At 49.5% G+C, this 72,089-nt stretch overlaps 1 protein-coding gene across 1 annotated transcript; it reads left to right on the top strand.

The window, feature by feature from the left end:
* The first annotated feature begins 30,166 nt into the window (after nt 1-30,166).
* Nucleotides 30,167-71,435, top strand: LOC147084016 (uncharacterized). The gene is made up of 2 exons (XM_085979966.1): nt 30,167-31,423; nt 70,165-71,435. Exons 1-2 carry the CDS (start codon nt 30,423-30,425, stop codon nt 71,270-71,272), a joined length of 2,109 nt encoding a protein of 702 aa, XP_085836092.1. The 5' UTR covers nt 30,167-30,422; the 3' UTR covers nt 71,273-71,435.
* The last annotated feature ends 654 nt before the right edge of the window (nt 71,436-72,089 follow it).

The following is a 72,089-nucleotide window of genomic DNA, read 5'->3' as shown; positions in this document are numbered from 1 at the left end:
GAGTGCAAAAGCAAGGAAGTTATGATGAAACTGTGTAAAAGACTGGAGTCAGCTCTGGCTCAGTGGATAGCAGAGTCAGAAGGTTGTGGGTTCAAATCCCGCTCCAGGGACTTGAGCATATAAAGCGAGGCTGACACTCCAGTGCGGTGCTGAGGGAGCGCCGCCCTGTCGGAGGGGCAGTACTGAGGGAGCACCGCACTGTCGGGAGGGGCAGTACTGAGGGAGCGCCGCACTGTCAGCGGGGCAGTACTGAGGGAGCGCCACACTGTCGGAGGGGCAGTTCTGAGCGAGCGCCGCACTGTCGGAGGGGCAGTTCTGAGGGAGCACCGCACTGTCGGGGGAGCAGTACTGAGGGAGCTCCGCACTGTCGGAGGGGCAGTACTGAGGGAGCGCTGCACTGTGGGAGGGGCATTACTGAGGGAGCACCGCACTGTTGGAGGGGCAGTGCTCAGGGAGCGCTGCTCCATCGGAGGGGCAGTACTGCGGCAACACCGCACTGTCGGGGGAAGCAATACTGTGGGAGAGCCGCATTGTCGGAGTGGCAGTAATGAAGGAGTGCTGCAGTTTCGGAGATGCGGTCTTGTGGATGAGACGTTAAACTGAGGCCCCCGTCTGCCCCCTCATGGTGCTTTTTCGAAGAAGTTATCTCCGGTGTTTTGAGCCCAATATTTATCCATCAATCAAAATGACGAAATAACAGATTATCTGGCCATTTTCACATTGCTGTTTGTGGGAGCTTGCTGTGCGCAAATTGGCTGCCACGCTTCCCACATTACAACAGTGACTACACTTCAAAAGTACTTCATTGGCTGTAAAGCGCTTTGGGACGTCCGGTGCTCGTGAAAGGCGGTTAAGAATGCAAATGGTATGCTGGCCTTCATTACAAGAGGATTTGAGTACAGGAGTAAAGAAGTCTTACTGCAATTATATTTTCTTCTTAAGCAGTCCCTCGGAACCGAGGATAACTTGCTTACACATTAAAAATGAGTTCTCAGGTGACTGATGAGTCCAATGCGGGTCCTAGTCTCTGTCACAGGTGGGGCAGATGGTGTTTGAAGGGGCGGGTGGGTGGGGTGCTTGAGTTGACATGCGCTCCTTGCGCTTGGCTTCCGCTTGCTCCCGGCAAAGAGACTCGAGGTGTTCGGTGCCTTCTCGGATGCTTCTGCTCCACTTTGTGCGGTCTTGGGCCAGGGATTCCCAGGTGTCGGTGGGGATATTGCACCTTTTCAAGGAGGCTTTGAGGGTGTCCTTGAAGCGTTTCCTCTGCCCACCCGGGGCTCTCTTGCCTTGCTGGAGCTCCGAGTAGAGCGCTTGTTCTGGGAGTCTCGTATCGGGCATGCGGACAATGGGACCCATCCATCGGAGCTGATCGAGCATGGTCAAAGCTTCGATGCTGGGGATGTTGGCCAGAGTCAGAACACTGACATTGGTGTGTCTATCCTGCCAATGAATTTGCAGGATCTTGCGGAGGCAGCATTGGTGGTACCTCTCCAGTGCACCTCAAAGCACTGCAGAGGTACCATCAACGCTGCCTCCAATTATATAGGGCCTTGGTGAGACCACACCTGGAGTACTGTGTACAATTTTGGTCTCCTTACCTAAGGAAGGATATACTTATAGAGGGAGTGCAACAAAGGTTCACGAGATTGATTCCTGGGATGGCGGGACTGTAGTATGAGAAGAGATTGAGTAAACTAGACCTGTATTCTCTTGAATTCAGAAGAATGAGAGGGGATCTCATTGAAGCATACAAAATTATGCATTAATTTGGGGTAACCAACTTAGTAACAATATTGTGGAGGAGGAATTCCTGGAGTGTTTACGGGATGGTTTCCTGGACCAATATGTCAAGGAACCAACCAGAGATCAGGCCATCTTAGACTGGGTATTATGTAACGAGAAAGGATTAATTAACAGTCTTGTTGTACAAGGCCCCTTGGGTCAGATCGATCATAATATGATAGAATTCTTCATTAAGATGGAGAATTAAATTGTTGAATCAGAGACTAGGGTCCTGAATTTAAATAAAGGAAACTACGATGGTCTGAGGCACGAGTTGGGTAGGATTGATTGGGGAATGTCACTCAAAGGGTTGACGGTGGATAGGCAATGGCAAACATTCAAAGACCGCATGGATGAACTACAGAATTTGTTCATCCCAGTTTGGCATAAAAATAAAACAAAAAAGGTGACTCAACCGTGGCTAACGAGGGTAGTTAGGGATAGCATAAGATCCAAGGAGAGGACAAATAAATTGGCCAGAAAAAGCAGTAATCCAGAGAATTGGGAGCAGTTTAGGATTCAACAAAGGAGGACAAAGCGATTAATTAAGAAAGGGAAAATAGAATACGAGAGTAAGCTTTCAGGGAACATAGAAACTGACTGTAAAAGCTTTTACACATATGTGAAGAGAAAAAGATTGGTGAAGTCAGGCGTAGGTCCCTTGCAGTCAGAATCCGGGGAATTTATAATGGGGAACAAAGAAATGGCAGACCAACTAAATACATATTTTGGTTCTATCTTCACAAAGGAGGACACAAATAACCTCCCAAAGATGCTGGTGAACATAGGGTCTGATGAAAGGGAGGAACTGAAAGAAATCAGTATTTGTAGGGAAATGGTGTTAGGGAAATTGATGGGATTGAAGGCCGATAAATCCGCAGGGCCTGATAATCTACATCCTAGGGTACTTAAGGAAGTGGCCCTAGAAATAGTAGATGCATTGCTGATCATCTTCCAACATTCGATAGACTTTGGAACAGTACCCATGGATTGGCGGGTAGCTAATGTTACCCCAGTATTCAAAAAAGGTGGTGGAGAGAAAATGGGGAATTACAGACCGATAAGCCTGACATCGGTAGTGGGGAAAATGCTAGAGTCCATTATAAAAGATGTAATAGCAGAGCACTTGGAAAACAGTGACAGGATCGGACAAAGTCAACATAGATTCACAAAAGGTAAATCGTGCTTGACTAATCTACTGGAATTTTTTCAGGATGTAACTGGTAAAATAGATCAGGGAGAACCAGTGGTTGTGGTGTATCTGGACTTTCAGAAGGCCCTCGGTAAGGTCCCGCGTAAGAGATTAGCGTGTAAAGTTAAGGCACATGGGATTAGGGGCAAGGTATTGACTTGGATAGAGAACTGGTTGGCAGACAGAAAGCAAAGAGTTGGAATAAACGGGTCTTTTTCCGAGTGGCAGGCAGTGACTAGTGGGGTACCGCAGGGATCGGTCCTTGGACCCCAGCTATTCACAATATATATTAATGATCTAGACAAGGGAGCTAGATGTAATATCTCCAAATTTGCAGACGACACAAAGCTGGGTGGGCGTGTGTGCTGTGAGGAGGATGTCGAGAAACTCCAGGATGATTTGGACATGTTGGGTGATTGGGCAGAAACATGGCAGATGCAATATAATGTGGATAAATGTGAGGTTGTCCACTTTGGTGGCAAAAACAGGAAGGCAGATTATTATCTGAATGGCAATAGATTGGGAGAAGGGGAAGTGCAACGAGACCTGGGTGTCCTTGTCCACCAGTCACTGAATGTGAGCATGCAGGTGCAGCAGGCGGTTAAGAAGGTAAATGGTATGTTGGCCTTCGCAGCGAGAGGGTTTGAGTATAGGAACAAGGATGTCTTGCTGCAGTTGTACAGGCCTTGGTGAGACCACATCTTGAGTAATGTGTGCAGTTTTGGTCGCCTTATCTGAGGAAGGATGTTCTTGCCATGGAAGGAGTTCAGCGAAGATTCACCAGGCTGATACCTGGGATGGCAGGAATGACGTATGAGGAGAGATTGGGTCGATTGGGCTTGTACTCGCTAGAGTTTAGAAGAATGAGAGGTGATCTCATTGAAACATATAAAATTCAGTCAGGACTGGACAGACTAGATGCAGGAAGGATGTTCCCGATGGTCGGGGAGTCCAGAACCAGGGGACACAGTCTAAGGATAAAGGTTAGGCCATTTAGGACAGAAATGAGGAGTTTCTTCACCCAGAGAGTGGTGAACCTGTGGAACTCTCTACCACAGAAGGCAGTGGAGGCCAGTTCATTAAATATATTCAAGAAGGAGTTGGATATATTTCTTAAGGCTAAAGGGATCAAGGGGTATGGGGAGAAAGCAGGGACCGGGTACTGAATTTGGATGATCATGATCTCATTGAATGGCGGAGCAGGCTCGAGGGGCCGAATGGCCTACTCCTGCTCCTATCTTCTATGTTTCTATCTTTACAGGGCTTGATAGGGTGGATGCTGGGAGAATGTTTCCTTTGGCTGGGGAGTCTAGAACCAGGGTCCACAGCCTCAGGATAAAGGGTAGGCCATTCAGGACTGAGATGAGAAGAAATTTCTTCACACAGAGGGTGGTGAATCTTTGGAATTCTCTACCCCAGAGGGCTGTGGAGGCTCAGTCATTGGGTATATTCAAAACAGAAGTCAATAGATTTCTCACTAGTAAGGTCATCAAGGGATATGGCGATAGGGCCGGTGAATGGAGTTGAGGCAGAAGATCAGCCATGATCTCATTGAATGGCGGAGCAGGCTCGAAGGGCCGAATGGCCGACTCCTGCTCCTATTTCTTATGTTCTTATAAATACACATCTATCTTTCTTATTGTGTCCAATTCTGGGCACCGCATTTCAGGAAGGACGTGAAGGCCTTAGAGAGGCTGCAGAAAAGATTTACCAGAATGGTACCAGGGATGAGTGACTTCAGTTATGTGGATAGACTGGAGGAGCTGGGGTTGTTCTCCTTAGAGCAGAGAAGGTTAAGGGGAGATTCACCAGAATGGTACCAGGGATGAGAGACTTCAGTGACATGGAGAGACTGGAGAAGCTGGGGTTGTTCTCCTTAGAGCAGAGAAGGTTAAGGGGAGATTCACCAGAATGGTACCAGGGATGAGAGACTTCAGTGACATGGAGAGACTGGAGAAGCTGGGGTTGTTCTCCTTGGAGCAGAGAAAGTTGAGAGGAGATTTGATGGAGGTGTTCAAAAATGTGAGGGGATCTGGACAGAGCAGATAGACAGAAACTGTTCCCATTGGCGGAAGGCTTGAGAACCAGAGGACACAGATTTAAGGTGATTGGCAGAAGGTCCAAAGGCGACATAGTAACATAGAAGATAGGAGCAGGAGTAGGCCATTCGGCCCCTTGAGCCTGCTCCGCCATTCAATGAGATCATGGCTAATCATCCAAATTCAGTACCCTGTCCCTGCCTTCTCCACATATCCCTTGATCACTTTAGCCTTAAGAAATATATCCAACTCCTTCTTGAAAATATTTAATGAATTGGCCTCAACTGCCTTCTGTGGTAGAGAATTCCACAGGTTCACCACTCTCTGGGTGAAGAAATTCCTCCTCATCTCTGTCCTAAATGGCTTACCCCTTATCCTTAGACTGTGACCCCTGGTTCTGGACTCCCTGACCATTGGGAACATCCTTCCTGCATCTAGTGTGTCTAGTCCTGTTAGAATTTTATGATTCAATGAGATCCCCTCTCATTCTTCTAAACTCTAGCGAGTATAAGCCCGATCGTCCCAATCTCTCCTCATACGTCATTCCTGTCATCCCAGGTATCAGCCTGGTGAATCTTCACTGAACTCCTTCCGTGGCAAGAATATCCTTCCTCAGATAAGGTGACCAAAACTGCACACAATACTCAAGATGTGGTCTCACCAAGGCCCTGTACAACTGCAGCAAAACATCCTTGTTCCTGTACTCAAACCCTCTTGCTACAAAGGCCAACATACCATTTGCCTTCTTAACTGCCTGCGGCACCTGCATGCTTACCTTCAGCGACTGGTGCACAAGGACACTCGGGTCTCGTTGCACTTCCCCGTCTCCGAATCTAATGCTGTTCAGATAATAATCTGTCTTCCTGTTTTCGCCACCAAAGTGGATAACCTCGTATTTATCCACATTATACTGCATCTGCCATGCATCTGCCCAATCACCCAACCTGTCCAAATCATACTGGACTTTCTCTGAATCCTCCTCACAGTAGACACGCCCACCCAGCTTTGTGTCATCTGCAAACTTGGAGATATTACATCTAGTTCCCTCGTCTAGATCATTTATATATATTGTTGTGGTAAACCACTGTTTGTATTCCACTGTGTACATGTCTGTACATGCCTCGGCTGACTCCTCCCACGAGTCCAGGTATAAAGGTGACTGCTCCACAGTCCCTCTGTATTCTGGTCTGGTCGACCACTCGAGGCACACCTTCATTCTCTTGTTAATAAAAGCCTGTTAGTCACTCGCTTAACCTCAGTCTTTTGAGTGATTGATAGCGCATCAATTTTATTAACAAGACTTTTATAATGGAGAAGATCCTCACACCAGCATGCCTAGACTTAGACCATCGGGAGGCGGACGCATCCACCAAGTTTGCTCACTGGCTTAGGTGCTTTGAAAAATTCCTGATCGCCTCCGCTGCAACGGTCAAATTGGATGAGGACAAACTGGATGTCCTGACCTCCAAAGTGAACCACCGAGCGTACTCGGTCATCCAGGACGCGACCTCGTACACGGCTGCTATCAAGTTCCTCAAGGACCAGTACACGCGCCCAGTGAATGAGGTGTACGCCAGGCACCTCCTGGGGAGTCGTAAACAACAACCTGGGGAATCGACCGAGGAATACCTTCAGGCACTGTCTGTGCTTAGCCGGGCCTGTGGTTGTAAGGATGTAAAGGCCGCCGTGTACACAGAGGAACTTATCCGGGACGCTTTTGTAGCGGGCCACAGGTCCAATTACACCCGACAGCGACTGTTGGAGCAGAGTGACCTCGACCTCAACAAGGCCTCTGAACTCGCACTATCATTGGACGCAGCCTACCGGGGCATGGATGCCTACTCCTCTGCACTGTGGACGCCGCGGGGAACGACAGCCTGGGACACGGTAGGACCGTCTCATAGCGCCGTGCCACCCCAGCCACATCCCAGCAACGGCCCAACTACCGCAGCAATGTCCCAAGGCCAGAAATGCTACTTCTGTGGCCAGGCCAAACACCCCAGAGCGCGCTGCCCGGCGAAAAATGCGATCTGCTCGGGCTGCGGGAAGAAGGGACACTACGCCAGTGTCTGCAGGGCCAAAGCCACCCCGAACCCCAGCAGTGCCGCGTGTGGGCCGTGCGGGCCGCCATCTTGGGCCTCCCCAGCCATGTGCGAACCACCGGAACAGCAGCCATTTTGGATGCCTCCAGCCACATGGGGATCATGGACGACGCCATCTTGGACGGCAGCCGGGACGCAGCAGGCCCCCAACACCGCCTCATCTGATACCCGCAACGACACACCGACCCCTACGCTGGCCTCCGTTACGCTGGACCAAGCGAGACCGCACCAACTGGCCCGGTCCACAATGGACATTAAGGTAAATGGTCACGAAACAATCTGCCTTTTTGACTCTGGGAGCACGGAGAGCTTCATCCACCCCGACACGGTGCGGCGTTGCTCTCTCCCAGTCCTGCCTGCGCACCAGCGGATTTCTATGGCCTCCGAGTCCCAGTCGGCGGACATTGGCGGCTACTGCGTGGTGACACTCTTAGTAGACGGGACTGTGTACGATAATTTTAAACTTCTGGTCCTGCCGCACCTCTGCGCTGCCGTTCTACTGGGGTTAGATTTTCAGTGCCACCTTAAAAGTGTTACGATGGCGTACGGTGGACCCCTACCCCCACTCACAGTCTGCAGCCAGCAGCTTCCAAATTGCCCGCCGCGCACCAGGTGCAACCTCTCCACACTCAGAGTCACCCCCCCCCCCCCACTGTTTGCTAACCTCACCCCCGACTGTAAGCCCATCGCCACAAAGAGCAGGCGATACAGTGCCGGGGACAGGGTTTTCATTAAAACCAAAGTGGAGCGGCTCCTGAAGGAGGGGATTATTGAGGGCAGCACCAGCCCCTGGCGAGCCCAGGTTGTGGTCGTTAAGACCGGCGAGAAGCAGCGCCTGGTCATCGACTACAGCCAGACAATAAATCGCTACACCCTGCTGGACGCTTACCCACTCCCCCGCATAGCTGATATGGTCAACCAGATCGCGCAGTACCGCGTCTTCTCGACCATTGACCTGAAATCAGCGTACCACCAGCTCCCTATCCGCCCTGAGGACCGCCAGTAATACTGCCTTTGAGGCAAACGGCCGCCTCTATCACTTCCTTAGGGTTCCCTTTGGCGTCACCAACAGGGTCTCCGTCTTCCAAAGGGAGATGGACCGGATGGTCGATCAAAATGCGTTGCAGGCCACTTTCCCATATCTGGACAAGGTGACCATCTGCGGCCATGACTTGCAGGACCATGACGCAAACCTCGAAAAATTCCTCTGCACCGCCCAACTCCTGAACCTGACGCATAACAAGGAGAAATGCATATTCCGCACAACCCGCCTCGCCATCCTTGGCTGTGTTGTGGAACACGGAGTCATCGGTCCCGACCCCGACCGGATGCGTCCCCTTATGGAACTCCCACTGCCCCACTGCCTCAAGGCCCTGAAGAGGTGCCTAGGGTTTTTCTCCTATTACGCCCAGTGGGTCCCCTACTATGCGGACAAGGGCCCGTCCGCTGATCAAGTCCACCTCTTTTCCCTTGATGGCAGAGGCCCGCTTAGCCTTCCACCGTATCAAGGAAGACATTGCCAAAGCCACCATGCACGCAGTGGATGAATCCATCCCCTTCCAGGTGGAAAGCGACGCGTCCGACTTTGCCCTGGCCGCTACCCTTAATCAGGCGGGGAGACCCATGGCCTTCTTTTCACGAACCCTCCAGGGCCCGGAGACCAGACACTCCGCTGTTGAGAAGGAGGCCCAGGCTATTGTGGAGGCTGTGCCGCATTGGAGGCACTACCCGGCCGGAAAACGATTTACCCTGCTCACTGACCAGCGTTCAGTTGCTTTTATGTTTAACAACAAGCAGAGGGGCAAAATCAAAAACGACAAGATCTTGAGGTGGAGAATCGAACTTTCCACCTACAATTACGAGATCTTGTACCAGCCCGGGAAGCTCAATGAACCCCCGGATGCTCTATCGCGTGGCACCTGCGCCAGCGCGCAGATCGATAGACTGCGGGCCCTCCACAATGACCTCTGCCACCCGGGGGTTACCAGGTTCTTCCACTTCATCAAGGCCCGCAACCTGCCTTACTCCATTGAGGAGGTCAGGACCAGGAACTGCCAAGTCTGCGCTGAGTGCAAACCGCACTTTTATAGACCAGACAGGGCTCACCTGATAAAAGCCACTCGCCCCTTCGAGCGCCTGAGCATTGATTTTAAAGGGCCTCTCCCCTCCTCTGACCGTAATGTGTACTTCCTCAACATTATTGATGAGTACTCCCGTTTCCCGTTCGCCATCCCCTGCCCGGACATGACCAGTGCCACGGTCATTAAATGTCTGAATGACCTCTTCACCCTGTTCGGTTTCCCCAGCTATATCCATAGTGACCGGGGCTCATCGTTTATGAGCGACGAACTCCGCCAGTACCTGCTCGCTAGGGGTATTGCCACAAGCAGGACCACCAGTTACAACCCCCGGGGGAATGGACAGGTGGAAAGAGAGAATGCGACAGTTTGGAAGGCCGCCCTGCTAGCCTTAAAGTCTAGGGGCCTTCCGACCTCCCGCTGGCAGGATGTGCTCCCGATGCGCTCCACTCTATTCGGTCACTGCTCTGCACTGCCACTAACGCCACCCCTCATGAGAAAATGTTTGTCTTCCCAAGGAAGTCCACATCGGGGACATCGCTACCCGCCATGGCTGACGTCCCCAGGGCCGGTCCTACTGAGAAGACACGTGAGGACCCATAAAATGGACCCCCTGGTCGAGAGGGTCGACCTCCTCCACGCCAACCCCCAGTACGCTTACATTGCGTACCCGGACGGGCGGGAGGACACAGTCTCCATACGAGACCTCGCACCCTTGGGGGCCCCAGTAACCCACTACCCACTACCACCCCCCCCCACGACCCAATATCCAACCCCAGCAGACGGCACGCCTGGGCCCCGCGACCCGCTCGACACCCACGAGGACTACACACCAGTGCCCCAGCCTACGCGGGACTCGACGCCGGAAGCTTCACTACCCCTGCCGTCGCCACGTCGATCACAGTGGCAGACAAGACCTCCAGAGAGACTCCAATACACAAACTTTTAATACACTTCACCCCGCCGGACTCATTTTTAAACAAGGGGTGAATGTGGTAAACCACTGTTTGTATTCCACTGTGTACATGTCTGTACATACCTCGGCTGACTCCCCCCACGAGTCCAGGTATAAAGGTAACTGCTCCACAGTCCCTCTGTATTCTGGACTGGTCGACCACTCGAGGCACACCTTCATTCTCTTGTTAATAAAAGCCTGTTAGTTACTCGCTTAACCTCAGTCTTTTGAGTGATTGATAGCGCATCAATTGTGAATAGCTGGGGTCCGAGTACCGATCCCTGCGGTACCCCACTCGTCACTGCCTGCCACTCGGAAAAAGACCTGTTTATTCCAACTCTTTGCTTCCTGTCTGCCAACCAGTTCTCTATCCAAGTCAGTATCTTAACCCCAATCCCGTGGGCTTTTACTTTGCACGCTAACCTCTTATGTGGGACCTTATCGAAAGCCTTCTGAAAGTCCAAATACACCACATCCACTGGTTCTCCCTTATCTATTTTACCAGTTACATACTCAGAAAATTCCAGTAGATTAGTCAAGCATGATTTACCTTTTGTAAATCCATGTTGACTTTGTCCGATCCTGTCACTGTTTTCCAAGTGCTCTGCTATTACATCTTTTATAATGGACACTAGCATTTTCCCCGCTACCGATGTCAGACTTACTGGTCTATAATTCCCTGTTTTCTCTCTACCACCTTTTTTAAACAGTGGGGTAACATTAGCTACCCTCCAATCCATGGAACTGTTCCAGAGTCTATAGAATTTTGGAAGATGACCAGCAATGCATCTACTATTTCTAGGGCCACTTCCTTAAGTACCCTAGGATGTAGATTATCAGGCCCTGGGGATTTATTGGCCTTCAATGCCGTCAATTTCCCTAACACCATTTCCCTACAAATACTGATTTCATTCAATTCCTCCCACTCATTAGACCCTATGTTCCCCGACACCTCTGGGAGGTTATTTGTGTCGTCGTTTTTAAGACAGAACCAAAGTATGTATTTAATTGGTCTTCCATTTCTTTGTTCCCCATATTAAATTCCCCTGATTCTGACTGCAAGGGACCTTCAACCACTGTCTGACCCACCTGTGACAGAGACTGTAGGTCCCGCATTGGACTCATCAGTCACCTGAGAACTCATTTTTAATGTGGAAGCAAGTCATCCTCGGTTCCGAGGGACCGCCTAAGAGAAGAGAGAGGCTCTCACGGTCTTTCACATCCTTGCTAAAGTGCGGTGGCCGCGGGAATTCTTACCGTCCCTTTAATCAGAAGAACACATGAGAGGGGGGAGGGAGTCCCTTTAAATGTGGAGGGGGTGGGTGTCCCTTTAAATGTGGATGGGGTGGGTGTCCCTTTAAATGTGGAGGGGGTGGGTGTCTCTTTAAATGTGGAGGGGGTGGGTGTCCCTTTACATGTGGAGGGGGTGGGTGTCCCTTTACATGTGGATGGGGTGGGTGTCCCTTTAAATGTGGAGGGGGTGGGTGTCTCTTTAAATGTGGAGGGGGTGGGTGTCCCTTTAAATGTGGAGGGGGTGGGTGTCCCTTTACATGTGGAGGGGTGGGTGTCCCTTTACATGTGAAGGGGGTGGGTGTCCCTTTAAATGTGGAGGGGGTGGGTGTCCCTTTAAATGTGGAGGGGGTGGGTGTCCCTTTAAATGTGGAGAGGCGGGGCCGCGCATTCTCATTCGGCCCCCTCACCGCAACACGAGGCTACCAGTGCACCTGTGTGGGGCCTCTGGGGGGCAGACGGAAGGCCGGGCCCGGGGAAGAGGCGGAATCAGCGGCCGGGGTAAAGTCAAGTGTTGGGGAATCGATTTAAATCGAGGTGATGGGGGAGCGGAGAGTGAGATTATAAAGTAAAATACGAGAAAAACCAAACCTGAGAGTCGGGCGGGCGGGACCTCCACGGACGCCGAACGGAGCGGATTGAGCCGCGCGGGGTGGCGGAGTGAGCCGGAGCAATGTGATTCTGACTGACGGGACCGCTGACCAATAGGAAGAGGGCTGAGCTGGGAGGACTGAACTGGGCGGCCTGGTCCTCCAACCAATGGCGGCGCGGCTAGGGGGCGGGACCTTCCCTCCCCAACGCTGGTGGGCTGGGATAACAACAGAAAATGCTGGAAAAACTCAGCAGGTCAGGCAACATCCGTGGAGAGAAATTTGAGTTGACGTTTCGAGTCGAAACTCTTCTTCAAAACTGGAAAGAAAAGAAAATAGATCGAAGGCAGGGCTGCGATCGGACAAAAGAAGTAAAAGAGACAAAAGTAGCGAAAGAGACAATAAAAGGTTTTCGAAGCCAGACGAGATGGTAATCGGCTGAGATTAGGTGTGAAGTGTACTGGCAGGGCAAGAGATAGCTGCCAGGTGAGAGAGAGAAACAAAAGGAAAGTGGGGGGGGGGAAAGGAGTTGAAAAATTGCAAGTAAAAAAGTAATCGGGGCCGAGGTTATGATCTGAAATTGTTGAACTCGATATTGAGTCTGGAAGGCTGCAGAATGCCTAATCGGAAGATGAGGTGCTGTTCCTCGAGTTTACGTTGAGCTTCCGTGGAACAATACAAAAGGCCGCGGACGGTGAGGTCCGAGTGGGAATGGGGCAGTGAATTAAAATGACAGGCGACCGGAAGCTCGGGGTCACCCTTACGGACTGAACGGAGGTGTTCCGCAAAGCGGTCACCCAATCTGCGTTTGGTCTCCCCATTGTAGAGGAGACCGAATCGTGAGCAGCGAATACAGTATACTAGATTACTAGGCACCGCGGCGCCGTGACTGACGTCAACCCTGACCAATAATGAGAACGGCACCGCGGGGCTGTGACTGACGTCAACCCTGACCAATAATGAGAACGGCACCGCGGGGCTGTGACTGACGTCAACCCTGACCAATAATGAGAACGGCACCGCGAGGCCGTGACTGACGTCAGTGCTGACCAATAATGAGAACGGCACCGCGAGGCCGTGACTGACGTCAACCCTGACCAATAATGAGAACGGCACCGCGGGGCTGTGACTGACGTCAACGCTGACCAATAATGAGAGCGGCACCGCGGGGCCGTGACTGACGTCAGTGCTGACCAATAATGAGAGCGGCACCGCGGGGCCGTGACTGACGTCAACCCTGACCAATAATGAGAGCGGCACCGCGGGGCCGTGACTGACGTCAACCCTGACCAATAATGAGAACGGCACCGCGGGGCCGTGACTGACGTCAGTGCTGACCAATAATGAGAGCGGCACCACGGGGCCGTGACTGACGTCAACCCTGACCAATAATGAGAGCGGCACCGCGGGGCTGTGACTGACGTCAACGCTGACCAATAATGAGAGCGGCACCGCGGGGCCGTGACTGACGTCAGTGCTGACCAATAATGAGAGCGGCACCGCGGGGCCGTGACTGACGTCAGTGCTGACCAATAATGAGAGCGGCACCACGTGACCACTGCCGGGGCCATCAGTGCTGACCAATAGGGAGAGCGCAGCTATGCTAGGCGGGCGGAGCCTCCAACCAATCAGGGCGCGGGCCGCGGGGGCTCCATTGTGATGTCGCTCACACAACAACAACACCACAAACAACTTTCATTGCTGCAACATTCAGCGCCCAGCCAGGTTAAGAGAGACTGGATAATATCCAAAGCTGGGGCAAAGAGGGAGCTTTTGAGGAGCGTCTTAGAGCAGTAAACTAGAACTGGACAGGTTGGGTGATTGGGCAGAAGCATGGCAGATGCAGTATAATGTGGATAAATGCGAGGTTATCCACTTTGGAGGCAAAACCAGGAAGGCAGATTATTATCTGAACGGCAATAGATTGGGAGAAGGGGAAGTGCAACGAGACCTGGGTGTCCTTGTGCACCAGTCGCTGAAGGTAAGCATGCACGTGCAGCAGCAGGTTAAGAAGGCAAATGGTATGTTGGCCTTCGTAGCGAGAGGGTTCGACTACAAGAACAAAAACACTGACCGGATTGGACAAAGTCAACATGGATTTACAAAAGGTAAATCGTGCTTGACTAATCTACTGGAATTTTTTGAGGATGTAACTGGTAAAATAGATAAGGGAGAACCAGTGGATGTGGTGTATCTGGACTTTCAGAAGACCTTCGATAAGGTCCCGCATAAGAGATTAGCATGTAAAATTAAGGCACATGGGATTGGGGGCAAGGTATTGACTTGGATAGAGAACTGGTTGGCAGACAGAAAGCAAAGAGTTGGAATAAACGGCTCTTTTTCTGAGTGGCAGGCAGTGACTAGTGGGGTACCGCAGGGATCGGTCCTTGGACCCCAGCTAGTCACAATATATATAAATGATCTAGACGAGGGAACTTGATGTAATATCTCCAAGTTTGCGTGTGTGCTGTGAGGAGGATGCTGAGAAACTCCAGTATGATTTGGACAGGTTGGGTGATTGGGCAGAAGCATGGCAGATGCAATATAATGTGGATAAATGCGATGTTATCCACTTTGTTGTCAAAAACAGGAAGGCAGATTATTATCTAAATGGCAATAGATTGGGAGAAGGGGAAGTGCAACGAGACCTGGGCGTCCTTGTGCACCAGTCGCTGAAAGTAAGCATGCAGGTGCAGCAGGTGGTTAAGAAGGCAAATGGTATGTTGGCCTTCGTAGCAAGAGGGTTTGAGTGCAGGAACAAGGATGTCTTGCTGCAGTTGTACAGGGCCTTGGTGAGACCACACCTTGAGTATTGTGTGCAGTTTTGGTCGCCTTATCTGAGGAAGGATGTTCTTGCCATGGAGGGAGTGCAGCAAAGATTCACCAGGCTGATACCTGGGATGGCAGGAATGACGTATGAGGAGAGATTGGGTCGATTGGGCTTGTACTCGCTGGAGTTTAGAAGTATTGAGAGGGGATCTCATCGAAACTTATAAAATTCTAACAGGACTACACAGACTAGATGCTGGAAGGATGTTCCCGATTGTCGGTGTGTCCAGAACCAGGGGTCACAGTCTAAGGATAAGGGGTAAGCCATTTAGGACTGAGATGAGGAATTTCTTCACCCAGAGAGTGGTGAACCTGTGGAATTCTCTACCACAGAAGGCAGTTGAGGCCAAATCATTAAATATATTCAAGAAGGAGCTGGATATATTTCTTAAGGCTAAAGGGTTCAAGGGATATGGGGAGAAGGCAGGGACAGGGTACTGAATTTGGATGATCAGCCATGATCTCATTGAATGGCGGAGCAGGCTCGAGGGGCCAAAATGCATCACCTCACACTTCTCTGTATTAAATCCCATCTGCCAAGTTTGGTGTCATCGGCAAATTTAGAAATTCTACTCTGTATTCCAATATCCAGGTCATTTATATATATATCAAAAGAAGCAGTGGCCCCAGCACTGACCCTTGGGGAACGCCACTGTCTACCATCCTCCAGTCTGAAAAACAGCCATTTACCACAACTCGCTGTTTTCTGTCCTTAAGACAATTCCTTATCCAACCTGCCACTGACCCACCTATTCCATGAGCCTCAATTTTATTAACCAGCCTTCTATGTGGTACTTTGTCAAACGCCTTCCGAAAATCCATGTAGACAACATCCATTGCATTCCCTTCATCAATCCTCCCTGTTACTTCATCAAAAAATTCAATTAGATTAGTCAAACACGATCTGCCTTTTACAAATCTGTGTTGGCTCTCCTTAATTAGCTTAAGCCACTCCAAGTGCTGTACCCATTATTGTTTCTAAAACTTTACCCACCACTGTAATTCCTAGGATTGTCCTTACACCATTTCTTGAAGAATGGTGTGACATTTGCCACTTTCCAATCCTCAGGCACCTCCCCCGCATCTAGGGAAGATTGGAAAATTATGGTAAGCCCTTCCGCTATCTCCTCCCCCAATTCCCTTAGCAACCTGGGATGCAAGCCATCTGGACCAGGCGACCTGTCCACTCTAAGCATACCCAGCCTTTCTAGTACATCCTGTTTTCACTCCTTCCATTGCTTCTACCTTTTCCACTTCTACCGATATTTTGTCACCATCCACCTCCTTAGTAAACACCGATACAAAGTACTCATTGAGTATTCTAGCCTTGCCCTGCGCCTCTAAGCATATATCACCTTCTTTGTCCCTAATAGGCCCCACCCCACCTCTTACTACCTTACTCTTACTGCCACATAAAAGGTTATTACACAAGATTAGGGCTCATGGGGTTGGGGATTGTTAGATCCGTGTGTTAATGGAGACACGGAATGCAGGAGTTGATTTAACAAGTGTTTACTGAACAAAGTCTGGAGGTGAACTAACAACACAAGACGCTACACATGCTTATATACCCGAGTGGTCACTACTGGTACTACAGTATACAGGGGCTTCAAAAACATAGTTCCTCTTAAAGGTACATGCACTACAATTCCTCCCCTTTTAGATAAATAGTACATAACATTTTAAGTAATCATTAAATAACATTTTTACAAGAACAATAATATACACATTTGCTGAAGTTAATCAATTACAAATTCAGTCTCTCTGGAGGCTTCCTGACTCGGTCCGGATAACGCCTCGGTGGTGTAGTAGGTTCTTTTGGCAAGGTCGATTCGGCTTCAATGCTAGTGTCGGGTTCATCTGGTTCCAGTATCACCGGATCGGAGGTAGATACTATGGGTATCTCTGCTTCATCACTAGGCGTATAGAGTTGCGGTGTAGGTTGTCCTTTTTCGGATGACTCTATGATCTGGTCAGCATGGCGCCTTATTATGCTTTCTCCAATGTCCACGGTATACATCAGCGGTCCTAGTCGTGTGCAAATAGTTCCAGGCTGCCATTTCTCGGTACGGTAGTCCCGGGCCAAAACTGGTTGACCTATCTGGAAGGTTCTAGTTGGCCTTTCATTCATGCTTTGAAATTGCCGGTTCTCTACGTCCCTTCTGACGTTTGGCTTGACCAAATCCAGCCGGCATCTTAGTCTTCTATTGAAAAACATCATGGCGGGGGTTTGGTTTGTAACCACATGTGTTGCATTCCTGTACGCAAACAAGAAGTTATCTACCTTATGTTGTAGATTTATGTCTTCATTACCCATGGCCTTTATGGCCTTCTTGAAGGTCTGGACAAACCTTTCAGCCAATACATTGGTGGCGGGATGGTATGGGGCGGACGTGTAGTGCTTAACCCCATTGTTTTTTAAGAACTTCCTGAATTCTTCGGATACAAATTGCAGTCCATTATCAGAACAGATCTGTTCAGGCAGCCCATTCCTGGCGAATATGGTCCTTAATACTGTGATGGTTTTTTCCGCGGTGGTGGAGGACATCTTTATTACCTCCAGCCACTTGGAGTGTGCATCCACCGCGATTAAGAACATTGAGTCCATAAATGGACCAGCAAAGTCGATATGTACCCTTTGCCATGGAGATGAGGGCCACTCCCATGGATGTAGAGGGGCTTGTGGTGGGGCGTTTTGGACCTTCTGGCATCCTAGACAGCTCTTGGTCATTTCTTCGATGTCTCCATCGATACCTGGCCACCACACAAACACTCTGGCTAAGTTCTTCATTTTCACTCCACCCAGATGCCCCTCGTGAAGCTCCTTTAGCACTCTATCCTTGAGTTTGGGTGGAATCACCACTCTGGATCCACACATCAAGGTTCCTCGGCACACTGACAGCTGTTCTCTTCTTTGCGAGAATGCTGGCAACAGTGGTTCGCCATGTGCTGGCCATCCCTTCACCGTTAAATCGTAGACTCGTGAGAGAGTCGGGTCATTTCGCGTTTCCTTTTCAATGGTAGAATTTGTCACCGGTAGACATTCCACTATGATCGAGTGGAATATCTCCACTGGGTCCACTGTAGGCGCCTCTTCCACCATTGGCAACGGTAGGCGCGATAACCCGTCAGCATTCCCATGCTGTTTTGTTCCTTTGTACTCTATGTCATATTGGTGTGCCCCTAGGAAAAGGGACCACCTCTGTAGCCTTTGCGCTGTCATAATGGGAACGCCCTTTTTAGGGTTGAATATGGAGACGAGGGGTTGATGGTCAGTCAACAAGGTAAACTTTTGTCCGTGTAGGTAATGGTTGAATTTCTTCACCCCCCACACCAGGCTGAGTGCCTCCCTGTCGATCTGGGCATAGTTACGCTCAGCTGAGTTCAATGAGCGTGACGCAAAAGCTATCGGCCGCTCCGAGCCATCAGGGAATCTATGCGATAATACCGCTCCCACGCCGTAAGGGGATGCATCGCACGCCAGTCTGATTGGCAGTGATGGGTTGTAATGAGCCAACACTTCCCTGGACGTGATCAAGCCTTTGCATTTATGGAAGGCATGTTTACAGTCTTCGCTCCATTTCCAAACTACTCCCGTTTGTAGCAGTGCGTTAAGCGGGTGCAGAACCGTCGACAAGTTTGGTAAAAATTTATGATAGTAATTTACTAATCCCAGGAACGACCTTAATTGTGAGACATTCTCAGACGCTGGGGCCTTTACGACTGCTTCAATTTTTTCAGGTGACTTATGCAACCCTTCTTCATTAATGACATGGCCACAATATGATATTTGTTTCTGGAAAAATTCGCATTTGGGGCAATTTGCTCGTAGGCCTCGTTCTCTCAGCCTCGTGAGCACCTGCTCCAAGTTGGCAAGGTGCTCGTTGTCATTTTCTCCTGTTACAAGGATGTCGTCTAGGTAGCATTTAGTCCCCGGAATCCCTTGCAGGACTTGCTCCATAGCTCTTTGCCAGATAGCCGGAGCTGATGCCACTCCGAAAACCAGTCGATTGTACTGGTACAGGCCTTTGTGTGTGTTTATCATGAGATACTTTTTAGAGGCCTCCTCAACCTCCATCTGCAGATATGCCTGTGCTAAGTCAATTTTGGTGAAACGTTTCCCTCTGGATAGTGAGGCGAAAATATCTTCTATCCTCGGAAGAGGATACTGTACTGTGTGAAGAACCGGGTTTACAGTCACCTTGAAGTCCCCACAGATGCGAACTTTTCTCTGTTCTTCAGATTTATCATTATTCAACGTTTTCTTCATGACCGGGACGATGGGTGTTGCCCACTCGCTCCAATCTACCTTGGATAGCACGCCTGCTTTTTCTAAATTCTCCAGCTCTGCCTCGACGGCTGGACGAATTGCGTATGGCACCGGCCTTGCCTTAAAAAACTTGAGGATTGCCGCATCTTCCACTTTTATTGAGGCGGTGGCACCTTTCAGGGTTCCTAGTTCCTGTTGAAACACTTCTTTGGCGTTAGCCAAGATTTCTTTTAATCGTCCAGGTATGACATCATCATCATTTTTTTTCTTACTGGTCACCGTCAGTGCCTGAATGGAGTGCCAGTCTAAACGTATCTTTCTGATCCATTCACGTCCCAACAACGGCGGACCACCATCTTGCAGAACGTATAAATACAACTTCTGTATTTCCTTGCCGTTGTATACAACAGGCACCCTTATTTTCCCTCTGGGGTATACTTTCTGCCCCGTATATGTCTTCAAGACAATGGATGTGTCTTTCAAAGGTATATGCGGAAATAGCCGCTCGTAATCCCGTCAACTCATGACGGTCAGAGCTGATCCTGTATCTAGCTCCATTTTGACTGGGGACCCCGCTATCGTGAGGGTAACCCAAATGGTCTGGTAATCTTTGGCAATTACATTATGTAATTTGAGACAGCTTAGTCTCTTGTTTCCGGAGTCGCTGTCGCTCTTCTGAGCTACTGTCCGTCATCATTTGTACCTTTCTGTACTTTTCCTTATTGACCTTTTTACTGTCAGCGGATTTCTTTCCAGATCTGCATACACGTGCAATGTGTCCCATCTTTCCGCATTGCCTGCATGCTTTGTCCTTGAACCAGCAGTCCTTCTGGTCATGGGTGGATCTGCTGCAGCGATAACATCTCTCGAAACCCCGTGCCATTTCATGGGTGCCGAAGTCCTGTGGCTTTTGCTGTATCTCTGCAGCTCCTCTTGCTGCTGCTTCGTATGATACAGCCACACTGAAAGCCTTGTCCAGTGTCAAATCTTTCTCAGAAAGTAGTCTTTTCTGTGTTCCTTCGCTTAGGAGACCGCAGACGAATTTGTCTCATAGAGAATCTGCCAGTCCTGCCCCGAATTGGCAGTGCTTTGACAGCTTTCATAATTCGGTGAGGTAATCAGCGTGACTTGCATTCTTGTGCTGATTCCTCCTGAAGAATTTGAATCGTTCCGCTATCAGCAGCAGTGTTGGGTTTAAGTGCTCCTGTAAGGTATCAACAATCTCCTTAAAATTCTTGTCCATCGGTTTGGCTGGAGTGATCAAGTTTTGTAACAGCCCGTATGTCCTTGCGCCCATCAGATTTAGAAGTACCGATGCCTTTTTATCATCCTCTACTTCATTCGCCTTGCAATATACCTCCACTCTTTCCACATAGGTGGTCCAATCTTCTATATCACTATCGAAAGCAGTAATATTGCCAGTCTTCGGCATCTCGAAAATCTAAAATGGCGCTTCCCGCACTTTTCTTTCTTCCCCGCCGAGTTAAGATGGCGCCTCCCGTGCTTTCCCGCCGCTGCCGCTGCTGCCAACGCTGTTCTCCGCGGTTCCCGTTGCAATCTGCAGCTTTTCGTGGTATTTCTGTTTTTTTTATATATCGCTTCAATAGTTTCTCCGTTACTTGGAGAACCGTTCCCATCGTGGAGCGGACCCTCTGGGACTTTCCCCTCCCTCTGCTCGGTCCGAACACCGACCTGCTTTGCAGCACCGGCCGCGCCCTGAGTGCTCCACCCTCTCTCTCTCTTTGCTTCTGCTTCCCGACTCGCTGCCCGGCCCCATTGCAGAGCCACCCGATCGAGCTCTAGCCCGCCGCAGCCCAGGAAGGATCAGTGCACTACCTACCACCAGCCCGTTTAGCTGGGGAAACCACAGACTGGAGACCAAGTCTGGCCCTCGTTTTCGAGTTTCTTCGAGTTATTTATTTATTTATTTTTCTTCTGGCTTCAACCTTCGTCTGAGGAATCGATCCCCTTGAGGTGCTGCCGAATTGCAGGTAAGTTTGTTTCTAACTCGTCGCCACTGTTAGATCCGTGTGTTAATGGAGACACGGAATGCAGGAGTTGATTTAACAAGTGTTTGCTGAACAAAGTCTGGAGGTGAACTAACAACACAAGACGCTACACAGGCTTATATACCCGAGTGGTCACTACTGGTACTACAGTATACAGGGGCTTCAAAAACATAGTTCCTCTTAAAGGTACATACACTACAATTATAATATAGTAACGGGCAGAATACAGAGAGTAGGGATAAACAGATCTTTTTCAGTTTGGCAGGCTGTAACTAGTGGGGTGCCGCAAGGATCAGTGTTGGGGCCTCAGCTATTTACAATCTATATTAATGACCTAGATGAAGGGACCGAGTGTCATGTATCCAAGTTTGTTGATGATACAAAGCTCGGTGGGACAGTAAGCTGTGAGGAGAACACAGAGAGTCTGTAAAGGGATATAGATAGACTAGTGAGTGGGCAGTAAGGTGGCAAATGGAGTATAATGTAGGGAAATGTGAGGTTATTCAGTTTGGTAGGAAGAATAGAAAAACAGAATCTTTTTTAAATGGTGAGAAACTTTCAAATGTTGGTGTTTAGAAAGATTTGGGTGTCCTCGTGCAAGAAACACAGAAAGCTAGCGTGCAGGTACAGCAAGCAATAAGGAAGGCAAATGGCATGTTGGCCTTCATTGCAAGAGGATTTGAGTACAGGAGTAAAGTCTTACTCCAATTATATAGGGCCTTGGTGAGACCACACCTGGAGTACTGTGCACAGTTTTGGTCTCCTTATCTAAGGAAGGATATACTTGCCTTGGAGGCGGTGCAACGAAGGTTCACTAGATTGATTCCTGGGATGAAAGGGCTGTCCTATGATGAGAGATTGTGTAGAATGGGCCGATACTCTCTGGAGTTTAGAAGAATGAGAGGTGATCTCATTGAAACGTACAAGATTCTGAAGGGGATTGACAGGGTAGATGCTGAGAGGTTGTTTCCCCTGGCTGGAGTGTCTAGAACTAGGGGGCATAGTCTCAGGATAAGGGGTCGGCCATTTAAGACTGAGATGAGGAGGAATTTCTTCACTGAGAGGGTTGTCAATCTTTGGAATTCTCTGCCCCAGAGGGCTGTGAATGCTGAGTCTTTGAGTATATTCAAGGCTGAGATCGATAGATTGTTGGACTCTAGGGGAATCGAGGGATATGGAGATCGGGCGGGAAAGTGGAGTTGAGGTCGATGATCAGCCATGATCTTATTGAATGGCGGAGCAGGCTCGAGGGGCCGTATGACCTGCTCCTGCTCTTATTTCTTATATTCTTATGTTCCCTCTAGACTTGACTATTCCAACGCACTCCTGGCTGGCCTCCCACGTTCTACCCTATGTAAACTTGAGGTCATCCAAAACTCTGCTGCCCGTGTCCTAACTGGCACCAAGTCCCGTTCACCCATCACCCCTGTGCTCACTGCCCGTGTCCTAACTGGCACCAAGTCCCGTTCACCCATCACCTCTGTGCTCACTGCCCGTGTCCTAACTGGCACCAAGTCCCGTTCACCCATCACCTCTGTGCTCACTGCCCGTGTCCTAACTGGCACCAAGTCCCGTTCACCCATCACCCCTGTGCTCACTGCCCGTGTCCTAACTGGCACCAAGTTCCGTTCACCCATCACCCCTGTGCTCGCTGACCTGCATTGGCTCCCGGTTAAGCAACGCCTCGATTTCAAAATTCTCATCCTTGTGTTCAAATCCCCCCCCCCCCCATGGCTTCACCCCTCCCTATCTCTGTAATCTCCTCCAGCCCCACAACCATCTGAGATATCTGTGCTCTTCCAATTCTGGCCTCTTGTGCATCCCTGACTTTAATCGCTCCACGATTGGTGGCCGTGCCTTCTGTTGCCTCAGCCTTAAGCTCTGGAATTCCCTCCCTAAACCTCTCCGCCTCTCTTTCCTGCTTAAAGACGCTCCTTCAAACCGATTTCTCTGATCAAGCTTTTGGTGATTTGCCGAATATCTCCTTATGTGTCTCGGGGTCAGATTGTGTTTGCTAACACTCCACATTTGACTCAGTTACAGGCGTGAGATAAATTGTGATTTTTTAGTTTTTTTAACTGTCATTCAATTTCACCCCCTCGATTGTAAAGGGCAGGTAGGCACTGGGATACAGTTCCACAGTCACTGGTTGCAGTGATTGTTGGCTGCCTATTCAACCTTGAGGGGCGTCACAGACAAAATCAAGCCCCCTTTGCAGACTCGGCCTTTGCTGCTGGGGGGTGACTGGACAGTGATCGATAGCAGGAGCCCAGGGCACTGAGGCTAACTGCAGTCTCCCCAACTGCATCCCAGGCCGGGATCAGCTGAGCACCCCCACAGTGTGCAGCTGGAATGTGCAACCTATTCTGGGGAGCGGGGGAAAGGGAGGTCAAGGGTCAGCACAGACCGTTAGTCAACCAAGTGGTGTTGACATCACGAGGTCCCAGCGCGTGTCACCCGCCCACTGCTCCCGCGATCTCGCTCCCTATTGGTCGGCGGACATGTCAGTCCCACGGCCACGTGCCCCTGAGGCGCTCTCCGGCTCCGCCCGAGTGAAGTCGCTCTATTCGGTGCCTGCGGAGCCCTCGGACTGTCGATCCTTTCATAGAAACATCGAAAAACAGGAGCAGGAGTCGGCCATTCGGCCCTTCGAGCCTGCTCCGCCATTCAATATGATCAGGGCTGATCCTCTCTCTCAATACCACATTCCCGCTCTCTCCCCATACCCCTTGATGCCTTTTGTGTCTAGAAATCTATCTATCTCCTTTAATATTTAGTGACTTGGCCTCCACAGCCTTCTGTGGTAGAGAATTCCACAGGTTCACCACCCTCTCAGTGAAGAAATTTCTCCTCATCTCAGTCCTAAATGTCCTACCCCGTATCCTGAGACTGTGACCCCTCGTTCTAGAATCCCCAGCCAGGGGAAACATCCTCCCTGCATCCAGTCTGTCTAGCCCGGTCAGAATTTTAGATGTTTCCACGAGACCCCCTCTCATTCTTCTAAACTCTAGTGAGTACAGGCCTAGTCGACCCTGTTGTATCCGTGTGTTAATGGAGACACGGAATGCAGGAGTTGGTTTCACAGGTGTTTACTGAACAAAGTCTGGAGGTGAACTAACAGATACAAGACACTATACAGGCTTATATAGCCCGAGTGGCCATTACCGGCATTACAGTACACGGGGCTCTTAAAGGCACATACACCACAATTCCTCCCCTTATAGACAATCAGTACATAACATTTTAAGTAATCATTAATTAACATGTCACAAGAACAATAATCTACACATTTGCTGCAGTTAATCAATTATAAGTCAGTCTCTCTGGAGGCTTCCTGACTTGGTCCGGATAATGCCTCGGTGGTGTAGTAGTTTTTGGTGGTGTAGTAGGTTCTTTTGGCAAGGTCGATTCGGCCTGAATGCCAGTGTCGGGTTCATCTGGTTCCAGTATCACCGGATCGGAGGTAGATACTATGGGTATCTCTGCTTCATCATTAGGCATATAGAGTTGTGGTGTAGGTTGTCCCTTTTCGGATGACTCTATGATCTGGTCAGCATGGCACCTTATTATGCTTTCTCCAATGTCCACGGTATACATCAGCGGCCCTAGTCGTGTGCAAATAGTTCCAGGCTGCCATTTCTCGGTACGGTAGTCCCGGGCCAAAACTTGTTGACCTATCTGGAAGGTTCTAGTTGGCCTTTCATTCATGCCTTGAAATTGCCGGTTCTCCACGTCCCTTCTGATATTTGGCTTGATCAAATCCAGCCGGCATCTTAGGCTTCTATTGAAGAACATCATGGCGGGAGTTTGGTTTGTAACCACATGAGTTGCATTCCTGTATGCAAACAAGAAGTTATCTACCTTATGCTGTAGATTTATGTCTTCATCACCCATGGCCTTTATGGCCTTCTTGAAGGTCTGGACAAACCTTTCAGCCAATACATTGGTGGCGGGATGGTATGGGGCGGACGTGTAGCGCTTAACCCCATTGTTTTTTTAAAACTTCCTGAATTCTTCGGACACAAATTGCGGTCCATTATCAGAACAGATCTGTTCAGGCAGCCCATTCCTGGCAAATATGGTCCTTAATACTGTGATGGTTTTTTCCGTGGTGGTGGAGGACATCTTTATTACCTCCGGCCACTTAGAGTGTGCATCAACCGCGATTAAGAACATTGAGTCCATAAATGGACCAGCAAAGTCGATGTGTACCCTTTGCCATGGAGATGAGGGCCACTCCCATGGATGTAGAGGGGCTTGTGGTGGGGCGTTTTGGACCTTCTGGCATCCTAGGCAGCTCTTGTTCATTTCTTCGATGTCTCCATCGATACCTGGCCACCACACAAACGCTCTGGCTAGGTTCTTCATTTTCACTCCACCCAGATGCCCCTCGTGAAGCTCCTTTAGCACTTTATCCTGGAGTTTGGGTGGAATCACCACTCTGGATCCACACATCAAGGTTCCTCGGCACACTGACAGCTGTTCTCTTCTTTGCAAGAATGCTGGCAACAGTGGTTCGCCATGTGCTGGCCATCCCTTCACCATTAAATCGTAGACTCGTGAGAGAGTCGGGTCATTTCTCGTTTCCTTTTCAATGGCAGAATTTGTCACTGGTAGACATTCCACTATGGTTGAGTGGAACATCTCCACTGGGTCCACTGTAGGTGCCTCTTCTACCGTTGGCAACGGTAGGCGCGATAAACCGTCAGCATTCCCATGCTGTTTTGATCCTTTGTATTCTATGTCATATTGGTGTGCCCCTAGGAAAAGGGACCACCTCTGTAGCCTTTGCGCTGTCATAATGGGAACACCCTTTTTAGGGTTGAATATGGAGACGAGGGGTTGATGGTCAGTCAACAAGGTAAATTTTTGTCCGTGTAGGTAATGGTTGAATTTCTTCACTCCCCATACCAGGCTGAGTGCTTCCCTGTCGATCTGGGCATAGTTACGCTCAGCTGAGTTCAATGAGCGTGACGCAAAAGCTATCGGCCGCTCCGCGCCATCAGGGAATCTATGCGATAATACCGCTCCTACGCCGTAAGGGGATGCATCGCACGCCAGTCTGATTGGCAGTGATAGGTTGTAATGAGCCAAAACTTCCTTGGACGTGATCAAGCCTTTGCATTTATGGAAGGCATGTTTACAGTCTTCGCTCCATTTCCAAATTACTCCCGTTTGTAGCAGTTCGTTAAGAGGGTGCAGAAGAGTTGACAAGTTTGGTAAAATTTATGATAGTAATTTATCAATCCCAGGAACGACCTTAATTGTGAGACATTTTCAGGTGCTGGGGCTTTTATGACCGCTTCAATTTTTTCAGGTGGCTTATGCAACCCTTCCTCCTTAATTATGTGGCCACAATATGATATTTGTTTCTGGAAAAATTCGCACTTGGGGCGATTTGCTCGTAGCCCCCGTTCTCTCAGCCTAGTGAGCACCTGCTCCAAATTGGCAAGGTGCTCGTTGTCGTTTTCTCCTGTTACAAGGATGTCGTCTAGGTAGCATTGAGTCCCCGGAATCCCTTGGAGGACTTGCTCCATAGCTCTTTGCCAGATAGCTGGAGCTGATGCTACTCCGAAAACCAGTCGATTGTACTGGTACAGGCCTTTGTGTGTATTTATCGTGAGATACTTTTTAGAGGCCTCTTCAACCTCCATCTGTAGATATGCCTGCGCCAAGTCAATTTTGGTGAAACATTTCCCTCCGGATAGTGAGGCGAAAATATCTTCTATCCTCGGAAGAGGATACTGTACCGTGTGAAGTACCGGGTTTACAGTCACCTTGAAGTCCCCACAGATGCGAATTTTTCTCTGTTCTTCAGATTTATCATTATTCAACGTTTTCTTAATGACCGGGACGATGGGTGTTGCCCACTCACTCCAATCTATCTTGGATAATACGCCTGCCTTTTCCAAATTCTCCAGCTCTGCCTCGACTGCTGGACGAATTGCGCATGGCACCGGCCTTGCCTTAAAAAACTTGGGAATTGCCGCATCTTCCACTTTTATTGAGGCGGTGACGCCTTTCAAGGTTCCTAGTTCCTGTTGAAACACTTCCTTGGCGTTGGCCAAGATGTCTTTTAATCGTTCAGGTATGACGTCATCGTCATTTTGTTTCTTACTGGTCACCGTCAGTGCCTGAATGGAGTGCCAGTCTAAACGTATCTTCCTGATCCATTCACGTCCCAACAGCGGTGGACCACCATCTTGCAGAACGTATAAATACAACTTCTGTATTTCCATGCCGTTGTATACAACAGGCACCCTTATTTTCCCTTTGGGGTATACTTTCTGCCCCGTATATGTTTTCAAGATAATGGATGTGTCTTTCAAAGGTATTTGCGGAAATAGCCGCTCGTAATCCCGTCGACTTATGACGGTCAGAGCTGATCCTGTATCTAGCTCCATTTTAACTGGGGACCCCGCTATCGTGAGGGTAACCCAAATGGTCTGGTAATCTTCTTTGGCAATTACATTATGTAATTTGAGACAGCTTAGTCTCTTGTTTCCGGAGTCGCTATTGCTCTTCTGGTCTTCGGAGCTACTATCCGTCATCATTTGTACCTTTCTGTACTTTTCCTTTTTGATTTTGTCCTGTCCGTGGATTTTTTGTTTCCAGATCGGCATACACGTGCAATGTGTCCAATCTTTCCGCATTGCCTGCATGCTTTGTCCTTGAACCAGCAGTCCCTCTGGTCATGGGTGGATCTGCCGCAGCGATAACATCTCTCAAAACCCTGTGTCATTTCATGGGTGCCGAAGTCCTGTGGCTTTTGCTGTATCTCTGCAGCTCCTCTTGCGGCTGCTTCGTATGATACAGCCACACGGAAAGCCTTGTCCAGTGTCAAATCTTTCTGAGAAAGTAGCCTTTTCTGTGTTCCTTCACTTAGGAGACTGCAGACGAATTTGTCTCGAAGAGAATCTGCCAGTCCTGCCCCGAATTGGCAGTGCTTTGACAGCTTCCTTAATTCGGTGAGGTAATCAGCGTTACTTTCATTCTTGTGCTGATTCCTCCTGAAGAATTTGAATCGTTCCGCTATCAGCAGCGGTGTTGGGTTTAAGTGCTCCTGTAGGGTATCAACAATTTCCTTAAAATTCTTGTCCTTTGGTTTGGCTGGAGTGATTAAGTTTCGTAACAGCCCGTATGTCCTTGCGCCCATTAGATTTAGAAGTACTGATGCCTTTTTATCATCCTCTATTTCATTTGCTGTGCAATATACCTCCACTCTTTCCACATATGTGGTCCAATCCTCTATATCGCTATCGAAAGCAGTAATATTGCCAGTCTTAGGCATCCTGAAAAAAAATGGCGCCTCCCGCGCTTTTCTTTCTTCCCCGCAGAAAAAAATGGCGCCTCCCGCGCTTTCCTGCTCCTGCCGCTGCTGACAACGCTGTTCTCCGCGGTTTTTATTTACATAGGTATTTTTAATAGGTGGAGACTCGTTCCCGCCGGACTCTCTGGGACTTTTCCCTCCCTCTGCTTGGTCCGAACACCGACCTGCTTTGCAGCGCCAGCCGTCTCCCGAGTGCTCCCCCCCTCTGTCTTTGTTTGCCTCCGCCTTCGCTGCTCGGCCCCGCTGCAGAGCCAGCCGATGGAGCCCCAGCCCGCCGCCCAGGAAGGATTATTGCAGTACCTGCCACCAGCTCGGCTAGCTGGTGAAACCACAGTTTTTTTTTTCTCTTTCTTGTTTTTCTTCGACTTTCGTCTGAGGAATCGATCTCCTTGAGGTGCTGCCGAATTGCAGGTAAGTCCGTTTCCAATTCATCGCCACTGTTGTATCCGTGTGTTAATGGAGACACGGAATGCAGGAGTTGGTTTCACAGGTGTTTACTGAACAAAGTCTGGAGGTGAACTAACAGATACAAGACACTATACAGGCTTATATAGCCTGAGTGGCCATTACCGGCATTACAGTACACAGGGGGCTATTAAAGGCACATACACCACAGACCCAATCTCTCCTCATACGACAGTCCTGCCATCCCAGGAATCAGTCTGGTGAACCTTCGCTGCACTCCCTCTATGGCAAGTATATCCTTTCTTAGGTAAGTAGACCAAAACTGCACACAGTACTCCAGGTGTGGTCTCACCAAGGTTCTGTATAACTGTAGTAAGACATCCTTGCTCCTGTATTCAAATCCTCTTGCAATGAAGGCCAACATACCATTTGCCTTCCTAACTGCTTGCTGCACCTGCATGTTTGCTTTCAGTGACTGGTGTACAAGGTCACCCAGGTCCCTTTGTACATCAATATTTCCCAATCTATCACCATTTAAATAATACACTGCCTTTTGGTTTTCCTGCTGAAGTGGATAACTTCACATTTATCCACATTATACTGCATCTGCCATGTATTTGCCCACTCACTCAACTTGTCTAAATCTACTTGAAGCCTCTTTGCATCTTCCTCACAACTCACAATCCCACCTAGTTTCTTGTCATCAGCAAACTTGGAAATATTACATTTGATTCCCTCATTCAAATCATTGCTATATATTGTGAATAGCTGGGGCCCAAGCACTGATCCCTGCGGTACCCCACTAGTCACCGCCTGCCACCCTGAAAAAGAACCATTTATTCCTACTCTCTGTTTCCTGTCTGTTAACCAATTTTCAATCCATGCCAGTATATTACACCCAATCCCATTGCCTTAATTTTGCACACTAACCTCTTATGTGGGACTTTATCAAAGGCCTTTCTGAAAATCCAAATACACCACATCCACTGGTTCCCCATTATCTATTCCACCAGTTACATCCTCAAAAAACTCCAGTAGGTTTGTCAAAGACGATTTCCCTTTCATAAATCCGTGTTGACTTTGTCTAATCCCGTTGATATTTTTCAAGTGTCCTGTTACCACATCCTTTATAATAGACTCTAGCATTTTCCCTACTACTGACTAACCAACTTGTGCAGCAGCTGGGGCCTGAAAATCAGCTTCACTGCCCCTGGGCTGGGAAAGGGGGACATGAGGCAACATTCTCCCTCTTACCTCTTTCTACACTCCTTTTACAGGGTTTTAGAAGTGGAGCATTTACAGACAGGAAGCTGAAACCAAACATCACGTCACGAACAGACAGAGTCGCTCGATTCATCAGGACCTGATTCAATCGCTCCTCCAATCTGCTGGCACCCCAGAGAGTTCACACTGATGAGAGACATTTTAAATGTTCTGAGTGTGGGAAGAGCTTCAAGATCTACAAGTAAATAAAGAGACACCAGTGCCTACACACTGAGGAGAGACCCCGGCCCTGTGTGTGGGAAGGGATTCACTCAGTCATCCGCTCCGATGGCACACCAGCGAGTTCACACTAGGGAGAGACCTTTAACCCGCTCCGTGTGTGGGCAGGGATTAATTGCACCCTCCCTGCAGCTGAGACACCAGCTTGTCCACACCGATGAGAGACCGTTGACCTGCTCCGTGTTTTTGAAGCGATTCTCTCATTCTGCCACCCTCCTGAGACACCAGCTTGTTCACATTAAATGTTCTGACTGTGGGAAGAGATTTAAAAGATCCCAGGATCTGAAGAGACACCAGCTGGAGAGAGCAGGAGAGATTCTGTTCACCTCAGTGTGTGGGAAGGGATTCACTCGGTCCTCGAATCTGCTGGCACACCAACGAGTTCACACTGGGGAGAGGCCGGTGAAACATTCCGACTGTGGGAAAAGCTTTAGAAGGTCCCAGGAGCTGAAGGATCACCAGCTGGAGACAGCAGGAAAGAGACCGTTCACCTGTTCTGTGTTTGGAAAGGGATTCACTCCGCCATCAAGCCTGGTGAGACACCAGCGATATCACACTGATGAGAGACCATTTAAATGTTCTGACTGTGGGAAGAGATTTAAAAGGTTCAAGGATCTGAAGGAACACCAGCGAGTTCACACCGGCGAGAGACCATTCAACTGCTCTGTGTGTGGGAAGGGATTCACTCAGCTATCAAGCCTGGTGAGACACCAGCGATATCACACTGATGAGAGACCATTTAAATGTTCTGACTGTGGGAAGAGCTTTAAAACCTCTGGGGATCTGAAGGAACATCAGTTGGTTCACACCGATGAGAGACCATTTAAATGCTCTGACTGTGGGAAGAGCTTTAAAAGCTCCGGACATCTGAATGGACACCAGCGAGTTCACACCGGGGAGAGATCGTTCACCTGCTCCGTGTGTGGGAAGGGATTCACTCAGTCATCCCACCTGCTGGCACACCAGCGAGTTCACACTGATGAGAGACCATTTAAATGCTCTGACTGTGGTAAGAGCTTTAAAAGCTCTGGGGAGCTGATGAGACACCAGCGAGTTCATACTGTTCTGTAGCACAGGGCCCTGTTGACAGCTGGGGTGACGTGAACGTGGAATGGTTGAATGTTTTATAAATTCTTGTACTGCTGTTTAATCTTTCAAACTGTTGTGCTGATGATTCACTTTGATTGACTGTTCATGGTGTTACATAGAATGTACAGCACAGAAACAGGCCATTCGGCCCAACTGGTCCATGCCAGTGTTTATGACCCACACCCACCCTACTTTAATTAACCTGATCAACATCTCCTCCCATTCCTTTCTCCCTCATGTGGTTTCCCCATAAATGCATCTGTGCTGTTCACCGAAACTACTCCCTGTGGTAGCGAGTTCCCCATTCTCACCATTCTCTGGGTAAAGACATTTCTCCTGAATTCCCTCCTGGATTTATTAGTGACTATTTTAAGTTTGTGGCCTCATAAATATGATGAGCTTCTGTTAAGCTGACCAGTATGTTGTTGCACTTTGTCTTTTTCTGATGAATTAAACATTACTGAGCCCTTGTACGCGTGTTATGGGATGATGTTTTGATGTGGGCGTCGCTGGCAAGGCCAGCATTTATTGCCCATCCCTAATTGCCCTTGAGAAGGTGTTGGTGAGCCGCCTTCTTGAACCGCTGCAGTCCATGTGGTGAAGGTACTCCCAGTGCTGTTAGGGAGGGAGTTCCATGATTTTGACCCAGCGACGATGAAGGAATGGCGATATACTTCCAAGTCAGAATGGTGTTTGACTTGGAGGTGGTGTTGTTCTCATGCGCCTGCTGTCCTTGTCCTTCTAGGTGGAAGAGGTCGCGGGTTTGGGAAGTGCTGCCGAAGAAGCCTTGGCAAGTTGCTGCAGTGCATCTTGTTAATGGTACACACTGCAGCCACGGTACGCTGGTGGTGGAGGGAGTGAATGTTTAAGGTGGTGGATAGGATGCCAATCAAGCGGGCTGCTTTGTCTTGGGTGGTGTCGAGCTACATGAGTGTTGTTGAAGCTGCACTCATCCAGGCAAGTGGAGAGTCTTCCATCTGACTTGTGCCTTATAGATGGTGGAAAGGGTTTGGGGAGTCAGGAGGTGAGACACTTGCCACAGAATTCCCAGCCTCTGACCTGCTCTTGTTGCCACAGTATTTATGTGGCTGGTGCAGTTAAGTTTCTGGTCAATGGTGACCCCCAGGATGTTGATGGGGGATTCGGTAATGGTAATGCCATTGAATGTCAAGGGGCGGTGGTTAGACGCTCGCTTGTCGGAGATATTCATTGCCTGGCACTTGTGTGTGGTGCGAATGTTACCTGCCACTTATCAGCCCAAGCCTGAATGTTGTCCAGGTCTTGTTGCATGTGGGCATGGACTGTTTCATTATCTGAGGAGTTGCAAATGGAACTGAATACTGTGCAGTCATCAGCGAACATCCCCACTTCTGACCTTATGATGGAGGGAAGGTCACTGATGAAGCAGTTGAAGATGGTTGGGCCGAGGACACTGCCCTGAGGAACACCTGCAGCGATATCCTGGGGCTGTGATGATTGACCTCCAACCACCAAGATCATCTTCCTTTGTGCTCAGTCTGACTCCAGCCAGTGGAGAGTTTCCCCCTGATTGATTAGCATTGAGGTAATAGTGAGAGTAATAAGGGAAGCGAAACAGGACATTAGAAATAAATGAGAGACAAGGAAAGAAAACTAAAGATCAAAGTAAGAAAGAGACAAACGAAGGAGATGAGAAGAAAAGAATTTGAGGAGAAAGTGAGTGATGATAAGAAACATTGACATTTCAAAAATGAGACAGGAGAGGAGAAGATAAGTAAGAAGAAAGAAAGATCTTGAATATGTACAGCACCTTTCACAATTTCAGGACATCTCCAAGCGCTGTGCAGCAATTGCAGGACTTCTGAAGTGTGGTCTTGTAGGAATGTAATGTAGCAGCCAATTAGAGAGAGATGTGAAGAGGAAAGGCAAGAAGAGAAAGAGCAGGAAAGGAAAATATACGGACAAAATGAGGGAGGTCTTTTATTTCAATTTGTTCATGGGATCTGGGTGTCGCTGGCAAGGCCAACATTTATTGCCCATCCCTAATTGCCCTGGAGAAGGTGGTGGTGAGCCGCCTTCTTGAACCACTGCAGTCCGTGTGGTGAAGGTATTCCCACAGTGCTGTTCGGGAGGGAGTTCCAGGATTTTGACCCAGCGAAGATGAAGGATCGTCCGATATACTTCCAAGTCAGGCTGGTGTGGAACATGGAGGGGAACGTGGAGGTGTTCCCATGGGCCTGATGCCCTTGTCCTTATAGGTTGGTAGAGAGTGATAGAGTCATAATGGCACAGAAGGAGGCCATTCGGCCCATCGAGTCCATGCCAGCTCTCTGTAGAGCAATCCAGTCAGTCCCATTCCCCCGCTCTATCCCCGTAGCCCTGCAAGTTTATTCCCCTCAAGTGTCTATCCAGTCTCCCCTTGAAAACATCGAGTGTCTCCACTTCCACCACTTCCGTCGGCAGCGAATTGCAGGTCCGCACCACTCGCTGCGTAAAAAAGTTTTTCCTCACATCCCCCCTGTATCTCTTGCCCAAAACCTTAAATCTGTGTCCCCTAGTCCTTGTACCATCAACTAGTGGGAACAGCCTTTCCCCATCTAGCCTATCCAATCCCGTCATAATAGTGTTCACTTCTATCAAATCAGCCCTCAACCTCTTTTGCCCTAATGAAAACAAATCCAGCTTCTCCAACCTGTCCTTGTAGCTAAGATCCCCCATCCCCGGAATCATTCTGGTAAATCTCCTCTGCACCCACTCAAGGGCCTTCACATCCTTCCTAAAGTGTGGTGACCAGAACTGGACACAATACTCCAGTTGTGGCCTAACCAGCGCTTTATAAAGTTTCAGCATAACCTCTCTACTTTTGTACTCAATACCTCTATTTATGAAGCCCAAGATCCCAAATGCTTTGCTAACCACTCTCAATATGTCCCGCCACCTTCAGGGACCTACGCACATTAACTCCCAGGTCCCTCTGTCCCTGCACACTCTTTAAAACCGTGCCATTAAGTGTATATTGCCTCTCCCTGTTCCTTCTGCCAAAATGCATCACCTCACACTTCGCTGTATTAAATGCCATCTGCCACTTGTCTGCCCATTCTGCTAGCCTTTCTATGTCCTGTTGCAGTCGATTGGTATCATCCTCACTGTTTGCCACACCCCCAAGTTTGGTGTCATCGGCAAATTTAGAAATTCTACTCTGTATTCCAATATCCAGGTTATTTATATTTATCAAAAAACCAGTGGCCCCAGCACTGACCCTTGGGGAACACCACTGTCTACAATCCTCCAGTTTGAAAAACAGCCATTTACCACAACTCGCTGTTTTCTGTCCTAAACCCAATTCCTTATCCAAGCTGCCACTGACCCTCCTATTCCATGAGCCATCTCAACCAGCCTTCTATGTGGTACCATAAGAACTTTCAAAGACAATTGGACATGTACTTGAAGAGGACTAGTTTGGAGGTTATGGGGATAAAGCAGGGGAGTGGGACTAAATTCAACAGCTCTTTCAAAGAGCCGGCACATCACAATGGGCCCAAGAACCTTCTGTGCTGTAAGATTCTAGGAACAGTGTGAACTCGCTGGTGTTTCTTCAGGCTCTTCGAGCTTTCAAAGCTCTTCCCACAGTCAGAACATTTAAAGGGTTACTCTCCAGTGTGAACTCGCTGGTGTCCCTTCATCTCCCCGGTGCTTTCAAAGCTCTTCCCACAGTCAGAACATTTAAACAGTCTCTCATCAGAGTGAGCACGCTGGTGTGTCAGCAGGTGGGACGGATAAACAAATCCCTTCCCACACACGGAGCAGGTGAACGGACTGTCCACGGTATGAATGCGCCGATGAACTTCTGATGGACGGGGAACTGAATCCCTTCCCACCAACCCCGCCTTTACCCGGTTTCTCCCCGGTGTGATGGTGCACGTGTCTCACCAGGTCAGGCGATCGGCTGAAACCGAGTCCACACACGGAACACATGTGCGGTTTGTCCGCGCTGTGATCGCTGCTCTCTCCTTCCATGTGCAAAGGCCGATGATATTCAGGTCCCGATGAATCGAGCGACTCTGTCACATCTTAACGTCAATTCTGCACCTGCCCTGGGAGTGTTTGATGGGACAGTGTAGAGGGAGCTTAACTCTGTATCTAACCCATGCTGTACCTGCCCTGGGAGTATTTGATGGGACAGTTTAGAGGGAGCTTTACTCTGTGTCTACCCCATGCTGTACCTGCCCTGGGAGTGTTTGATGGGACACTGTAGACAGAGCTTTACTCTGTATCTAACCTGTGCTGTACCTGTCCTGAGATTGTTTGATGGGGCAGTGTAGAGGGGGCTTTACTCTGTATCTAACCCATGCTGTACCTGCCCTGGGAGTATTTGATGGGACAGTTTAGAGGGAGCTTTACTCTGTGTCTAGCCCATGCTGTACCTGCCCTGGGAGTGTTTGATGGGACACTGTAGACAGAGCTTTACTCTGTATCTAACCTGTGCTGTACCTGTCCTGAGATTGTTTGATGGGGCAGTGTAGAGGGGGCTTTACTCTGTATCTAACTCGTGCTGTACCTGCCCTGGGAGTGTTTAATGGGAGAGTGTAGAGGGAGCTTTACTCTGTATCTAACCCGTGCTGTACCTGCCCTGGGAGTGTTTGATGGGACAGTGTAGAGGGAGCTTTACTCTGTATCTAACCCGTGCTGTACCTGCCCTGGGAGTGTTTGATGGGACAGTGTAGAGGGAGCTTTACTCTGTATCTAACCTGTGCTGTACCTGCTCTCGGAGTGTTTAATGGGACAGTGTAGAGGGAGCTTTACTCTGTATCTAACCCATGCTGTACCTGCCCTGGGAGTGTGTGATGTTGACACCAGGTGCTGAGAATGTTAAAATGTTCCTTTCCCCATAATGACATCCAGAATCTTGATGAGCACAAAGATTCACCCCACGAAAGTAACAGAAACCCCTCAGCTTCTCTCCGGGACACAGTTATTGAGGACAGGGAATGTCTGTAACAAGTAATCAATTGGCTCTCGACTTATCTTAGAAACAAGGACTCAATCGACTGTGTTTCTAACGAAACTGATTTATTGATACAGAATATAAAAATCCAGCCCAGTTACTGAGGTTTTAACATTAACAAGTCCCAGTTGCCTGAATTAACATGGTTCAGTCCTGGATGTGATTAAAGGCATCGGAAACAGTGAAATCGACCCACCGCAGTCACACTGTGGACACTCTGGTGTGTCAGCGGGTGGGATACACCAGGGAATCCCTTTCCACACACTGAGGTTGACTCCAATGATCGGGAGTCCCAGGGTTTCTGATACCAGATAATCAAGCTCACAAGAACACAAATTGTCTCTCCAGGCTTTATTAAGAGCGCTGCATAACACAGGCCGGGTGATAATTCCCTCAATCTGGAGAATAGAAGTACAGTGGATTCACGCGCGACCTTCTCGAGTCTGTTCCAACTGACAACGGCTTAAGTGACCTGTTCTTATACACAAGCTTGGTTACCGCTCAGGAAATGGGATTGTTTGGACCCGTCTGTTGACCGCCTCCTGAACTCCTGCTAATTCAGGGAATTTAGTCCATCTGTGACCAGACTATAACCACAAGCCCGTCTGGTTATCACACCTATACGGTCCGTGAGGTTATTATTAGATTCACACCCAGACGTTGTGCCTTTAGTTGTCTGGCACTTCATCCCATAACACGGGTACAGGGGCTCAGTAATGTTTCATTCATCAGAAAAAGACAAAGTACAACAACATACTGGGTAGCTTAACAGAATCTCATCATACTTATGGGGCCATAAATATAAAACTGTTACTAATTAATCCAGTAGTGAATTCAGGAGAAACCTCTTTACCCAGAGAGTGGTAGAATGGGGAACTCACTACCACAGGGAGTGGTTGAGGTGAACAGCACAGATGCATTTAAGGGGAAGCCACATGAGGGATAAAGGAATGGGAGGATATGTTGATCGGGTTAATTGAAGTAGGGTGGGTGTGGGGCATAAACACTGGCATGAACCAGTTTGGCCGAATGGCCTGTTTCTGTGCTGTACATTCTATGGAACACCATGAACAGTCAATCGAAGAGAATCATCAGCACAACAATCTTAAACATTAAACAGCAGTACAAGAATTTATAAAACATTCATCCATTCCATGTTCATGTCACCCCAGCTTTCTCCAGGGCCCTGCGCTACAGAACAGTGTGACCTCGCTGGTGTCTCAGCAGAGTCGAGGACTGAGAGAATCCCTTCCCACACACAGAGCAGGTGAACAACCTCTCCCCAGTGTGAACTCGCTGGTGTCCCTTCAGATTCCCGAAGCTTTTAAAGCTCTTCCCACAGTCAGAACAGTTAAATGGTCTCTCATCAGTGTGAACTCGCTGGTGTGTCACCAGGCTTGATGACTGAGTGAATCCATTCCCACACATGGAGCAGGTGAACGGTCTCTCATCAGTGTGAACTCGCTGGTGTCCGTTCAGATTCCCGGAGCTTTTAAAGCTCTTCCCACAGTCAGAACATGTAAATGGTCTCTGATCGGAGTGAAGTCGCTGGTGTTTCTTCAGACCCCCAGAGGTTTTAAAGCTCTTCCCACAGTCAGAACAGTTGAATCGTCTCTCATCAGTGTGAACTTGCTGGTGTGTCCCCAGGTGGGCTGACTGAGTGAATCCCTTCCCACACACGGAGCAGGTGAACGGTCTCTCCCCAGTGTGAACTCGCTGGTGTCCCTTCAGATCCCCAGAGGTTTTAAAGCTCTTCCCACAGACAGGACATGTAAATGGTCTTTCATCAGTGTGAACTCGCTGGTGTGTCAGTAGGTTGAATGACCGAGTGAATCCCTTCCCACACACGGGGCAGGTGAATGGCCTCTTTCCTGCTCTCTCCAGCTGGTGTCCCTTCAGCTCCTGGGACATTTGAAAGCTTTTCCCACAGTCGGAATGTTTCACCCTAGTGTGAACTCGCTGGTGTGCCAGCAGATTCAAGGACCGAATGAACCTCTTCCCACACACGGAGCAGGTGAACAGAATCTCTCCTGCTCTCTCCAGCTGGTGTCTCTTCAGATCCTGGGACCTTTTAAATTTGTTCCCACAGTCAGAACATTTAATGTGAACAAGCTGGTGTCTCAGGAGGGTGGCAGAATGAGAGAATCGATTCAAAAACACGGAGCAGGTCAACGGTCTCTCATCGGTGTGGACAAGCTGGTGTCTCAGCAGCACGGAGGGTGCAATTAATCCCGTCCCACACATGGAGCGGGTTAAAGGTCTCTCCCTCGTGTGATCTTGCTGGTGTATCATTGGAGCGGATGACTGAGTGAATCCCTTCCTACACACGGGGCCGGTGAACGGGTTCTCCCCAATATGTAGCCACTGGTGTCGCTTCAGGTGCTTGTAGATCTTGAAGCTCTTCCCACACTCAGAACATTTAAAAGGTCTCTCATCAGTGTGAACTCTGGTTCACTGGTGTGCCAGCAGATTGGAGGACCGATTGCATCAGGTCCTGAGGAATCCTGTAACTCTATCAGATCTTGATGTGATGTTTGGTCTCAGCCTCCTGTCCGTAAAGGCTCCACTTCTAAAACCCTGTGAAAGGAGTGTAGAAAGGGGTAAGCGGGAGAACGTGGTCTCCATTTTAAAAATATAATCATTCATAGAAACATAGAAGATAGGAGCAGGAGTAGGCCATTCTGCCCCTCGAGCCTGCTCCGCCATTCAATTGATCCCTTTAGCCTTCATGGGATGTGGGTGTCGCTGGCAACACCAGCATTTATTGCCCATCTCTAGTTGCCCTTGAGAAGGTGGTGGCGAGCCGCCGCCTTGAACCGCTGCAGTCCGTGTGGTGAAGGTGCTCCCACAGTGCGGTTACACTTCTTTACAGTGGTTTGGTACAACTGAGGGGCTTGCTAGGCCACTTCAGAGGGCAGTGAAGAGACAACCACATTGCTGTGAGTCTGAAGTCACATCTAAGCCAGTCAGATTAGTGAACCAGATGGGTTTTTAACGATGGTTTCATGGTCACCATTACTAGCCTTTTAATTCCAGATTTATTTAATTAACTGAATTTAAGTTCTGCAGCTGCCGTGCTGGGATTACATAGAAACATAGAAGATAGGAGCTGGAGTAGGCCATTCGGCCCCTCGAGCCTGCTCCGCCATTCAATGCAATCATGGCTGATCATCCAAATTCAGTACCCTGTCCCTGCCTTCTCCCCATATCCCTTGATCCCTTTAGCCTTAAGAAATATATCTAAGTCCTTCTTGAATATATTTAATGAATTGTTAAATATATTCAGGAAGGAGTTAGATATAGTTCTCACTTGAACTCACTTCTCCAGATCACTAGTCCAGGCCTCTGGATAACTAGTCCAGTAACATAACCACTATGGTACGGTACCTGTACTCATGTCCCCCTTTTCCCAGCCCAGGGGCAGTGAAGCTGATTTTCAGGCCCCAGCTGCTGCACAGGTTGGTTGAAAGGATCAACAGTAATGGCGGCTGCAATCCCCACAAGCCCCCGCGCTCCAGAAAGCGCTCCGGCCGCCGCGCTGAGTTGTGGCTGACCCCGCGCATGCGCCGCATGGCCCCGCCCTCTCCTGCTCCACAGGCGCCCGGCCCGCACCGCGCATGCTCAGCACACACCCTGGGCCCCTGTCAATCATCCTCCCCCGCGCCTGTGCGCTGGGCCCGAGCTCCAGGCTGTCGCGCGGGGCTTTCTTTGTAAAGTCGGTGTTGGTGAAGAGCCGCAATCAGTGAGGGAAAGTGAGGTTTCCCCCAGATCCGATTGAGATCAGAGGAGGGGAGAGAATAAAGGGGAATCCAAGCCTGAGAGTCCGAGGGCTCCGCAGGCACCGAATGGAGCGACTTCACTCGGGCGGAGCCGGAGAGCGCCTCAGGGGCACGTGACAGCGGGCAGCGGGCGTGATTGACGTGTCCGCCGACCAATAGGGAGACAGATCCTGGGATCAATGGGCGGGCAGCGGGTGACGCGAACTGGGACGTCTTGACGTCATAAAAGGTGCAGACGTCATGACGTCAATAGAACGTGTTCTGCTGATTGGTCCATATCAATGAGTTGGTCTTGAATGTAGGAAGTATGATTAAGAAGTTTGCAGATGATGCAAAAGTTGGCCGTGTGGTTGATAATGAAGAAGAAAGCTGCAGACTGCAGGAAGATATCAATGGACTGGTCAGGTGGGCAGAACAGTGGCAAATGGAATTCAATCTGGAGAAGTGTGAGGTAATGCATTTGGGGAGGGCTAACAAGGCAAGAGAATAGACTATAAATGGTAGGACACTGAGAAGTGCAGAGGATCAGAGGGACCTTGGAGTGCATGTCCACAGATCCCTGAAGGTAGCAGGACAGGTAGATAAGGTGGTTAAGAAGGCACACGGGATACTTGCCTTTATTAGCCAAGGCATAGAATATAAGAGCAGGGAGGTTATGCTTGAACTGTATAAAACACCAGTTAGGCCGCAGCTAGAACACTGCGTGCAGTTCTGGTCACCACATTACAGGAAGGATGTGATTGCACTAGAGGGGGTGCAGAGGAGATTTACGAGGATGTTGCCTGGGCTGGGGAATTTTAGCTATGAGGAAAGGTTGGATAGGCTGGGGTTGTTTTCTTTGGAACAGAGGAGGCTGAGGGGAGACTTAACTGAGGTGTATAAAATTATGAGGGGCCTAGATAGAGTGGATCGGAAGGACCTATTTCCCTTAGCAGGGAGGTCAATAACCAGGGGGCACAGATTTAAAGTAATTGGTCAGAGGTTTAGAGGGGATTTGAGGAGAAATGTTTTCACCCAGAGGGTGGTGGGGGTCTGGAACTCACTGCCTGAAAGGGTGGTAGAGGCAGAGACCCTCATCACATTTAAAAAGTACTTGGATATGTACTTGAAGTGCTGTAACCTACAAGGCTACGGACCAAGTGCTGGAAAGTGGGATTAGGGAGGATAGCTCTTTGTCGGCCGGCACGGACAAGATGGGCCGAATGGCCTCCTCCTGTGCTGTAAATTTCTATGATTCTATCAGTGAGGGAGTCTGGGGGTCAAGGTTGACTGACAGTCTGTGCTGACCCTTGACCTCCCTTTCCCTCGCTCCCCAGGATAGGTTGCACATTCCAGCTGCACACTGTGGGGGAGCTCAGCTGATCCCGGCCTGGGATGCAGTTGGGGAGACTGCAGTTAGCCTCAGTGCCCTGGGCTCCTGCTACTGATCACTGTCCAGTCACCCCCCAGCAGCAAAGGCCGAGTCTGCAAAGGGGGCTTGATTTTGTCTGTGATGCCCCCAAGGTTGAATAGGCTGCCAACAATCCCTGCACACCCTCACACATTGGTCACTCGGAGGGGCACTAGAAGGCAACCAGTGACTGTGGGACTGTATCCCAGCGGATACCCGCCCTTCACAATAGAGGGAGGGAAACTCGAATGACAGTTTAAAAACCTAAAAAGTGCAGGGGGAGTTCTCCCTGTGTCCTGGGGCAATATTTATCGCTCACCCAACATCACCAATACAGATTATCTGGTCATTATCACACTGCTATCTGTGCGAGCTTGGTGTGAGAGAATTCCACAGGTTCACCACTCTCTGGGTGAAGAAATTCCTCCTCATCTCTGTCCTAAATGGCTTATCCCTTATCTTTAGACTGTGTCCCCTGGTTCTGGACTCCCCGACCATCAGGAACATCCTCCCTGCATCCAGTCTGTCCAGTCCTGTTAGAATTTTATAAGTTTCAATGAGATCCACTCTCATTCTTCTAAACTCCAGCAAGTATAAGCCCAATCAACCCAATCTCTCCTCGTACGTCATTCCTGCCATCCCAGGTATCAGTCTGGTGAATCTTCGCTGCACTCCCTCCATGGCAAGAACATCCTTCCTCAGATAAGGCGACCAAATCTGCACACAATACTCAAGGTGTGGTCTCACTAAGGCCGTGTACAACTGCAGCAAGACATCCTTGTTCCTGTACTCAAACCCTCTCGCTACGAAGGCCAACATACCATTTGCCTTCTTCACTGCCTGCTGCACCTGCATGCTTACCTTCAGCGACTGGTGCACAAGGACGCCCAGGTCTCGTTGCAATTCCCCTTCTCCCAATCTATTGCCATTCAGATAATAATCTGCCTTCCTGTTTTTGCCACCAAAGTGGATAACCTCGCATTTATCCACGTTATATTGCATCTGCCATGCTTCTGCCCAATCACCCAACCTGTCCAAATCATACTGGAGTTTCTCAGCATCCTCCTCACAACACACACGCCCACCCATCTTTGTGTCGTCTGCAAACTTGGAGATATTACATCTAGTTCCCTCATCCAGATCATTAATATATATTGTGATAGCTGGGGTCCAAGGACCGATCTCTGCGGTACCCCACTAGTCACTGCCTGCCACTCGGAAAAAGAGCCGTTTATTCCAACTCTTTGCTTCCTGTCTGCCAACCAGTTCTCTATCCAAGCCAATACCTTACTCCCAATCCCATTTGCCTTAACTTTACACGCTAATCTCTTATGCGGGACCTAATCGAAAGCCTTTTGAAAATCCAAATACACCACATCCACTGCCCCTCCGACAGTGCGGCGCTCCCTCAGTACTGCCCCTCCGACAGTGCATCGCTCCCTCAGTACTGCCCCTCCGACAGTGCGGCGCTCCCTCAGTACTGCCCCTCCAACAGTGCGGAGCTCCCTCAGTACTGCCCCTCCGACAGTGCGGCACTCCCTCAGTACTGCCCCTCCGACAGTGCGGCGCTCCCTCAGTACTGCCCCTCCGACAGTGCGGCGCTCCCTCAGCATCGCACTGGAGTGTCAGCCTCGCTTTATATGCTCAAGTCCCTGGAGCGGGATTTGAACCCACAACCTTCTGACTCTGCTATCCACTGAGCCACAGCTGACTCCAGTCTTTTACACAGTTTCATCATAACTTCCTTGCTTTTGCACTCTACCCCTCTCCTAAAGCAGAGGAGTTATGATGAATTGTTAAACAGTTTTTTTTGCAGAGTGTGTAGGAAACAATTGTGCATTTGAAAGAAGTTTGTATTGTGAAGCTTGTGCCCCTTTGCCAGGCCCGCTGCCTGCAGCCCCTCTCCCAGATTCCAGCCCCAGCTCTGTGCTGACTGAGCTGCTCTCACCTGGGGACAGCGCGTCACAATCGGCCCCAGCGCACCTGAGCTGGAGAGGAGGCCTCGCCCCCTTGCCGCGCCGCCATTGGTTGGCGGAACCGGCCCGCCGTCGTCCTATTGGTCAGAGGTGCCGTCAGTCACAGACTGGGCCGGCCTCCATCCCTGAATGGCCACTTCCTCTGATGACGTCACAATCGGGCCCCAGCCTCAGCGCCGGGGAGGAAGGTCCCACCCCCTTGCCGCGCCGCCATTGGTTGGAGGACCAGGCCGCCCAGTTCAGTCCTCCCAGCTCAGCCCTCTTCCTATTGTAGCCATGGTGTGGAGATGCCGGAGTTGGACTGGGGTGGACAAATGTAAAAAGTCACACAACACCAGGTTAAGAAGGAGCAGCGCTCCGAAAGCTTGTGATTTCAAATAAAGCTGTTGGACTATAACCTGGTGTTGTGTGACTTTTTACACTCTTCCTATTGGTCAGCGCTCCCGTCAGTCAGAATCACATTGCTCCGGCTCACTCCGCGCGACTTAACCCGCTCAGTTCGGCGTCCGCGGAGGTCCCGCCCGCCCGACTCGCAGGTTTGGTTTTCCTCGTATTTTACTTTATAATCTCGCTCTCCGCTCCCCCCTCACCTCGATTTAAATCGATTCCCCAACAGTTGACTTTACCCCGGCCGCTGATTCCGCCTCTTCCCCGGGCCCGGCCTTCCGTTTGTTTCCCGGAGACTCTGCGCAGGCGCAGGCCCCGGGCCCACGTGGGGGAGTCAAAGGCTGGCTGGAGCGCATGCGCAGCTCGCCTCGCACCGTTGGGAAGCTATTCAAAAAATTTTCTTGCGAAACAAATTGAAAATACTCATTAATTCCCCCAACCTCCTCCCCTCTAAATTGCGATTATTATTATTTTTGTTTTTCCTCATTTGTGTGGGGTGTCTTTCTTTTACCTTGCGGTGGCGCGCGCCGATCCAACCGACCCCTTGGCGTTGCGTGCTGGCGTCATCGCGTAATCGGAGGGGTGGTGATTGACGCGAGTCGCCCGCCAATCAGGAGCGCGGAAAACGCTGGGAGGACCGGGCGGGCTGACGGTCCTCCAACCAATGGCGGCGCGGGAGGGAGGGGGGCGGGACCTCGGTGGGCTGCAGGCCGCTTTCCTGCTTTCATTTGAAGAAGGGTCAAACCCGAAACGTCAACTCAAATTTCTCTCCACGGATGTTGCCTGACTTGCTGAGTTTTTCCAGCATTTTCTGTTGTTATTCCTGCTTTCATTGTCCGCAGGAGCTGTTAAAGGGAAGGGGAGGAGGGGGTGGGAAAAAAAACAAGCTTGTGAGTGTTTATTCCTTTGCATTACCTTTATTGCAAGGCTGTTCATCAACTGCATTCATTTAAAAATAAGTGAACCTTTTCTCTTTTCGACTTTTATCCAGAACAAAGAGCCCTGGTGCTGTGAACATTTTGGTGGGCAGCCACTTTTAAAGGGACAAAGACCAGCATTCTTCCTCCTCTCTCTCTCTCTTGTGAGTATTTGTGGTGGGTGAGAGGGTGAGTCAAAGGGGACTGCGGCCCCTTTTCAACAAAAAAAAAGTTGCTTGGCCATTTAAAGGGGAATGGGTGCCCCCCAGGTATTTAAAGGGGCAGTGCCTCTCTCTGTATCATGTAAGAGCAGGGAGGTTCTGCTTGAACTGTACAAAAACACCAGTTAGGCCACCACGTGCAGTTCTGGTTGTGCCCATTGCAGGAAAGATGTGACTGCTCCAGACGGGAGATTTACGAGGATGTTGCGAGGACTAGAGAATTTCAGCTACAAGGAAAGATTGAATACATAGAAGATAGGAGCAGGAGTTGGCCATTCAGCCCCTCGAGCCTGCTCTGCCATTCAATGCGATCATGGCTGATCATCCAAATTCAGTACCCGGTCCCTGCTTTCTCCCCATATCCCTTGATCCCTTTAGCATTAAGAAATATATCTAACTCCTTCTTGAATATATTTAATGAATTGGCCTCTACTGCCTTCTGTAGTAGAGAATTCCACAGGTTCACCACTCTCTGGGGGAAGAAATTCCTCCTCATCTCTGTACTAAATGGCCTACCCCTTATCCTTAGACTGTGACCCCTGGTTCTGGACTCCCCGGCCATCGGGAACATCCTTCCTGCATCTAGTCTGTCTAGTCCTGTTAGAATTTTATAAGTTTCAATGAGATCCCCTCTCATTCTTCTAAACTCCAGTGAGTATAAGCCCAATCGACCTAATCTCTCCTCATACGTCAGTGCCTCTCTCTTTCTCTGTGTCATGTAAGAGCAGGGAGGTTATGCTTGAATGTTTGGACCAAGGCTGTAATGAGGTCAGGAGCTGAGTGGCCCTGGCGGAACCCAAACTGGGCGTCAGTTAGCAGGTTATTGCTGAGTAAGTGCGGCTTGATAGCACTGTCGACGACACCTTCCATCACTTTGCTGATGATTGAGAGTAGACTGATGGGACGGTAATTGGCCGGGTCGGATTTGTCCTGCTTTTTGTAGACAGGACATACTTGGGCAATTTTCCACATTGCCGGGTAGATGCCAGTGATGTTGCCAGGACTAGAGAATTTCAGCTACAAGGAAAGATTGAATACATAGAAACATAGAAGATAATCTACATCCTAGGGTACTTAAGGAAGTGGCCCTAGAAATAGTAGATGCATTGCTGGTCATCTTCCAAAATTCGATAGACTCTGGAACAGTAGCCATGGATTGGCGGGTAGCTAGTGTTACCCCACTGTTCAAAAAAGGTGGTAGAGAGAAAACGGGAAATTATACACCGGTAAGCCTGACATCGGTAGTGGGGAAAATGCTAGATGTAATAGCAGAGCACTTGGAAAACAGTGACTGGATCGGACAAAGTCAACATGGATTTACAAAAGGTAAATCGTGCTTGACTAATCTACTGGAATTTTTTGAGGATGTAACTGGTAAAATAGATAAGGGAGAACCAGTGGATGTGGTGTATTTGGACTTTCAAAAGGCTTTCGATAAGGTCCCGCATAAGAGATAGAAACATAGAAGATAGGAGCAGGAGTAGGCCATTCGGCCCCTCGAGCCTGCTCCGCCATTCAATGCGATCAGTGCTGATCATCCAAGTTCAGTACCCTGTCCCTGCCTTCTCATTTCTGTCGTAAAAGGCCTACCCCTTATCCTTAGACTGTGACCCCTGGTTCTGGACTCCCCGACCATCGGGAACAACCTCCCTGCATCTAGTCTGTCCAGTCCTGCCAGAATTTTATAAGTTTCAATGAGATCCACTCTCATTCTTCTAAACTCCAGCGAGTACAAGCCCAATCTCTCCTCATATGTCATTCCTGCCATCCTAGGTATCAGCCTGGTGAATCTTCGCTGAACTCCTTCCATGGCAAGAACATCCTTCCTCAGATAAGGTGACCAAAACTGCACACAATACTCAAGGTGTGGTCTCACCAAGGCCTGTACAACTGCAGCAAGACATCCTTGTTCCTGTACTCAAACCCTCTCGCTACGAAGGCCAACCTACCATTTGCCTTCTTAACCGCCTGCTGCACCTGCATGCTCACCTTCAGCGACTGGTGCACAAGGACACCCAGGTCTCGTTGCACCTCCCCTTCTCCCAATCTATTGCCATTTAGATAATAATCTGCCTTCCTGTTTTTGCCACCAAAGTGGACAACCTCACATTTATCCACATTATATTGCATCTGCCATGCTTTTGCCCAATCATCCAACCTGTCCAAATCATCCTGGAGTTTCTCGACATCCTCCTCACAGCACACACGCCCACCCAGCTTCATGTCGTCTGCAAATTTGGAGATATTACATCTAGTTCCCTTGTCTAGATCATTAATATATATTGTGAATAGCTGGGGTCCAAGGGCCGATCCCTGCGGTACCCCACTAGTCACTGCCTGCCACTCGGAAAAGGACCCGTTTATTCCAACTCTTTGCTTTCTGTCTGCCAACCAGTTCTCTATCCAAGTCAATACCATGCCCCTAATCCCATGTGCCTTAACTTTACACGCTAATCTCTTATGCGGGACCTTATCGAGGGCCTTCTGAAAGTCCAGATACACCGCATCCACTGGTTCTCCCTTATCTATTTTACCAGTTTCATCCTGAAAAAATTCCAGTAGATTAGTCAAGCACGATTTACCTTTTGTGAATCTATGTTGACTTTGTCCGATCCTGTCACTGTTTTCCAAGTGCTCTGCTATTACATCTTTTATAATGGACTCTGGCATTTTCCCCACTACCGATGTCAGGCTTACCGGTCTGTAATTCCCCGTTTTCTCTCTACCACCTTTTTTGAATAGTGGGGTAACATTAGCTACCCGCCAATCCATGGGTACTGTTCCAGATTCCATTGAATGTTGGAACATGATCAGCAATGCATCTACTATTTCTAGGGCCACTTCCTTAAGTACCCTAGGATGTAGATTATCAGGCCCTGGGGATTTATCGGCCTTCAATCCCATCAATTTCCCTAACACCATTTCCCTACAAATACTGATTTCTTTCAGTTCCTCCCTTTCATCAGACCCTATGTTCACCAGCATCTCTGGGAGGTTATTTGTGTCCTCCTTTGTGAAGACAGAACCAAAATATGTATTTAGTTGGTCTGCCATTTCTTTGTTCCCCATTATAAATTCCCCTGATTCTGACTGCAAGGGACCTACGCTTGACTTCACCAATCTTTTTCTCTTCACATATCTATAAAAGCTTTTACAGTCAGTTTTTATGTTCCCTGCAAGCTTACTCTCGTATTCTATTTTCCCTTTCTTAATTAATCGCTTTGTCCTCCTTTGTTGAATCCTAAACTGCTCCCAATCCATTGGATTACTGCTTTTTCTGGCCAATTTATATGTCCTCTCCTTGGATCTTATGCTATCCATAATTACCCTCGTTAGCCACGGTTGAGTCACCTTTTTTGTTTTATTTTTATGCCAAACTTGGATGAACAAATTCTGTAGTTCATCCATGCGGTCTTTGAATGTTTGCCATTGCCTATCCACCGTCAACCCTTTGAGTGACATTGCCCAATCAATCTTACCCAACTCGCTCCTCAGACCATCGTCGTTTCCTTTATTTAAATTTAGGACCCTAATCTCTGAGTCAACAACTTCATTCTCCATCTTAATTAAGAATTTGATCATATTATGATCACTCCGACCCAAGGGGCCTTGTACGACAAGATTGCAAATTAATCCTTTCTCGTTACAAAATACCCAGTCTAAGATGGCCTGATCTCTGGTTGGTTCCTCGACATATTGGTCCAGGAAACCATCCCGTAAACACTCCAGGAATTACTCCTCCACAATATTGTTACTAATTTGGTTAGCCCAAATTAATGTATAATTTTGTATGCTTCAATGAGATCCCCTCTCATTCTTCTGAATCAAGAGAATACAGGTCTAGTTTACTCAATCTATTCTCATACGACAGTCCCGCTATCCCAGGAATCAATCTCGTGAACCTTTGTTGCACTCCCTCTATGACAAGTATATCCTTCCTTAGGTAAGGAGACCAAAATTGTACACAGTACTCCAGGTGTGGTCTCACCAAGGCCCTATATAATTGGAGGCAGCGTTGGTGGCATCTCTCCAGTGCTTTGAGGTGCACTGGAGAGGTACCACCAATGCTGCCTCCGCAAGATCCTGCAAATTCATTGGCAGGATAGACGCGCCAACGTTCCCAGCATCGAAGCTTTCACCACGCTCGGTCAGCTCCGATGGACGGGTCACATTGTCCGCATGCCCGATACGAGACTCCCAAAACAAGCGCTCTACTTGGAGCTCCGGATAGGCAAGAGAGCCCCAGGTGGACAGAGGAAATGCTTCAAGGCACCCTCAAAGCCTCCTTGAAAAGGTGCAATATCCCCACCGACACCTGAGAATCCCTGGCCCAAGACCGCACAAAGTGGAGAAGCATCCGAGAAGGCGCCGAACACCTCGAGTCTCTTTGCCGGGAGCAAGCGGAAGCCAAGCGCAAGGAGCGCACGTTAACCCAAGCACCCCACCAACCTGCCCCTTCAACTACCGTCTGCCCCACCTGTGTGAACTCATCAGTCACCTGAGAACTCATTTTTAATGTGTAAGCAAGTTATCCTCTGTTCCGAGGGACTGCCTAAGAAGAAGATATAATTGGAGTAAGACTTCTTTACTCCTGTACTCAAATCCTCTTGTAATGAAGGCCAGCATACCATTTGCCTTCTTAACCGCCTTTCATGACCACCGGACGTCCCAAAGTGCTTTACAGCCAATGAAGTACTTTTGAAGTGTAGTCTCTGTTGTAATGTGGGAAACGTGGCAGCCAATTTGCACACAGCAATCTCCCACAAACAGCAATGTGAAAAAGGCCAGATAATCTGTTTTTCATCATTTTGATTGAGGGATAAATATTGGGATAAAAATACCGGGGATAACTTCTTCGAAATAGCACCACGGGATCTTTTACGTCCACCTGAGGGAGCAGACAGGGGCCTCGGTTTAACGTCTCATCCGTAAGACGGCACCTCTGACACTGCAGCGCTCCTTCATTACTGCCCCTCCGACAATGCGGTGCTCCCGCAGCATTGCTTCCCCCGACAATGTGGTGCTCCCGCAGTATTGCCCCTCCCCTGGACCTGATGGTTTATATCCTAGGGTCTTGAGGGAAGTGGCGGTAGGGATTGTGGATGCATTGGTAATTTTCCAAAACTCCCTGGACTCAGCAAAGGTCCCGGCAGATTGGAAAACTGCTAATGTAAAACCCTTATTTAAAAAGGGTAGTCGGCAGAAGGCTGGAAACTATAGACCTGTTAGCCTAACATCTGTGGTTGGTAAAATGTTGGAGTCCATTATTAAGGAGACAGTAACGGGACAGTTGGATAAACATAATTTAATAGGACAAAGTCAACATGGTTTTACGAAGGGGAAGTCATGTTTGACAAATTTGCTTGAGTTCTTTGAGGACGTAACATACAGGGTGGATATATGGGAACCAGTGGACGTAGTGTATTTAGACTTCCAAAAGGCATTTGACAAGGTGCCACACAAAAGATTATTGCTCAAGATAAAAAATCATGGGATTGGGGGTAATATTCTGGCATGGGTGGAGGATTGGCTATCTAACAGAAAGCAGAGAATTGGGATAAATGGTTCATTCTCAGATTGGCAATCAGTAACTAGTGGTGTTCCGCAGGGGTCAGTGCTGGGACCCCAACTCTTTACAATCTATATTAACGATTTGGAGGAGGGGACTGAGTGTAACATATCCAAGTTTGCAGATGATACAAAGATGGGAGGGAAAGCAGTGAGTGAGGAGGACATAAACCTGCAAAGGGACATAGACAGGCTAAGTAAGTGGGCAGAGATTTGGCAGATGGAATATAATACTGGAAAGTGTGAGGTTATGCACTTTGGCAGGAAAAATCATAGAGCAAGTTATTATCTTAATGGCAAGAAACTGGAAAGTACTGTAGTACAAAGGGATCTGGGGGTCCTGGTGCACGAAACACAAAAAGTGAGTATGCAGGTGCAGCAAGTGATCAAGAAGGCCAATGGAATGTTGGCTTTTATTGCTAGGGGGATAGAATATAAAAACAGGGAGGTATTGCTGCAGTTGTACAAGGTATTGGTGAGACCGCACCTGGAATACTGCATACAGTTTTGGTGTCCATACTTAAGAAAAGACATACTTGCTCTCGAGTCAGTACAAAGAAGGTTCACTCGGTTAATCCCGGGGATGAGGGGGTTGACATATGAGGAGAGGTTGAGTAGATTGGGACTCTACTCATTGGAGTTCAGAAGAATGAGAGGCGATCTTATCGAAACATATAAGATTGTGAAGGGGCTTGATCGGGTGGATGCGGGGAGGATGTTCCCAATGATGGGTGAAACTAGAACTAGGGGGCATAATCTTAGAATAAGGGGCTGCTCTGTGGAATTTGTTGCCCCAGAGAGAACCTGAGAACCAGAGTAGGCCAATCGGCCCCTCGAGCCTGCTCCACCATTCAATAAGATCATGGCTGATCTGATCCTAACCTCAAATCTTCTATCATTCTCCATCCACCCGAACCCATGTGATCTCCCGGGAGAGGCAAAAAACCAGATAAAAAACCCAATGGCCAACTTGGGAGAAAAAAATCTGGGAAATTCCTCTCCGACCCATCTAGGCGATCGAAACTCTTCCAGGAGATCACTCTGTCCCTATATTTTCTACAGTACTTACCTTCTGTAAAGGCGATCTCCACCCCAGCCAGGAACAGGAATAAAATCATAGAGTCATAGAGTTTTACAGCACAGAAAGAGGCCCTTCGGCCCATCGTGTCTGCGCCGCCCATCCCTCCCAGTCCAGTCTAATCCCATTTTCCAGCATTTGGTCCATAGCCTTGTATGCAATGGCATTTCAAGTGCTCATCCAAATGCTTCTTGAATGTTGTGAGGGTTCCTGCCTCTACCACCCTTTCAGGCAGTGAGTTCCAGCTTCCAACCACCCTCTGGGTGAAAAAGTTCCTCCTCAAATCCCCCCTAAATCTCCTGCCCCTTACCCTGAATCTGTGCCCCCTTGTTATTGACCCCCCTACTAAGGGGAAAAGTTCCTCTTTATCTACCCTATCTATGCCCCTCATCATTTTGTACACCTCAATCAGGTCCCCCCTCAGCCTTCTTTGCTCCAAGGAAAACAACCCCAGCCTGTCCAGTCTCTCTTCATAGCTGAGGCGCTCCATCCCAGGTAACATCCTGGTGAATCTTCTCTGCACCCTCTCCAAAGCAATCACATCCTTCCTATAGTGAGGCGACCAGAACTGCACACAGTACTCCAGCTGTGGCCTCACCAGCGTTTTGTACAGCTCCATCATAACCTCCCTGCTCTTATATTCTATGCCTCTGCTAATGAAGGCAAGTATCCCATAAGCCTTTTTAACCACCTTATCTACCTGTTCCGCTGCCTTCAGGGATCTATGTACATGTACACCAAGGTCCCTCTGTACTTCCTAGGGTCCTACCACTCATTGTGTATTCCCTTGCCTTATTTGTCCGTCCAAAATGCATCACCTCGCACTTTTCCGGGTTAAATTCCATTTGCCATTTTTCCGCCCATCTGACCAACCCGTTAATATTGTCCTGTAGCCTGAGGCTTTCCTCCTCGCAATTTACCACCCCACCAATTTTCGTGTCATCCGCGAACTTACTGATCATACCCTTTACATTCTCATCCAAATCATTAATGTAGATCACAAACAGCAAGGGACCCAGCACCGATCCCTGAGGTACCCCACTGGACACAGGCTTCCAGTCACAAAAGCAACCTTCGACCATCACCCTCTGCCTCCTGCCACTCAGCCAGTTTAGGATCCAACGCGCCAAGGCCCCCTGGATCCCATGGGCTCTTACCTTCTTGACCAGTCTCCTATTCGGGACCTTGTCAAAAGCTTTACTGAAGTCCATGTAAACCACATCCACAGCATTTCCCTCATCCACACACCTAGTCACCCCCTCGAAAAATTCAATCAGATTGGTCAGACATGATTTACCCTTGACAAAGCCATGCTGACTATCCCCGATTAATCCTTGCCTCTCCAAGTGGAGACTAATTTTGTCCCTCAGAATTTTTTCCAATAATTTCCCTACCACAGATGTTAGGCTCACTGGCCTGTAATTCCCTGGTTTATCCCTGCTACCCTTCTTGAATAATGGTACTACATTAGCTGTTCTCCAGTCCTCTGGTACATCCCCTGTGGCCAGAGAGGTTCTGAAAATTTGTGTCAGAGCCCCTGCAATCTCCTCCTTTGCCTCACACAACAGCCTGGGATACATCTCGTCCGGGCCTGGGGATTTATCCACTTTTTGGCCTGCTAAAACCGCTAGTACCTCCTCCCTCTCGATGCTAATATGTTCAAGTATGTCACAGTCCCCTTGCCCGACTTCTATGTCTACATCGTCTTTCTCCATAGTGAACACTGAGGCAAAAAATTCATTTAAAACCCCACCTACTTCATCTGGCTCTACACACAGCTTGCCACTTTGGTCCCTAATGGGCCCTACCCTTGCCCTGGTTATCCTCTTGCCCTTAATATACTTATAAAACATCTTAGGATTTTCCTTTATTTTGCTCGCCAGTGTTATTTCATGGCCCCTCCTCGCCCTCCTAATTTCCTTTTTAAGTATGCCCCTGCACCTCCTATACTCCTCTAGGGCTTCCACCGTCTTTTGTCTTTTGTAACTGCCAAAAGCCCCCCTTTTTTTCCTAATGCATTTTTGTATATCCCTTGTCATCCAAGGTTCCCTTTGCTTGTTGGTCCCACCCTTGACCTTTACAGGAACATGTTGGTGTTGTACTCTCTCTATTTCCCTTCTGAAAGCCTCCCACTGTTTTGATGTGGATTTTCCTATAAGTAGCTGCTCCCAGTCCACTTTTGCCAGATCCTGTCTTATCTTATTAAAATCGGCCTTCCCCCAATTTAGAACCCTGATTTCCGGGCCGTCTTTGTCTTTTTCCATGACCACCTTAAATCTCACCGAATTGTGGTCACTGTCGCCAAAATGCTCTCCTACAGACACTTCCACCACCTGCCCGGCTACATTCCCTAGAATTAGGTCCAGTACCGCCCCCTCTCTTGTAGGACTTTCTACATGTTGGCTCAAAAAGCTTTCCTGGATGCACTTTAAGAATTTTGCTCCCTCCAAGCCTTTCACACTCTGACTATCCCAATTTATATTGGGGAAGTTGAAATCCCCCACTATTACTACCCTATTATTTTCACACTTTTCTGATATCTGCCTGCATATCTGTTCCTCTATCTCCCCCTGACTGTTTGGGGGCCGATAGTACACTCCCAGCAAGGTGCTTGACCCCTTTTTGTTTTTAAGTTCTACCCATATGGCCTCATTAGAGGAACCCGCTAATATATCATCCCTCCTTACAGCAGTAATAGACTCCTTAATTAATATTGCAACACCCCCTCCCCTTTTACACCCCCCTCTGTCTCGCCTGAAGATTCTATACCCCGGAAAATTTAGCTGCCAGTCCTGACCCTCCCTCAACCATGTCTCCGTGATAGCAACAATTATCGTACTCCCATGTGTTCAACAACAACTTCAGTTCATCCACCTTATTTGCAAGACTCCTTGCATTAAAATAAATGCCTTCCAGCCCTGCCATATTCCCTTTTGCCTTCACATCTTTGCTCTGCCTTCCCTGCTGACTTGTTTTTTCCTCCTTATTTGGCTGTACATCACCCCCTACTATAGCTCCACTCTGTATCCCATCCCCCTGCCGAATTCGTTTAAACCCCCCCCAGCAGTGCTAGCAAACCTCCCCGCAAGGATATTGGTTCCCCTCTGGTTCAGGTGTAAACCGTCCGACTTGTACAAGTCCCACCTGTCCCAGAAGCAGACCCAGTGATCCAGGAAACTAAAGCCCTCCCTCCTGCACCATCCCTTTAGCCACGCATTCATCTGTTCTATCCTCCTATTCCTATACTCACTAGCACGTGGCACCGGGAGTAATCCAGAGATTACAACCTTTGAGGTCCTGCTCCTTAATCTTGCCCCTAGCTCCCTAAATTCTTGCTGCAGGACCTCATCCCTCTTTTTACCTATGTCGTTGGTACCAATGTGGACCACGACCTCTGGCTGTTCACCCTCCCCCTCCAGAATGCCCTGCAGCCGCTCAGTGACATCCTTGACCCTGGCACCAGGGAGGCAACAAACCATCCTGGATTCACGTCTACGGCCACAGAAACGCCTATCTGTTCCCCTTACTATAGAATCCCCTACGACTATTGCTCTCCCACTCTTTTTCCTCCCCTCCTGGGCAGCAGGAGCGCCCCCAGTGCCAGGAAGCTGGCTGCTGCTGCCTTCCCCTGGTGAGTCATTCCCCCCCAACAGTATCCAAAACGGTATACTTGTTTGAGAGGGGAATGGTCACAGGGGTTTTCTGCACTACCTGCCTACTTCTATTGCTCCGCCTGGTGGTCACCCATTTCCTTTCTTCCTGTGCAGCCCTTCCCTGCGGTGTGACCAACTCACTAAACGTGCTATCCACGAACTTCTCAGCCTCGTGAATGCTCCACAACCCATCCACCCGCAGCTCCAGCTCCTCAATGCGGTCTGCTAATAGCTGCAGATGGATGCATTTCCTGCACACGTAGTCATCTCCTGAAATCTAACACAGAATTAGAACACAAGAAGTAGGAGCAGAACCAGGCTACACGGCCCTTTGGCCCGCTCCACTACCCACAGGGCCATGACCGATCCCAACCTAGACTCATGTCCAATTTCCTGCCCGCTCCCCGTAACCCTTAATTCCCTTTACTTCTAGGAAACTATCTATTTCTGTTTTAAATTTATTTAATGATGTAGCTTCCACAGCTTTCTGGGGCAGCAAATTCCACAAACCTACCACCCTCTGAGTGAAGAGGTTTCTCCTCATCTCAGTTTTGAAAGAGCAGCCCCTTATTTTAAGATTATGCCCCCTAGTTCTAGTTTCACCCATCATTGGGAACATCCTCACCGCATCCACCCGATAAAGCCCCTTCACAATCTTATATGTTTCAATAAGATCGCCTCTCATTCTTCTGAACTCCAATGAGTAGAGTCCCAATCTACTCAACCTCTCCTCATATGACCACCCCCTCATCCCCGGGATTAACCGAGTGAACCTTCTTTGTACTGACTCGAGAGCAAGTATGTCTTTTCTTAAGTATGGACACCAAAACTGTATGCAGTATTCCAGGTGCGGTCTCACCAATACCTTGTATAACTGCAGCAATACCTCCCTGTTTTTATATTCTATCCCCCTAGCAATAAAAGCCAACATTCCATTGGCCTTCTTGATCACTTGCTGCACCTGCATACTAGCTTTTTGAGTTTCGTGCACCAGCACCCCCAGATCCCTTTGTACTACAGTACTTTCCAGTTTCTTGCCATTAAGATAATAACTTGCTCTATGATTTTTCCTGCCAAAGTGCATAACCTCACACTTTCCAGTATTGTATTCCATCTGCCAAATCTCTGCCCACTTACTTAGCCTGTCTATGTCACTTTGCAGGTTTTTTATGTCCTCCTCACTCACTACTTTCCCTCCCATCTTTGTATCATCTGCAAACTTTGATATGTTACACTCGGTTCCCTCCTCCAAATTGTTAATATAGATTGTAAAGAGTTGGGGACCCAGCACTGACCCCTGCGGAACACCACTAGTTACTGATTGCCAGTCTGAGAATGAACCATTTATCCCAACTCTCTGCTTTCTGTTAGAGAGCCAATTCTCCACCCACGCCAGAATATTACCCCCAATGCCGTGATTTTTTATCTTGAGCAATAATCTTTTGTGTGGCACCTTGTCAAATGCCTTTTGGAAGTCTAAATACACTATGTCCACTGGTTCTCCTTTATCCACCCTGTATGTTACTTCCTCAAAGAACTCAAGCAAATTTGTCAAACATGACTTCCCCTTCATGAAACCATGCTGAGTTTGTCCTATTAAATTATGTTTATCCAAATGTCCCGTTACTGTCTTCTTAATAATGGACTGTAACATTTTACCAACCACAGATGTTAGGCTAACGGGTCTATAGTTTCCAGCCTTCTGCCGACTACCCTTTTTAAATAAGGGTGTTACATTAGCAGTTTTCCAATCTGTGGAAGCTACATCATTAAATAAATTTAAAACCGAAATAGACAGTTTCCTAGAAGTAAAGGGAATTAGGGGTTACGGGGAGCGGGCAGGATATCAGACATGAGTCTAGGTTCGGATCGGTCATGGCCCTGTGGGTGGCGGAGCGGGCCCAGGGGCCGCGTAGCCTGGTCCTGCTCCTACTTCTTGTGTTCTAATTCTGTGTTAGATTTCAGGAGATGGTTCTATTCACAGGGATTAGTGGAGACCTCGGGAACAGGCTGCCAACTAGGAGTCCTTCAAGAGTAAATTGGGCCTGTTCCTGGCTGGGGTGGAGATCACCTTTTACAGAAGGTAAGTACTGCAGGAAATACAGGGACAGAGTGATCTCCTGCACGAGTTTCGATCGCCTAGATGGGTCGGAGAGGAATTTCCCAGATTTTTTCTCCCAAATTGGCCATTGGGTTTTTTATCTGGTTTTTCGACTCTCCCGGGAGATCACATGGGTTCGGGTGGGATGGAGAGTGAAAGTAGATTTGAGGTTAGGATCAGATTAGCCATGATCTTATTGAATGGCGGAGCAGGCTCGAGGGGCAGATTGGCCGACTCCTGCTCCTATTTCTTATGTTCTTATGTTTGACTCAGATACACACTGGTCCTGGAGATGGACTGGGGAGAAAGGTCAGAGAGTGGGCAGCACGGTGGCATAGTGGTTAGCACTGTTGCCTCACAGCGCCAGGGACCCGGGTTCGAATCCGGCCTCGGGTGACTGTCTGTGTGGAGTTTGCACATTCTCCCCGTGTTTGCGTGGGTTTTCTCCGGGTGCTCCGGTTTCCTCCCACAGTCCAAAGATGTGCGGGTTAGGTTGATTGGCTATGATAAAAAAAATTGACCCTTAGTGTTAGGGGGATTAAATACGTGGGGTTACGGGGATAGGGTGGGATATGTGTTGGTGTAGGGGTTACGGGGATCGGGTGGGATATGTGTCGGTGCAGGCTCGATGGGCCGAAATGCCCTCTATCTGCACTGTGGGGTTTCTGTGATTCTGAGAGAGTCCCATTGACTCAGATACACACTGGTCCTGGAGATGGACGCTCCCGCGCTTGCCCCCCCCACGCTCACCCCCCCGGCCCTCCCGCGCTCGCCCCCCCGGCCCTCCCGCGCTCGCCCTGATGGGGCTCTTCTCAAGTAAACCAAGCAGTGCAATAATACATCCCCAGAATCAAGGCCTTGCTCCTGGGGAAGGTGATCAGGCCCCAGGAGCTCTGAGATGAGGAGAAACTTCTTCACTCAGAGGGTGGTAGGTCTGTGGAATTTGCTGCCCCAGAGAGCTGTGGAAGCTACATCACTAAATAAATTTAAAACAGAAATAGACAGTTTCCTAGAAGCAAAGGGAATTAGGGGTTATGGGGAGCGGGCAGGAAATCAGACAGGAGGCTAGGTTCGGATCCGTCATGGCCCTGTGGGTGGCGGAGTGGGCCCAGGGGCTGTGTAGCCTGGTCCTGCTCCTACTTCTTGTGTTCTAATTCTGTGTTAGATTTCAGGAGATGGTTCTATTCACAGGGATTAGTGGAGACCTCGGGAACAGGCTGCCAGCTCGGAGTCCTTCAAGAGTAAATTGGGCCTGTTCCTGGCTGGGGTGGAGATCACCTCTTAGAGAAGGTAAGTACTGCAGGAAATACAGGGACAGAGTGATCTCCTGGACGAGTTTCGATCGCCTAGAGGGGTCGGAGAGGAATTTCCCAGATTTTTTCTCCCAAATTGGCCATTGGGTTTTTAATCTGGTTTTTCGCCTCTCCCGGGAGATCACATGGGTTCGGGTGGGATGGAGAGTGAAACTAGATTTGAGGTTAGGATCAGGTCAGCCATGATCTTATTGAATGGCGGAGCAGGCTCGAGGGGCCGATTGGCCTACTCCTGCTCCTATTTCTTATGTTCTTATGTAACCAGTACAAGTGAAGCGACTCCTTCTCCCGGAGATTTATTAAGCGTGAATACTCCAAGAGTTGACCAAAAATCAGGTTAGTAATATTAATCAAGGAGTCAATTTCTGCTGTAAGAAGGGATGATACCTTAGCAGTTTCCTCTAATGAGGCCATATGGGTAGAACTTAAAAACAAAAAGGGGGCAAGCACTTTGCTGGGAGTGTACTATAGGCCCCCAAACAGTAAGAGGGAGATAGAGGAACAGATATGTAGGCTAATCTCAGAGAAGTGTAGAAATAATAGGGTAATAATTGTTGGGGATTTCAACTTCCCCAATATTAACTGGGATAGTCAGTGTGAAAGGCTTAGAGGGTGTGGAATTCTTAAAGTGCATCCAGGAGAGCTTTTTCAGCCAACATGTAGAAAGTCCTACAAGAGAGGGGACCTAATTTGAGGGAATATAGCAGGGCAAGTGGTAGAAAGGTTAGTAGGAGAGCATTTTGGTTACAGTGACCATAATTCGGTGAGATTTAAAGTAGTTATGCAAAAGGACAAAGATGGACCGGAAATAAAGGTTCTAAATTGGGGGAAGGCCGATTTTAATATGATAAGGCAGGATCTGGCCAAAGTGGACTGGGATCAGCTACTTGTAGGAAAATCCACATCAGAGCAGTGGGAGTCTTTCAGAATGGAAATAGAGAGAGTACAATGGCAACATGTTCCCATAAAGGTCAAGGGTGGGACCAACAAGCCCAGGGAACCCTGGATGTCAAGGGACATACAAGAATGGTTTAGGAAAAAAAGGGAGGCTTTTGGCAGATACAAAGGACTAAAAACACTGGAAGCCCTAGAGGAGTATAGAAAGTGCAGGGGGGTACTTAAAAAAGAAATTAAGAGAACGAAGAGGGGTCATGAAAAAACACTGGCAGGCAAAGTAAAGGAAAATCCCACGGTGTTTTATTAGTATTTTAAGGGCAAGAGGAAAACCAGGGAAAGAGTAGAGCCCATTAGGGACCAAAGTGGCAATCTGTGTGTAGAGCCAGAAGATGTAGGTGAGGTTTTAAATTAATATTTTGCATCTGTGTTCACTATGGAGAAGGACGATGCAGGCATAGAAATCAGGCAGGGGGATTGTGATATACTTGAACAAATTAGTATTCAGAGGGAGGAGGTACTAGTGGATTTAGCAGGCCCAGACGAGATGTATCCCAGCCTGCTGTGTGAGACAAGGGAGGAGATTGCAGGGGCTCTGACACAAATTTTCAGAACCTCTCTGGCCACAGGGGAGGTGCCAGAGGACTGGAGAACAGCTAACGTAGTACCATTATTCAAGAAGGGTAATAGTAGGGATAAACCAGGGAATTACAGGCCAGTGAGCCTAACATCAGTGGTAGGGAAATTATTGGAAAAAATTCTGAGGGACAGAATTAGTCTCCACTTGGAGAGGCAAGGATTAATCAAGGATAGTCAGCATGGCTTTGTCAGAGGGAGATCATGTCTAACCAATTTGATTGAATATTTTGATGGGGGTGACTAGGTGTGTGGATGAGGGCAGTCCAGTTGATGTAGTCTACATGGACTTCAGTAAAGCTTTCGACAAAGTCCCACATGGGAGACTGGTCAAGAAGGTAAGAGCCCATGGGATCCAGGGCAATTTGGCACATTGGATCCAAAATTGGCTTAGTGGCAGGAGGCAGAGGGTGATGGTTAAAGGTTGTTTTTGTGACTGGAAGCCTGTGTCCAGTGGTGTACCGCAGGGATCGGTGCTGGGTCCTTTGCTGCTTGTAGTGTACATTAATGATTTAGATATGAATGTAGGAGGTATGATCAGTAAGTTCGCAGATGACACGAAAATTGGTGGAGTGGTAAATAGCGAGGAGGGAAGCCTCAGGCTGCAGGACAATATAGACGGGTTGGTCAGATGGGCAGCACAGTGGCAAATGGAATTTAACCCTGAAAAGTATGAGGTGATGCATTTTGGGAGGACTGACAAGGCAAGGGAATACACAATGAATGGTAGAACCCTAGGAAGGACAGGGGATCAGAGGGACCATGGTGTGCATGTACATAGATCCCTGAGGGCAGCAGGACAGCTGGATAAGGTGGTTAAGAAGGCATATGGGATACTTGCCTTCATTACCCGAGGCATAGAATATAAGAGCAGGGAGGTTATGATGGAGCTATACAAAGCGCTAGTGATATACCTATCAATTCGTCCAATAAAAAGCGACGAGTTAGGAACGTAACTAAAGGTTTTTATTGACTAAATAACAGAGCCCACCCTCGTGGGTGATCGGGTCCAACAAGGAGGAATACCAGCCAGTCGACTACCTTTATACCTGGGCAGGTAGGTGGAGCCATGGGCGGAGTCGGAGGTGGTCAGCCCAGGTATAACAGCGCGACAAGAGGCGACCTCGTATCGTGATACAACAGTGATAACGGTGATAACAATACAACAGTGATAACTATAGTGTAACGATAAAAGTGGTTTACCACATTCACCCCTTGTTTAGATTTGAGTCCGGCGGGGTGAAGTGTACTACCAGTTCTGGTATGTCAGTCTGTCCGGAGGCCTCGTAAGCCTCTCCGATCGTCGCAGCGGCGGTGCTGCATTATCCGGTGTTAGTGCTGGTGTCTGCGTGGTCGGCGAAGGCTCGTGGGGTTCCGGCATGCCGTCTACCTGGGCTGGAATTGGGGGGGTGGTGGGGGGGGTAAAGGTGGTGTCTCCGGAGTGCCCGAGGGTGCGAGGTCTCGTAAGGAGACAGTGTCCTCCCGCCCGTCTGGGTAAGCCACGTAGGCGTACTGGGGGTTGGCGTGCAGGAGGTTCACCCTCTCGACCAGGGGGTCTGTTTTATGGGCCCTCACGTGCTTTCGCAGCAAGACGGGCCCCGGAGAGGTCAGCCAGTTTGGTAGAGTGGTTCCCGTAGTCGACTTCCTGGGGAAAACAAACATTCGTTCATGGGGGGTGGCGTTAACGGCAGTGCAAAGTAGTGACCGGATGGAGTGCAGCGCTGTCGGGAGGACTTCCTGCCAGCGGGAGGTTGGGAGGCCCTTAGACTTTAAGGCTAAGAGGACGGCCTTCCATACCGTCGCGTTCTCTCTTTCCACCTGGCCGTTCCCTCGGGGGTTGTAGCTGGTGGTCCTACTTGCTGCAATACCTCTCGCTAATAGGAACTGACGGAGTTCCTCGCTCATGAAAGAGGAGCCCCGGTCACTATGTATATAGTTTGGGAACCCGAACAAGGCGAAGAGGTCGTTCAGGCATTTAATGACCGTGGTACTGGTCATGTCTGGGCAGGGGAAGGCAAAGGGGAAACGGGAGTACTCATCAACAATGTTGAGGAAGTACACATTACGGTCAGAGGACGGGAGGGGCCCCTTAAAGTCGATGCTCAGGCGCTCGAAGGGGCGGGTGGCCTTGATCAGGCTTGCTCTGTCCGGCCTAAAGAAGTGCGGTTTGCACTTGGCACAGGTCTGGCAGTTCCTGGTTATGGTCCTGACCTCCTCGATGGAGTAGGGCAGGTTGCGGGCCTTAATGAAGTGGTAAAGTCTGGTGACCCCGGGGTGGCAGAGGTCGTTGTGGAGGGTCTGAAGTCTATCACTTTGCGCGCTGGCGCATGTAATTCGTGACAGAGCATCGGGGGGTTCGTTCAGCTTACCTGGCCGGTACAAGATATCATAATCGTAGGTGGAGAGCTCGATTCTCCACCTCAAGATCTTGTCATTCTTGATTTTGCCCCTCAGCTTGTTATTAAACATAAAAGCGACCGAACGTTGGTCGGTAAGGAGGGTAAATCGTTTGCCTGCCAGGTAGTGCCTCCAGCGTCGTACCGCCTCCACAATCGCCTGGGCCTCCTTCTCGACCGACGAGTGTCGGATCTCAGGGCCCTGTAGGGTCCTTGAGAAGAAGGCCACCGGTCTCCCCTCCTGGTTAAGGGTGGCGGCTAGGGCGAAGTCGGATGCATCGCTCTCGACTTGGAAGGGGATGGACTCATCCACTGCGTGCATAGTGGCCTTGGCAATGTCTCCCTTAATGAGGGAGAAGGCTGCGCACGCTTCCTCCGTAAGGGGGAAGGATGTGGACTTCATGAGGGGTCTGGCTTTGTCCGCATAATTGGGCACCCATTGGGCATAGTAGGCGAAGAGCCCCAGGGTTCTCTTAAGTGCCTTAGGGCAGTGGGGGAGGGGTAGCTCCATGAGGGGGCGCATTCTTTCGGGGTCGGGGCCGATGAGTCCGTTCTCTACTACACAGCCAAGGATGGCAAGGCGCGAGGTGTTAAACACACATTTCTCCTTATTGTAGGTGAGGTTCAGCCGTTGGGCTGTACGGAGGAATTTCTCCAGATTCACGTCGTGGTCCTGCCGGTCGCGGCCGCAGATGGTGACGTTATCTAGGTAGGGGAATGTGGCCTGCAGTCCGTTCTGGTCAACCATCCGGTCCATCTCCCTTTGGAAGACCGAGACCCCGTTGGTGACACCGAAGGGGACCCTAAGGAAGTGGTATAGGCGCCCATTCGCCTCGAAGGCGGTGTACTGGCGGTCCTCGGGGTGGATAGGGAGTTGGTGGTAGGCCGACTTAAGGTCGATGGTCGAGAATACGCGGTATTGTGCAATCTGATTGACCATGTCAGATATGCGGGGAAGGGGGTATGCGTCCAGCTGGGTGTATCTGTTTATGGTCTGGCTGTAGTCGATGACCAGGCGATTTTTATCGCCGGTCTTAACGACCACGACCTGGGCACGCCAGGGGCTGTTGCTCCCCTCGATGATGCCCTCCTTCAGGAGACGCTGCACCTCAGAGCTAATGAAAGCTCTGTCCCCAGCGCTGTACCGCCTGCTCTTGGTAGCGACGGGTTTGCAGTCGGGGGTGAGGTTAGCGAACAGGGAAGGTGGCGGCACCTTGAGGGTGGATAGGCTGCAGGTGTTACGCGGTGGGCGGTTTAACCTTCGCTGGTTGTCGACTGTGAGTGGGGGGAGGGGTCCACCGTATGCTAGGGTTACACTTTGGAGGTGGGATTGGAAGTCCAGCCCTAGTAGGACGGCAGCGCAGAGCTGGGGGAGGACGAGGAGTTTAAAGTTTTTATACTCTGTACCCTTAACCGACAAGGTCACAGCACAGTAGCCGCTAATGTCCGTGGCGTGGGACCTCGATGCCATCGAGATTCGGTTGCACGTTGGCAGGACAGGGAGGGAGTAGTGGCTCACCGTGTCTGGGTGGATGAAGCTCTCCGTGCTTCCGCTGTCGAACAGGCAGGTCGTGGCGTGGCCGTTTACTTTGATGTCCATCATCGACTTGGACAGGTGGTGTGGGCGGGCTTGATCCAGAGTGACGGAGGCTAGTGTGTAGGTAAGCGAGTCGTTGTCGTCTGCGGGCGAGGCGGTCGTCGGGTCCGGGGGCCCGGTGGCAGTCGGGCGTGGTGGGTAAAATGGCGTCTCCCACGAGGTAGGACAAAATGGCGGAGAAGATGGCTGCCCCCATAACTCACATGAGGCACTATTGGGGTCGGTTGCCTTGATCAAAGATGGCCACCCCCATGACTCACGTGTGGGGATACTGGCCTCAGTTGCCGTGAAAGAAGATGGCCGCCCCCACAGTTCGCATGAGGCACTGCTGGCCTCTGAAGATCCGCTCCTGCAGGCCTTAGAGAAGTGGCCTTTCTTCCTGCAGGTTGCGCAGGTAGAGTTCCTGGCTGGGCAGCGCGACCTCTGGTGCTTCTCCTGGCCGCAAAAGAAGCAGCCGGCGGCCCGATCGCAGGTGCCCGATGTCGGAGCCGGTACCGGGGGTGGCGGGCCCGGTCGGGTCCGGGACGCCGACGCTGAGGTAGGTCCCGGGGGCGGCGCTGCGAAGGGTATTGCGGTAGGGGTCGGGCCCGAGTCCCAGGGTCGCGAGCAGTACCTGGAAAACGCCTGATGGGCCACCTCCAGGGAGAGAGCGAGGGCTTCAGCTTTGTCCAGGTCGAGGTCTTTAGCTTCAAGCAGTCTTTGCCGTGAGTAGTCGGACCGTAGGCCTTTCACAAAGGCATCGCGGATATTATCTTCCGTATTTTCAACAGCCGTCACCGCTTTAAAGTCACAGTTCCTGCCGAGTGCTCTTAGCGCCCGTAAAAATTCAGCTACAGACTCTCCTGGCTGTTGCGGGCGGGATCTTAGGAGGTGCCTGGTGTACATGTAATTTACCGGGCTGCGGTACTGCTGTTTCAGTAGGTTGATAGCGGCCTCGTATGTAGTCGTATCCTGGATGAGTGCGTATACTCTCGGGCTCGCTTGGGCGTTCAGAAGTCTTAGTTTGGATCTCTGCGGGGCGCCGGATTCTTCCAGGTAGGATTCGAAGCAGTCCAGCCAGTGTTTGAAGTTGAGGGCTGAGTTTGCTGCCTGTGGGTTTAGATCCAAGTACGGTGGTTTGAGGGCTTGCAGCCAAGCCGGCTGGTGTGGCTGGTGTAGCCCGGTGTCTGAAAGCTGCTGTGGCTGTGCTTCTGGGAGGGCTTCTGGCTGGCCAGTAGTAGACATCTTTAAAATTTAGTCAATAAAATTGATATACCTATCAATTCGTCCAATAAAAAGCGACGAGTTAGGAACGTAACTAAAGGTTTTTATTGACTAAATAACAGAGCCCACCCTCGTGGGTGATCGGGTCCAACAAGGAGGAATACCAGCCAGTCGACTACCTTTATACCTGGGCAGGTAGGTGGAGCCATGGGCGGAGTCGGAGGTGGTCAGCTCAGGTATAACAGCGCGACAAGAGGCGACCTCGTATCGTGATACAACAGTGATAACGGTGATAACAATACAACAGTGATAACTATAGTGTAACGATAAAAGTGGTTTACCACAGCTAGTTAGGCCACAGCTGGAATACTGTGTGCAGTTCTGGTTGCCACACTATAGGAAGGATGTGATTGCATTGGAGAGGGTGCAGAGGAGATTCACCAGGGTGTTACCTGGGCTGGAGCGCTTCAGCTATGAAGAGAGACTGGACAGGCTGGGGTTGTTTTCCTTCGAGCAGAGAAGGCTGAGGGGGACCTGATTGAGGTGTACAAAGTTATGAGGGGCATAGATAGGGTAGATAGAAAGGAACTTTCCCCCTTAGTAGAGGGGCCAATAAACAGGGGGCATAGTTTCAAGGTAAGGGGCAGGAGGTTTAGAGGGGATTTGAGGAAAAACTTTTTCACCCAGAGGTTGGTTGGAATCTGGAACTCCCTGCCTGAAAGGGTGGTAGAGGCAGGAACCCTCACAACATTCAAGAAGCATACAAGGCTACGGACCAAGTGCTGGAAAATGGGATTAGAATAGACAGGGCTTGAAGATCCCATGACACTATTTTGAGAAAGAAAGACTTGCATTTATATAGTGCTTTCATGACCAGCAGACATCTTGAAGTGCTTTACAGCCAATGAAGTACTTTTGAGGTGTAGTCACTGTTGTAATGTGGGAAAGAGCAGGGGAAATATCCCCAGTGTCCTAGCCAATGTTTATCCCTCAATCAATGTAACAAAAGGATAATAGCAAAATACTGTGGATGCTGGAAATCTGAAATAACAACAGGAAATGCTGGAAACACTCAGCATGCCAGGCAACATCCGTAGAGAGAGAAACAGAGTTAACAAAAAGATAGATTATCTGTTCATTATCACATTACTGTTTGTGGAAGCTTGCTGTGCGCTATTTGACTGCCGCATTTCCTACATTACAACAGTGACTACACTTCAAAAGTACTTCATTGGCTGTAAAGCACTTTGGGACGTCCGGTGGTGGTGAAAGGCGCTATAGAAATGCAAGTCTTTCTTTCTTCACTGGTCTCACCAGTGACCTCTTCTGGCTGATGGTTGATTGACAGACGATAGTCCACGCATGCGCACAGGGAGCGGCGGTTCGGACTGAGTCCGGCGCAGCGACCCCTCCCGGTCACCAAGGGCAGCAATCGCACGTGCCCAGAGGACACCAAACCCCTCCCCCACTCGGAGCTGTGCCTGGGCACTCGGATCCTGCCGGACGGAGTCGGTGCGGGGCATTCCGGGGAAAGGCCTTGGTGTCGGGTCCAGAGTCGCGATCGGTGACACGAAGTGAGTTTTCTCCGCTCCGATTGGGTGGAGAATCGCGCGGGGTGGGGGGAGGGGTGGATCAAGGGAGAATAAAGAGAAATAGAAAAACCTGAGAGTCCGCGAGGGCCCGGACCAAGCGGCGTCAGTTGGACAGAGCACATGATCACCTCGGGGACACGTGACCCAGCCCAGGGCCTGATTGACGGGAGCTTCCGACCAATAGGGAGCGAGCGGGGTGGGGCTGGAGGATCGAGCCGGCGGCAGGTCCTCCAACCAATCGGGGAGCCTGAGGGGTGGGACTTGCGCCGGCTGATTGTCTGATCCGCAGGGCAGCGAGTTTCTCCAGTCCCTTGTTCAGGGCCCGGGGCCAGGGGAGGCTGTGGGCCTTTATTCCCCTTATTGGACACAAGGCTCTTTGGCTCACAACACACGGGCTCAGATTTTAATAGAGACTTTTTAAATTCATCAATAAAAGCAGATAAACCTCGTGCTTCTGTGGAACAAACTTTCTAATATTTTATAGAATCATAGAATGGTTACAGCACAGAAGGAGGCCATTCAGCCCGTCGAGCCCGTGCCGGCTCTCTGCAAGACCACTTCAGCGAGTCCCACTCCCCGCCCTTTCCCCGTAACCCTGCAAATTTCTTCAGGCACTTATCCAATTCCCTTTTGAAAGCAGTGATTGAATCTGCCTCCACCACCCTTTCAGGCAGTGCATTCCAGATCCTAACCATTCGCTGAGTAAAAAGGTTTTCCCTCATGCCGCCTTTGGTTCTTCTGCCAATCACCTTAAATCTGTGTCCTCTGGTTCTCGACCCTTCCGCCAATGGGAACAGTTTCTCTCTATCTACTCTGTCCAGACCCATCATGAGTTTGAACACCTCTATCAAATCTCCTCTCAACCTTCTCTACTCTAAGGAGAACAACCCCAGCTTCTCGAGTCTATCCACGTAACTGAAGTCCCTCATCCCTGGAACCATTCTTGTAAATCTTTTCTGCACCCTCTCTAAAGCCTTCACATCCTTCCTAAAGTGCGGTGCCCAGAATTGGACACAATACTCCAGTTGAGGCCGAACCAGTGTTTTATAAAGGTTCATCATAACTTCCTTGCTTTTGGACTCTCTGCCTCTATTTATAAAGTCCAGGATCCCGTATGCTTTTTTAACCACTTTCTCAACCTGCCCTGCCACCTTCAACGATTTGTGCACACATACCCCCAGGTCTCTCTGTTCATGCACACACTTTAGAATTGTACCCTTTAGTTTATATTGCCTCTCCTCATTCTTCCTACCAAAATATATCAGTTCGCACTTTTCTGCGTTAAATTTCATCTGCCACGTGTCCGCCCATTCCACCAGCATGACTATGTCCTCTTGAAGTCTATCACTATCCTCCTCACTGTTCACTATACTTCCAAGTTTTGTGTCATCTGCAAATTTTGAAACTGTGCCCTGTACACCCAAGTCAAAGTCATTAATATATATCAAGAAAAGCAGTGGTCCTAGTACCGACCCCTGGGGAACACCACTGTGTACCTTCCTCCAGTCTGAAAAACAACCGTTCACCACTACTCTCTGTTTCCTGTCACTTTGCCAATTTTGTATCCATGTTGCTACTGTCTCTATTATTCCATGGGTATCAACTTTGCTGGTAAGCCTAGTATGTGGCTCTTTGTCAAACGCCTTTTGGAAATCCATGTACACCACGTCAACCGCATTGCCCTCATCAACCCTCTCTGTTACCTCATCAAAAAACTCAATCAGAATCAGAGCGGCCGGGCCCGGCGGACGTGCGGCCAGGGCCCCAGCACCAGGAAACCCAGGGTGCAGCGCCTCCCCCATCCGAGCCGCCGCTTCCCGGTTTCTTCAGCTGGTTCCACCAAGTCCAACTCGGGGCAAAGGACAGGAGCCAGACTCCCAGAATGGCCCGCGACCCCGGGGAGCATGCGCACTCTCAGCGGGGAAATCAGCGCGTTGGATAGAGTGGTTTCTGGGGCGCGGTGAATTATGGGTGCTGCGGCCGCCATTAGTCAGCAGCTGTCGGGAAGAGTTTTATTGCAGGCTGACGGAAGGTAGGTCCCTGGCCGCCTGTGTAGGTCTTTTTGTTGCTTCAGTTTGAGCTGGAGTGGAGATGGAGGAGAAGCTGCTGGGTTTAACCCCCAGTACTTCTGAGCCCAGGGGGACCCAACAATTTTCAATTTGTGACAGTCAAGGGTGGTGGATTCTGGGGGAGATTAGGTTGTTACACAGACACTGTCCCTACAATGTAAAAGAGTATTGTTTTAGGAACAAGTATTTCTGTAGAGGCTTTTAATCCATTTTACATATACAGATTTAGTTTACTTCATTCTTGGGATGTGGGCGTTGCTCGCAAGAGCAGAATATGTTGCCAATCCCCATCTTCCCGTTGAGAAGGTGATGGTGGGCTGCCTTCTTGAACCGCTGCAGTCCGTGTGGTGAAGGTACTCCCACAATGCTGTTGTGTAAGGAGTTCCAGGATTTTCACCCAGGGATGATGTAGCAATGGCGATATATGTCCAAGTCAGGATGGTGTGTGACTGGGAGAACTTGGAGGTGATGGTGCTCCCATGCACCATCTGCCCTTGTCCTTCTAGGTGCTGGAGGTTGTGGGTTTTGGAGGTTCTGTCAAAGTTCTGGTCGAGTTGCAGATGTATAAAGTCCATCTCCTTCGCCCCCTCCCACTCCCACCTCTCTCTCTCCTCCCATAGAGACCAGAGGCCCAGACCAGGTGGCAGATTCCCTTCACCGAGGGACATTAGTGAACCAGTGGGATTTTATGACAATCCGGCAGCTTTCATGGTCACTTTTTTCCAGTGCCGGCCCCACAAATAACCAGATTCATTGAGCTCAATTTCACAACCTGCCTCTTTAGTGGGTTCTCTCTCACGCTCCCTGTTTTAAATTCATTTTACAGGGTATTAGAAGGGGAGGATTTGCAGACGGGAAACTCAAACCAAACATCTCGTCAAGATCTGACAGTCACTCGATTCATCAGGAACTGAATATCATCGGCCTTTGAATATGGAAGCAAAAAGCACCGTTCACACCGGGGAGAGGCCATTTACCTGCTCCGAGTGTGGGAAGGGATTCACTAATTCATCCCGCCTGCTGAGACACCAGCGAGTTCACACTGATGAGAGACCTTTTAACTGCTCGGACTGTGGGAAGTGCTTTAAAAGTTCCGGGGCACTGATACACCATCAACGTGTTCACACTGGGGAGAGACCGTTCAGGTGCTCACACTGCGGGACTGGGTTCAGGCAGTCATCTGACCTCACTGTACACCTGCGCACTCACACTGGAGAGAGACCATTCACCTGCTCCGTGTGTGGGAAGGGATTCACTCGCTCATCCCACCTGCTGACACACCAGCGAGTTCACACTGGGGAGAGGCCGTTCACCTGCTCCGTGTGTGGGAAGGGATTCGCTCGCTCATCCACCTTGCTGATACACCAGCGAGTTCACACTGATGAGAGACCTTTTAAATGCTCAGACTGTGGGAAGTGCTATAAAGTGTCCGGGGAACTGATACGCCATCAACGTGTTCACACTGACGAGAGACCGTTCAGGTGCTCTCACTGTGGGACTGGGTTCAGGCGATCATCTGACCTCACTGTACACCTGTGCACTCACACTGGGGAGAGGCCGTTCACCTGCTCTCACTGCGGGACTGGGTTTAGGCAGTCTTCTGAGCTCACTATACACCAGCGCACTCACACTGGGGAGCGGCCGTTCACCTGCTCCGTGTGTGGGAAGGGATTCACTTGCTCATCCCACCTGCTGACACACCAGCGCACTCACACTGTGGTGAGGCCGTTCACCTGCTCTGAGTGTGGGAAGGGATTCACTGAGTCATCCCACCTGCTGACACACCAGCGAGTTCACACTGGGGAGAGGCCGTTCACCTGCTCTGAGTGTGGGAATGGATTCACTCAGTCATCCACCCTGCTGACACACCAGCGAGTTCACACTGGGGAGAGGCCGTTCACCTGCCCTGAGTGTGGGAAGGGATTCACTCAGTCATCCCACCTGCTGAGACACCAGCGAGTTCACACTGGGGAGAGGCCATTCACCTGCCCTGAGTGTGGGAAGGGATTCACTCAGTCATCCAACCTCCTGACACACCAGCGAGTTCACAAGTGACTGCAGGGGTTAGATTCTGTTGTTGCTGCTGTAATCACATCCAGGACTGAACCATGTTCATTCTGACAGGTGGGGATTGTTTCTGCTGATGTTAATAACGCCGGGAACTGGGCTGGAGTTTAATATTCTGGATAGATGTCAAATAAATCAACTTTGTTTTAAACACATTGTTGCAGATTTTCTTCCTTCCCACCTGAGTGTTTCGCATCACCTGGCTGGAGCTCAGAAAGGACAATCTGGGGGAGGATCGTACGGCGGGAACAGAACTCCAACCTGGACACAGTCCTTCAGGGCCACACTGAGAGGAAAATGGCACTTTGGTCTTTCTCGTCTCTCTTCACTGACAGCAAAGTTGCCGTGTGGGTTAATCTCGAGATGTGTGAGAAACGTGTCTCAGCCACTCTCTGCCATGGTTCAGAGCTCCTAGGCACGGAACAGGAGGCTCCTTTAGGAATGTACCCCAGTGCTTTTTTTTTTAATGGCCTTATTAACCTGTGTTGCTACTTTTAGTGATTTGTGTATCTGGATCCCTGGATCCCTCTGCTCCTCCAGCCCATTTAGACTCTATGGGGGAAATTCAGTGGCGCCCCCTTTGGGTCGCTAACATCACCGGGGCTAATTTTAGCCCCCTGAAAAAGTTAGCGCCCCTGCGCATTAAATTCAGTGGTAGCGCCCCAAGCAGGAGGCAGGGTGCTACTGGAAGCGCTCCCCTCCCTCTTGAGGCACGACCAGTGAATTTCGCGCTGCTTCGTGTAACAGCGCCATGCCCGTCGGCACATAGCACCGCGTCATAGCAGACCTCCCTCCCTGATTAAGG

This window comes from Somniosus microcephalus, unplaced genomic scaffold, assembly GCF_052327205.1.
Source record: "Somniosus microcephalus isolate GS21.2 unplaced genomic scaffold, FLI_Smic_1.0 scaffold7, whole genome shotgun sequence".
NCBI lineage: Eukaryota > Metazoa > Chordata > Chondrichthyes > Squaliformes > Somniosidae > Somniosus > Somniosus microcephalus.
Note: the sequence above shows the minus strand (reverse complement) of the source record. Positions and strands in the feature narration are given on the sequence as shown.

What these genes read in the sequence shown, in the direction of transcription:
- LOC147084016 (XM_085979966.1), top strand. Translation starts at nt 30,423, where the DNA reads ATGGCACACCAGCGAGTTCACACTAGGGAGAGACCTTTAACCCGCTCC. An exon ending in GGGGAGCTGATGAGACACCA is followed by an intron (nt 31,424 to 70,164) that starts GCGAGTTCATAC and finishes GGAAGCAAAAAG; the next exon opens with CACCGTTCACACCGGGGAGA.